Source organism: Notamacropus eugenii, chromosome 1 (genome assembly GCF_028372415.1).
Source record: "Notamacropus eugenii isolate mMacEug1 chromosome 1, mMacEug1.pri_v2, whole genome shotgun sequence".
NCBI lineage: Eukaryota > Metazoa > Chordata > Mammalia > Diprotodontia > Macropodidae > Notamacropus > Notamacropus eugenii.
In genome coordinates this window covers 429,433,872-429,505,960 of record NC_092872.1, presented here as the reverse complement: position 1 = coordinate 429,505,960, position 72,089 = coordinate 429,433,872, and the positions used below count along the sequence as shown (strand labels likewise).

The 72,089-nt window shown below is 39.9% G+C and overlaps 1 protein-coding gene, 1 long non-coding RNA gene and 1 pseudogene across 2 annotated transcripts; 2 read left to right on the top strand and 1 right to left on the bottom strand.

Moving 5' to 3' along the window:
* The first annotated feature begins 749 nt into the window (after nt 1-749).
* Nucleotides 750-1,472, top strand: LOC140526412 (small ribosomal subunit protein eS6-like; annotated as a pseudogene).
* A 29,553-nt stretch (nt 1,473-31,025) lies between these two features.
* BPIFB1 (BPI fold containing family B member 1) lies at nt 31,026-63,287 on the top strand. Its single transcript, XM_072631575.1, has 15 exons — nt 31,026-31,140; nt 32,326-32,461; nt 33,841-33,945; nt 34,368-34,517; nt 45,035-45,116; nt 46,950-47,013; nt 50,609-50,694; nt 51,907-52,086; nt 55,533-55,586; nt 57,127-57,285; nt 57,965-58,032; nt 58,199-58,244; nt 59,856-59,919; nt 61,154-61,230; nt 63,069-63,287. The coding sequence occupies exons 1-15, from the start codon at nt 31,026-31,028 to the stop codon at nt 63,099-63,101; spliced, it is 1,419 nt and encodes a 472-aa protein (XP_072487676.1). The 3' UTR covers nt 63,102-63,287.
* Nucleotides 53,684-63,428, bottom strand: LOC140518968 (uncharacterized). The gene is made up of 2 exons (XR_011972062.1): nt 63,311-63,428; nt 53,684-57,384 (listed from the first exon to the last, which is right to left on the bottom strand). It is a non-coding gene; the product is annotated as an uncharacterized lncRNA (long non-coding RNA).
* Between the last annotated feature and the right edge of the window lie 8,661 nt (nt 63,429-72,089).

Below are 72,089 nucleotides of genomic sequence, written 5' to 3'. Positions count from 1 at the left end.
TGAGTTTTCCTGACTCCAGACCCAGAGTTCTGTGCACTATGGTGTTGCCCTTAAGCTTTGCTGCCTACTTTGCTGCCCTTAGACTTCCTGCAGAAGATGAGATAATAGCTGGAACATAAAGGGAGTTAGTGTAGGGGGTGCTCAGGGAGGACCAGCACCCCTGGTAGAAGGGCTTGCTGAGTTCTTCTTAGGGCTGCATATTCACCTTTGGTGTTCATCTGCACCCAACTCTTACCCGTAGCTCCAAGATGCTACAGCATGTGCAGCAGCCACATCCCAGTAAAACCTTCTCAGCTGACGGCTACACCAGGTTGACATTAATCCCAGAGGTTTAAACCCTTAGGTGAGGTAGAGGGTTATCTACCCCAAGCATGTGAAGACTTCCCTTGGCAGAATGGGTGGATGAGAACAATTCATTCCAAGGGCCATGAAGGTGGCTAAAAATGGTGCTGTGGAGCACTTAGAACTTGGTCAGACACTGAGGACTGCAAGGTCATCCACTGCATCCTGGGCCATCACCACTCATCCTGACTTTTGTCCTGCCCCTGGACTGTGATGACTCTAGGAAGAGAGGATGAGGCTGATGACATTGTGCCTCATTAAATTCAATTCAGGCAAGAGTCAAGTCATGACCCCATGATGTCATTGTTCCTCTTTGAAAATGAAGGATAGGTGAGAGCCTATGTGGCCCAGAGGGAGCAGAAGTCAAGGCTCTTTTCCATGGCAGGTCTGAAACAGGCTGTGCAAAGATGAAGCTCAACGTCTCTTTCCCAGTCATTGACTGTCAGAAATTCATTGAAATTGATGATGAGAGAAAGCTACAGATCTTTTATGAGAAATCAACTGAAGTTTCTGCTGATGCTCTGGGTGATGAATGGAAGGGTTATGTGGTCTGAATCAGTGGTAGGAATGAAAAACAAAGCTACCCCATGGAGCAGGGTATTTTGGCTCATGGACAGGTCTCTCTGTTGCTCAGTAAGGGTCATTCTTGTTATTTCTCTATAAGAACTAGAGAAAAAAACACAAATCTGTATTGTGGATACCAATCTGATCATCTTCAATTTTGTTATTGTGAAGTAAGGTGAGAAAGATATAGCAAGACTGACACATACGATCATGCCTTATCACCAAAAGAGCTAGCAGAATCTGACAACTTTTCAACTTGTCCAAAGAAGATGGTGTCCAGCAGTATGTTGTGAGGAAACCCCTCAACAAGAAAGGTAAGAAACCTAGGACCAAGGTTCCCAAAATTCAGCGTCTGGTGACTCCACGTGTTTTACAGCACAAACATAGATGCATTGCTTTGAAGAAGCAATGTAGCCAGAAGTACAAGAAGGAAGCAGTAGAATAGGCTAAGCTTTTGGCCAAGAGAATGAAGAAGCCTAAAGAAAAATAACAAGAACAGATCGCTGAGACATTCTCTGTCTTCCCTGAGAGCCTCCACCTCAAAATCTGAGTCCAGTCAAAAATAAAATTCCTGAAAATGTGTTAGAAATAAATAACTTTTTTATCATATGGAAAAACAAAGAAAAAAAAAGAAAATGAAGGATGAATAATAACAACAAAGTGAGCCTCAGAAGTCAAGAAGTAGAGATGAGGAGGAAGAGCATTCCAGGCATTGGAGAAAACCTGAGAAAATGTCTGAAATGAAGAGGGTAAGAGAGAGCATTCAGAGCAAAGAAAACAATGTTAAGTAAAGGCATTGAGGTCTGAGCTGAAGGCCTCTGACATCACAAGGAAAAGTAGCCTGGATTGGTCTGATCTGGTCTGGTCTGGCTGAGACATGGAGTAGGTGGAGGGGAGTAAAATGAGATAAGGCTGGAATTGATAGCCACTGTGGGGTCAGATTTTTTGAGTCCCTTGAATGACAAGTAGAAAAGTTTGAACTTAATATAATAGGAGTTATAGAGAGCTGAGATTATATAGGAGCAAGAAGGGAATCCAAGGAAGGACTTCATTCTGTCCAGCTAGCCCCAGAAAGAAAGAGAGTGAGAAGGAAGCAATATCCTTACATGGACGGCACATGGAAGGTTCAATCAATGTCCAACTGATTTGGGGGCACCTAGAGAAGTCTGGGAGTCAACCAGAGCTGTAAGTGACTCTAGAAGAAAAGAGCATTCTGGGATTTTTCAAACTTTGAGGTTTCGGCAAGTTGCTGGTAGATTCCTCCTCCCATTTTTTGATAATAAAGCCCATCTCTGGTTACCAAAAATTTACAAACAGAGAGTCTGTGCTGGCCTTCTGAGATGTGAGAACTGGGCTTACTCCGAAATCCCTTATATTATATTGAAGCACTGTTCTACAGTCACATAGCTAATTAGTTGCTAGCAGATAAGGGGGCCTGAAGAGGGCTCACTATCTCTGCTTTCCAATCCAAGATTTGTCTCACAGGATTGGTGGCAAGGGAAGAAGAGTTTTAAAATCATGAAGCTTGAAGTCTGGTAGGGGAATAGACATACTAATGTAACCTGCTGACGTCTTTTCAGCATTTCTTTGCAAAGTGTTGTGTGAGAGGCAGGGCAGAAAGGGCAACTACCAATAAGGTAGAGATTAGGTTGGAGACAGGAATTTAGTAGGTAGAAAGGCAAAAGAAAGGAAATCATTGATCTTAGGGTATAATTTATCTGGACAGGTAGATTTGAGCTCATTGAGGATATCTGGGGATGCTTTGATTTTTCTTACCTATCTCAGGCAGCAATTTATAGTATCACCAATTGATGGCTAGAGAGAATCCCAGCCCTCCTCTAGTCTAAAGTTTTCCTTTTGCAGAAAAGAAAAATGAGGCTCAGAGCAGTGAAATGTGACATTGCCTTTGTTCCCCAACCCCAGAATGCTCTACCTCCTAATCTCAGCCTGACGGCTTCCCACGCTTACCCAAGTGGCAGTGTATAACCAAGCCAGCCAGCACTGACTCATTCCATTGCTTCAAACCGAATAGAAAATCTTGAAGGGCTCTGACAATCTCTGAAGTCACAGAAACCTGTGACTTCACACAGCTAGGAGAACCAGGAAGACCAAGGCCCACTTCAAATGACCATCTCTCTCATTCTCAGCCCTGCTCCTTTGTCACTTACCCTTCAGTACCTTCTTTCAGCTCCTATCGATGTCTTGTCCTTGACAGTCTCAAACCCTCTGATAAACTTGACATTTAAAATCACATGTTATTGTTATTAATGATTTATGCATATGTCATATACTTGTATACTAGTTGCTCCATGAGAGTAGGGAATCCTTTTTATCTAAACTTTGGATCTCTCCTAGACCTGAATCTATCGGGGAGAATGGAAGGTGAAGAGGGGCTATACATCTTACTCTTTTGATCCCTTTCAGCCCTTTTGGACCAAGGAAACTGGCAGGAAGTGTAGGGAGATGTGAGAGTGGCTGGATATTTGCAGGAGCTTTCTTAGAATTTGGAGTCTACTCTTGGGTCTATCTCATTTAAGTACCACAGTGTCTTGGCATAGCCAAGAGAGTGAGAATGGAGTTGTGCAGAACAAAGGAAAGGAGGATGAAGACCTTGTCTTTGATTTTCTTTCTGAAACACCAGGCTAAGCTAATCTAATGAATTCTCATTCCTTGGAATTTTTGTGGGGCAGGAGTCGGAGAAAATTGAAGGTAGGGTCCCAGAGACCTACCCTTCTCACCTCAAATCTTCCCCTAATTCTCAGAAGATATATATGGATTAACAGAAACTACTGTTTATTATCCATCTCTTCCTCAAAGTTCCTCAAGCTGATAGGTCAGCTAGGTGGCCTAGTGGATACTGAGCTGTGCCTGGAATCAGAAAGATTAGTTCAAATCCAACCTCAGGGACTTTTTAGCTAGGTGGTCCTGGATAAGTCACTGAAAATCTATCTGTCTCACTTTTCTCATCTGTAAAATGAGCTAGAGAAGGAAATGGTAAACCACTCCATTATATTCGCCAAGAAAACCCCAAATAAGATCATGAAGAGTTGGACTCAACTGAAACTACAAAAATCACATCTACTTAGCTGTGTTGTGAGAACAAAATGAGACATTTGTAAAGTGCTTTGCAAACTTTAAAATGCTATATAAAGTCATGTATAACATATTTTACATTAGCCAAGTTGTGAAAAAAATCAAGAAAAAGATGTTGAAGTTTGAAAAGTTATGCTTCAATCTATACTCAGAGTTCACCAGTTCTTTCTGAAGGTGGATAACATTTTTCATCATGAGTCCCTTGGAATTATTGTGGAACATTGTGTTGATCAGAGTAGCTAAGTCTTTTTACAGCTGATCATTGTACAATATTGCTGTTACTGTGTACAATGTTCTCCTGGTTCCGTTCACTTCACTTTGCATCAACTTATATAAGTCTTCTCAGCTTTTTTCTAGAACCATCTCCATCATCATTTCTTATGGTACAATAGTATTCAATCACATAACTTGTTCAGCCATTCCCCAGTTGATGGATATTCACTGAGTTTCCAATTTTTTTTCGCCACAAAAAGAGCTGCTATTTAATATTTTTATAGTTTATTTGATTTCTTTGGGGTACAGACCTAGTAGTAGTATTGCTAGGTCAAAGGGTACACACAGTTTTGTAGTTTATTGGGCATAGTTTTAAATTGTTCTCTACTTGGACCAATTTGTGGTGCCCAGTCTTCTAGATGGAGTCTGACCAAGGCAGTATACTGTGAACTCTCACTGCCCTTCATTTTTAAAACTCTGCCTCTCATATAGTCTGTTTGTAGATGCCATATTAGCTGAAGTCCACTAAAACTATGCACATCTCTTTCAAAAGAAAAGTCATAGAGCAGAAGGCTAGCACTAGGGGAGGGAAGCCTTGGAAGCCTGGATAAAGAGGCTCGGAAAATAATGGAAGAATGTTATCATACGGGAAAACTTGTAGCACAAGTCAAGGAAAAGTCAAGTTATAATTTTCCATCATTGGTCCAGCAACTACAATAAAACCTTAGACCTCAGAGAAATACTTCAGCTAAATATAGGTTATAATCAGCAGGAGTTCTGCTGTGACCTAGCCTACATGTCCACAAGGACAGCATAAGAAACTGGCAAATTATTCTTCTAAAATCTTGGTGAACTCCTATTCTGTATCCAGACCTCTTAGAATCGAATGATCTAGAAACCCAACAAAAGAAGGAAATGATGCTAGTTCAAACTCAATCATGCTGGCTCTTTGGAATCACTACTTTCTTTCCTAAATATTCACTCACCATTTGAAAAATAAGATTTTTGAAAATTTTTGCCCTTAACCAGGGGCAATTTAATGGCCTATAATTTGCAAACTCCATTGTCTTTCTGTGTCTATGTCTGTGTCTCTGTCTCTCTCATAGGAATGTTTGCTTCCACCCATTTTCCACTACCTTTCAAATCTCACAAATGGTGGCTCAGCATCCAAGTCTATTAGTTCTTTCAGTAATCTGCAGTATTGTTCTTATGCACCTCTGATGACTTGAACTTATTATCAAAGGTAACAAATGCTTTCCTATATTCTGATTAGTCATCAAAGATTCCAAGTACCTATCAGTCCTTTTTATTCTGTCTCTTTCAATTCCCAAATTGTTTTCCTTGACAGAGAAAACAAAAGTGAAGTAAGTTGAATAATTCTGCCTCCTGTCACCTGTTATTGTTATCATCCTACCCAAATTGGATAGCAGTCCTAATCCTTAGATCTTACTGTTTTCTTCAATGTAGCTTTAAGAGCAAAAATAAAAATCAAAGCAAAAGCCCTGCAATCTCCTCTGTTCTAAGCATTCTGAGCCAGTCTCAGCTCATTCTGATCTTTGGTGTTCTTGATATGCTTGTTATAAAACTTTGTCCTGCTTGTACATTCACCATTACCTTCCCTTGTTGCTCTTTGAAAAAATTTCTTTCAAAGCTCATTGATAAGTTCCCTCCCCATCTCTATTGGTCCCTTTAGATAATGCCATCTTTGTCATTAGGATCATAGATGTAGAACAGAAAGGGACTTCAGGGAACATAGTCTTATCCTCTAATTTTATAAAAGTGACAACTGAGGCCAAAGTGGGGGAGGTGCAGTTAAGGGATGTGACCAAAGTCACAGAGGTAGTAAGCACCAGAAATTGAATTTGAATCTAAGTCTTCTAACTTCTGAATCAGAGCCCTTTCTATTATACCATGCTTCTAGAATAGTTTCTCTTTCTCATTCTAAGATTTCATTCTTGAATTTCTTATCCCTACTGAGCTAGCTCCTGTTGCATTTTCAGTTCATTAGATCCTACCTGTCCTTTCTCTGAATCTTTCAAAACCTGTTTTCTTAAAATTAAGGGTGAATGTTATGCCATACCAACTCTCCTTTCCTTCTTTATCACAAATTCTGGGTTGAGCTGGTCACTTTCTCCAATGTTCCCTTCAGTTCTTATTTTTTTATTTTAATTAAATTTTATGTTTAGTTTTTCAATTAAAAAACCATGTATTATCTCTCTTCACTTACATCCATGATCCTAACTACAAAGATGGCATTATCTAAAGAGACCAATAGAGATGGACAGGGACTTTATTAACCAGCTTTTAAAGGAGATTTTTCTTAAGATGTGTACTTACCCATTGAAAAAACAAAAACAATTACAAAATCAAAAACAGAAGTCCTAAATGTGTGTTGTTCTTCCCTCCTTTAACCAGTTGAAATGAGATGAGGTTCAAATGTTGCCTTTCCCTTATCTTTCCCTTCCCTCCTCCCACTCTTTCCCTCTCCCTTTATGTTCTTCTAAGATCATAAAAATGTAATACAACTAGGCCCTCTGTCTTATTAGGCTTCCTCTGTGACTTCTGGTAATGATAGGGTTGTGAGGGGAGAGACTCTTCTGCCTCTTTCTCCACTGATCTCTCTTTTTCTAGATTTTTTTTTTACATCAAGATATTTCAACATATAACATGCAATATTGCTTCCTCGCCTACTACTTTAAAACAATCTATTCTATTCCTTTTGAGAAAGATACATCCTTCCAAAGAGCTTCAGTCATAAATCCCGTACAATCTAGTGTCTCTAATGATGAGGGTAAATTTTGTCTCAGAGTTAGGATCTCTCCTTACCTTTGCTTGTTGAGATTAGTGTGACTAATGAATCCCAGGAAGTAGCTGAAATGGTTACAGATATTTGAATTCTGAGTATTCTAAGGTATAATTCTGTAAAATATGGTCATTGGTTCAGACCAATGGAAATATGAAGGTGAATTCAAACAATTAAAATATATACATAGACATCTGAGGCCATGATGCCTTTCTTGGATTTTTGTGAATGCAAGCTTTTGTAAATTACCAAGAGTCTTTATATCTTTTCGTTTTCCTTCAGGATTAACTATTATTCTCTATGTCAGAGTTTTCCAAAATGTGGGGAAGACTCCCCTGAGTGGGTTCAGAAGAATTTCGAGAGGGGAATGGGAAAGGGAAAGTAATATCCAAAATTTTTGCATATCTTCAAATATAACTCTCATATAAACCCCCTCTCTTTTGCAATGAAAACAAAACTTAAATCAAAGTCAACAAAAGCAAGCTGAAATTTGCTCTGACAGTGAGTGAATGCAGCATAGTGATTATTTAATACAGTATGTGTAATGAGGCTACGTTTGGCTGTGGTGTGTCAGCTCTCAAAAAGGACCGGATCTACCATGACCAAAGTTGTTAGACATGGATAGGATTATGTCACTGATGAATGGTGTCATTATGCTGCTGCCTCCATTTTGACTTGAAATGGATAAACTTGAAGTTAAGTAATCTTTGTGTGGAAGTTTAAAGTACCATTATATCTATAATATTCCTCAATTCCATTCATTTTAAAGAGTACAATAAAATATAATGTTTTCTCAAAAAAATCCTAAAACATTTTTTAAAATTTAATTAACTTGAAAATGTTATTAACCAGTTATTCTCTTTCAAATCTGCTCTCCTCAAGTCCTTACCTTTGGTTGGCAGCAATAATTAAAATATGACTGGATCCCCTAAGTTGTTCAGTTTCTTGCCTAAGACTTCATAAAGCTTAGCAGACCACAATTCTTTGTAAACTCTTTCTTGCCCTATCATTAACATCCACATGGATCACCAGATGTACATAATAGTCATCAGGGCTGACAGGTTGTGGGTAGTTTTCCATAGTTCCCAGATAAATACCCTGTAAAGAGCCAGCTCCCACACTATTAAGATCAGGCTGACAGACAGGTGCTTCAGTACTCTTCATCAGGGAGAGTCACCCTACAGCAATATTTCCCTTATCTGCCTCTGACCCTTACTGCATGATTTCTCTTCTTTAGGCTTCTATGGATCCTCATCATCACTTCATGAAATCTGAGTAGCTGCTTCCTTCTCAAAGGATCCACTTCCCTTTTCTACAGAAGGAGCCCTTAGGTTTATGACTTAGCTCCAATTGGCTTGGGTTATACCACTGATTTACCATGCAGCCTTGGATTAAGACTTCCTTCCTCTATATATCTCAATTCCTTTATATCACATGGAGGGGGGCGCGTTGGAAAAGATAATCAAAAACCTTTTTTTGTAGTTCTAATATTCTATATTCAAAGGTTCCTTTCAGAGCTCATATTCTATGTCCTTAAGGCCTTTTCAACTCAGGCAGCCTTTGCATTAACACTCCAGTCCTGAGATTCTTTGATTGTGATCTGGAGAAAATACCTCTGGACCAAAATTCTGCTGACACACACAAGCCCCAGGTGCCCATGGGAATGAGTCAGGGATAAAATTCATTTTAGAAGAGGGTATGAGATAAAGGAGTCCAAGGCCAACAGCATGGCACAGGGGAAAGAACGTGGGATTTGGAGACAGACAGACCTGGGATCAATCCCAGTTTCGTCACTTACTACCTCTATGATCTGGGGCAATAATTTAACTCCTTTGAGTCTCAATTTCCTCATCTGTAAAATGAAGGACAATTACGTGGCACACTGGACAGAGCACCAGGACTGAAGTCAGGAAACCTCATCTTCATGAGTTCAAGTCTGGCCTCAGATAACTTACTATCTGTGTGACGCTGGACAAATCACTTAACCCTTTTTGCCTCAGTTTCCTCATCTGTAAAATTAGAAGGAAATGGCAAACCACTCCGCTATCTTTGTCATAAAAACCCCAATTGAAATTATGAAGAGACAGACATGGCTGCAACAACTGAACAACAATAACAAAATGAGGTGTGTGTGTTTGTCCTTCATTGCCAAAGAAGACCATGCCACCAGAGAAAAGATGACATGACTTGCACTTGACTTTGTTTTGAGTGAGGGAGGGCTGTGCAGGTCACCAGCCTTACTTCTCCTCCCAAGCCATCTGAATCCAGTGACCAGATGTTCATCAGGATGACTGGAGATGACCCAAGATGAGGCAATTGAGGTTAAGACTAAACGCCCATAAGGTCCTTTCCGGCTCTAAATCTTTCACCCTATAAATCCAAGACTGGGCTTCCTACTATTACTACTATTGGGTCTATCACTCTCAGTGAAAAAAAAAATAAACAAATAATCAAACATGCTATGATTCTCTCTTGAAAGAGGCATTTGAGAAGATACTAAATCACCACTGGGTGGTGCTAGAGGAGCTATTTCTTTGCCCTAAGGAAGAATTTAGAGACCTTCTCGATCAGTTAAGTGGCATTTGATAAAAGCAAGGGCTATGCCCAACCCAGCACTACTCCTATGGAACTGATAGCTTTCTATTTACTCACTCAGTATCTGTCTGTGTCAGTCTCTCTCTGTATCTGCCTTTCTCTCCATTCTCTGTCTTTCTTTCCTCTTTCTGACTCCCTGTCACATGACACACACATACACACATCCTCTTCTCCCATTCTCTTTCCCCTTCTATATCAGGACTGTCATAACACGTGGGATGTTTCTCTATTTTCTGAAAGATAGAAAACATTCCACCAAAGCCCTAAGGACAGCAATGAAACACAGTGGATAGTCAAGTCTGAAGTCAGGAAACTCATCTTCCTGAGTTCAAATCCAGATTTTATCAACCAGGACCCTTTGATATCATCTAATTCTATCTTACCCTTTTTTTAGACATAAGGAAACTGAGGTTCAGAGAAATAAATGACTTCTCTAAAGATCAAAAGCTAGTATGCAAGTTGAGATTCAAGCCCAAGTTCTCTGATTATAAATGCAACACTATTTCTACTATAGAATGCTTCCAGGGAAGTTGGGGACAAGCAGAAAAGGTCTAGTCCTTTTTTCACATAATAACTCTTCAAATATTTGAAGATAGTTAGCATACCCACCCTAGGTCTCTCTTTTTCAGGCTAAAACTTTGTAGTTCCTTCAACCAATTCTCATATGTCATGCTCTTCTGACCCTCTTGGATGCTCTCCATTCCATGAGCAGTGCCCTTCCTAAAAGGTACTTCCCAGAACTGAACACAGAACTGCCAAGTCTAGCCCAAGCAAGGAAGGGTGCAGGGAACCTCTTGAGACTTGGGTTCTATGCTCTTCAATGTAACCCAATAGCTTATTGGACAAACTCTATTGACTCCCATTGAACTTTGCAATCCATTAAAACCATGAGATCTTTTGTTCTAAAGAAAAGAAAACACCACCTACTGTTTAGTAATGCCTCTATAATTAGGTGTTTATGAATTGAACTTTGAACCTAAGTGTGAGAAATGCCATTTCTCCTTATGGAATCCTATTTTATTAGATTCTAATTAGTGTTTTAGCCCACCTCATTAAGTGTTCTAACCTGACAGTGTTTAGTCCATGATTATCATCAAGTAACAGGTTTGTGCCAATTTCAATTCTGATAAACATGGCACCTATGATAAAAAAAAAATATGTCTGATAATACAGGATAATACCCATGAAGGACCATTTTTTGAGCCTGGCTAAACTTACCCATTTCTAGCCCATGATTTCTCTAAGAAAGTCCCACAATCGCCTGTCTAGATCAGACTATCTCTGGAGGACTATGCCCAATTCTGGGTCTCCATTTTAGGAAGGATGTTGATAAACTGGAACATGTCCAGAGTAATGTGATCAAGATGGCAAGAAATCTAGAATATAAGGAAGAATTGAATGACCTGGAGATATTTAGATTGGGTTAAAAAATACCCAGAGGGAGACTTGATAAGTATTTTTAAGTATTTGACAGATTATGATGGGAAAGGAAGATTAGAATCATTTTGTTTGGCTACAGACAGCCGAAGTAGGAACAAGGAGAAGAAATTGAAAAGAGACATCCCACTTACTGTGAGTGAGAGGACTGCCCTAGGCTTGATATTAATTATGGCTAGAGTTCTCCTGGATATAAATATAATTGGGATGAAAAGGAGAAAGTGGCATACAACATGATCTGTCCTATACTCTATACCTCCCCTGGGACCTTCACACCCACACCTGGATCATTCACCCACCCTAGCTATGTGACTATAGATTGATAAGGCGCCTATCCTCCTCGAGTTTCCACTTCTCTGTATGTAAAATAAGAGTAATAAAACCTATACCGCATGCCTGTGCTGAAGATCAAATAAGATAATGTATATAAAAGTACCTTCAAAACCACAAATGACAGCCTTTTTACTACTCTGGACATTCTGGGACCCTTACATCCCACAGAGATACTCCTGGGATGCTCCCATTTCTCCAGGTCCCTTCTACATCCCTCAGGGAGGCCCCTGGTCCATTACTTTCTCAAGAGACTGTCTTGAGTTTCTCCTAAACTTCTATGGGATGGTCTGAGCACTGAAAACTCCCTGAATCTGCCCTCAAACTCTTCACAGCCCCTAGGAACTACCCTACCCAGGAAGGAGAGAAGGTCAGTGTGTTCACATGACAAGACATGACAATCTTAGGAAAACCAATTCAGAGCAGCCCTGATGCCAGATGTAGGATGTTCTGGTTTCTAGCACATGGATTTTGTCATCACCAGCCCACTGCTACCTTTGATCTTTCTAGGTTGTCAATAACCATCACTGAAAGCCTACCCTGGACTGACACTGAGGGTTGGGGGGATATGGTTTGTAGATACAATCTCTCTCTTCTAGAAGCCTGGGACCATACCAGGGAGAACAAAGACACAAAAGAAAAACTGTAGGGACACATAGAGAGCCGTAAAATGATTATACCAACTGCCAGGACAACATAGAATAAAGGATCAGTTAAGAAAGACTTCCTGGAAGAGATGAGTTTTGAACTGGTTCTTGAAGTACTCAAAAAAAAAAAAAATTTACTGGAAGAGTTCATGTTAACCAAGTAAGGTAGGGCCAGATAAGAAACATAGAAGCATACAATGTCACTCTTGGATCTAGGCCAGTTCTCTCAATGTATGGGGTGAATGGCATAACTGGTACTAGAGCCCAAGACTTTTGACATCTAGTCTAGGTCTCTTTCCTTTTGGCCACACTCCTCAGTAAGCACTAAAACAATTTGGCGGTTATATCTTTCTTCTTTCACAAAACACAGAGGCATCCAGCTTCAGCAGACTATTGTTTCTTTGGTATGGGCCACTGCCACAGAGCTCAGGTCCTCTACAATTTCTTAAGCAGAAGTTCTTTAAGAGATTCTGCAGCCAAAAATATGTATCCCCCTGTGGAAGCCTCTCTGAAGTTAACCAGTGAGTGCTGGTGCCACACAGGTTCGCAGAAGCCTTCCCAGGTTATCACAGCCTCCTAGGGTTTACATTCTACTGATACCCCTTTTAAGAACTCAGGCTCCCTTCCATTCCATGATGAGGTTTTATGTTAGGACTTTGTTGTTGAGTCATTTGTCAGTCATGTCCAACTCTTCATTATCTCATTTGGGATTTTCTTGGCAAATATGGTTTGCCAAAGAGTGGTTTGCTAGCTCCTTCTCCTACTCATTTTACACATGGGGAAACTGAGGTAAACAGGGTTAGGTGACTTGCAGGTTTTGGGTCACACAGCTAGTAAATGTCTAATGCTAGATTTGAACTCAGGAAGATAAGTTTTCCTGACTCCAAATCTAGCATTCTATCCAGCTGCCCTCCTAAGGGTCCTACCAGTTCTAAATCCCATCAGCCTATTAGTTCTGCCTAAGATCAAATTTCCTTTTTCTGTGCCAAGTCACGCTATTTGCACATGTTGAGTTCATAATCAACTCCCTTCCCAAACTTTCTGCTCCAATGAAAGCCTGATTGTTAATTCATTCAATTTAGCAAACATTTGTCCAGCATCCATATCCTGTCTTTGGGCTGTTGAATTTTTGAATCAAAATGCCAGACTTGACATTTATCCCAGAGAAACATTGCACCTGTAACTTGTGAAATTCTTCTTTCTTTCTGTGGAAAGCCAAGGAAATAATTTGCTAAGAGCTTGGAAAAGCAAATTCTAATATCCTGACAAGAAACAAAATGTGTCCCTCTCAACTCTCAGAATTAAATGATCCTTTTATCAACATCAAATACTGCAAGATAGAGATAAAAGAATGTTCTTTTCATGTTGCATGCTCTCTCTCTTCTCTCCTTTCCTCATGTACCTTTATGCATCTTCTTAGTGAGACAGGGGATAGATGAGAACACCAATGATTGAGCCATGTTCAGCCATACCAAGAACAGAGAATTTGCCTGAAGAATCTGGAGCCATTGGAGATCATGCTACACTACAATCAACATCACCTCCAAATCAGTCAAAAATCTGTAGCTACTCTAAATCCTGGAGCCATCATAGAATTTGATCTTTTCTAGTTTCCTTTTGCAACTCTTTCCTACTCCTCTACAAGACTCAGCTGTGCACAATCAGAAGATATCCTATCTGCACCAGGGAGGGAAAGGATTTGAAGAGGAGAGTTCATATTTTTTTTGCATTTTAATTCCATAATATAAAAGCTATCAGATCATATACTACATTGTCAACACACTGAATTTTCCCTTTATCTGAAGGACAATGCTAATTTTAGTTGATTAATTTTATGACACCTACCATTGTAACATTCCATTTAAAATTGTTAATGCAAAACCAGAAATAAAAGTTTTTAATTTTTTCACTTACTATTATAAGATTTCAAGTTCTAAGTTTTCCATTCCCTCCCTGCTCCTCGCCAAGATGGCATGCAAACTAATATAGGCTATACATGTACAATCATATTAAATATATTTCCACATTAGTCATGTTGTGAAAGGAGAGTCAGAACAAAAGGGAAAAATCACGAGAAAAAAAGACAAAAACAACAAAGAGAAAATAGTACTCTTCAATCTGCATTCAGGCTCCATAGCTTTTTCTCTGGATGTGAATACCATTTTCCTTCATGAGTCTTTTGCAACCGTCTTAGGTCATTGCATTGCTGAGAAGAAATAAGTCTATTAAAGTTGATCATCACACAGTGTTGCTGTTACTGTGTACAATGTTCTCCTGAAAACCAGAAAAATTTGAAAGACTATTTAGCTTAAAAATTACTAGTAAAAAAAAATGCGCTTCCCCCCCCACTTCCCCTTATCAAGCTATATCATCATGAAATATTAAATATTTGAATATATAGGTGCCAAGGGAAGAAACCAGAGACTGATGTACCTTTGTGGGGTGGTGTTAAAAGAAATATTGATTTGAGCCTCACCCTGGTCAATAAGGAAAATTAAGGAAAAGAAAGGTAAAAGGATTTTATTTAACACACCAAGGTAGATTACAGTTGGGTGTGACCTGCAGATTGATTTCCTGCAGACTTTTATAGACAAGATTAAACAATTTCCATATAAGGGCAAAAGTATGTTGACATAATCACAAGGAGATGGAATTAGTGCCCTAGCTCCTCTCTCAGATCCTCCCTCATTATAGTATTATAGGGATAGAAATACTCATATGCAAGGCCATTTCCAGAACAGCCTCCTCTGCAGGACGACAGCATTAAGGACAAAAAGATTTTAAATAAGGTTGAAGCATGGAGCCCCTTGGGCTGACTTTTCATAATGAAAACATGAGGCCAAATTATATAAAAAATTGCCTTCATATTTTAATATCTGAACAATATTTGATCTCCTATACTATCTTGAAGCCCAGGAGCTAGGGGGAAATACTATGCAGGATGACACCAGGTTTAGGGACATTCAATCTATCAGCCTGCTACACAAAGTTTTGGCTCAATATAAAGAAGAAATTCCTATTAATAACAACTATACAACAGTGAAATGGGCTTCTAAATGAAATAGTGAACTCCCCATCACTGAAGTTTTCAACTAAAGGCTGGTTGATAACCTATTAGGGACACATTAAGGGAGATTTTTACACGAGATGGGAAATTGGAGTAGGTGACCTTTAAGAACCTTTCCAACTCAAGTTATTTATGATCCTAGATTATGAGCATCTTATAAATCATAGTCAAACCATCACTTCATGTTGGGGAGATGGAGCCAACGTACCATTGGAGAAGAGGAGGCATCGATTGTATAATAATTGTTGTTCAATCATTTCAGTCATTTCTAACCCTTCATGATCCCCTTTGGGGTTTTCTTGGGAAAGATATTGAAGTAATTTGTCATTTCTTCCTCCTACTTATTTTATAGATGAGGGAAACAGAGTTAAATGATTTGCTCAGAGGTTCATAGATATTGTCTGAGACCAGATTTAAACTAAGGTTTTCTTGACTTCAGGAAAGAAGTATTTATCCATTGTGTCACCTAGCCTCCTCTAATAATAGTCATAGCTCATATTTATAAGATTTTATGGTGTTCATTTATTTTTCAAATCCCACTCCCAACATAGCACTACAATATTTGTATTGCATATACTATCGTCCTAATTTTAAAGATGAAATAAATTGAAGTTTAAAAAAGGAAGATGGCTTCCCCACGCCAGAGAGTGAGTCAGCTGTGAAGCAGGTATTCAAATGTAGATGATTTGATCTGGATCAGTAAACAACTAGGTAATGTAGGAGAATGCTAATCTAGGAATCATGCTTTAGACATTTGGCATCCTTCAACCTCAGTTTCCTCATTTGTAAAAGATTTGATGGCCTCTCAGGTCTTTTCTGACACTAAAACTATGATTTTTGTTCAAATATTTTAGAGTCGATAGTCAAACAGATGGAAAAATACAGGAGCTAAACCCTCAACACAAAGAGCCCTGGCAATTCCATGCCAAGCCCAGGTACATGAGTAAAAGGCCTTTGAATGAGAAGCTGCACAGTTCTGCACATGCCTTTCCTGCTCTGGGGTTGGTACCTGTATCTCAGAGACCTGTCCTTTAAACCACAAGCAGTCTTTTCCTAAAGTCTGATGAGCTCATCCCAATGCAAAAGTTAACTAGAAAGCAATATGAGCACTTAACAAATGCCAGCCATGCCCCGCTGGGGATGTGGAGCAACAAGAGGCAGGCAGGTGCCAGAATCTGGGCCACTCATGGGCACTCCATTGCCTTCTGACATCAGCATCCCATTCTTCTCCAGTTCCTGTAGCCCAGCTGTTTCCTGGAAAAAGATCCAGTCCCATCACGCTCCTTGCTCCCATAGAATGGCTCTTTATGGCAGCCCCTGGAGTCCAGCACACAGCAGATAAAGTCTGTCCCCTGGTGCTTCCTGCTTTGTTATTTTCTGTCCTCCAGTCAGTTGATTAGATTTCACAGGCATGAATGAACCTCTATAAAGTCTGGCTTCCCTGCCAATACAGCTTGAATTTGCTGAGCTGCTAACCAGCCGTGGTTGTGCCTCTTAATCACCAGCATCTGAGTCCTTTGGGGACACAAAGGCCTGTTTGTCCTTGGTCTCCCTCAGTGGTCTCCAGTAATTTCCTCTCAGGAACAGAAAGGCAGAGCAGGCCACATAAGTCCCTTCAACATTTTTTTTTTTTTTTGCCTCAAGGGAATGATATTGGTTAGGGGTGAAGGAGCTTTCTTCCTGGATGTAGTCAGGACACATAGCATGGGACCATTTGAAAATTGTGAGGTCCTGTTGACTTCTATAGGGAGAGAGCATACCTTTTACTTCTCCGTACTGGCACTCTAGGGGAGGAGGGGGAAATGTGGCTTGCCTCCCTTGCCAGGTTCTGGGGCTGCCACTCCCCTGACCATCCTCTCCCAACAGCTTTACTTTTCTCTCACAACCTATAGTTTTAAAATTTTATTTTTTAATTAATAAATATTTATTTTCTCGTGCTCCTCCCTACATATACACATAAAAACAAAGCAAAACAAACATAGAAAAGCAAAAACCCTTGTAACAAATATGTATAGTCAAGCAAAACAAATAACTAGATTGGCTGTGTCCAAAAACACTTATCTCATTCTGCACTTTGAGTCCATCACCTCTCTGTCAAGAGGTCTCCCCTAATCTATCTTCTCTCACTAGCTTAACTATACCCAACCAGTATGAACGGACCACCTTGGCCTTGCTCTGATGGAATGCCCAGCACAATAAACTTTGGGCTGGCCAAGAGGCATTCTAGGGTCACTGACATATAGAAAATGCTTAATAAATGCTTTTCCATTCATGTAAGGTGTTTTGTGTGTATGTGAGTGTGTGTTACTCATGTAACTTATATCAGTCTACAAGAGTCTTTCTAGATGTGGCTAACTGGGAGGTATAAATAGATTCCTCTAGTCTCCTCCACTCTCCCTTCTTCAAGGAAGATTTTTACTCCTGCCATGAGGATATTGAGGCTAAAGGTTAGTCACTCTGCTCTCAGAGAGGTGGAATAGAGTTAGAATTATATCTATATGTCCCCCTAAATGTTGCTAGTCTGGGAAAACGTTTAAGTTCAAGCTATATCCCTGATTTCTGTCGTTTAACAGGGAAGGATTGCCCCAAGCTATAAATATAAGGCTTGACCTCCTTATTACCAAATGCACGTAGTAAATAGCAGAAAAACCTCATTTATCCAAGTTGATAGTAAATAAAAAATCAGAGAAGTTATACAGATGGGAATACACTGTTCAATAGAGAGAGTGAATGAACTGCCTCACTAGGAAAGAGAGAGTCCCAAACATCATCTAAGGGAAAACTCCCCAAAGCCTTGAGCTGTGGTAAACCCTGGTTGTTGTTTTCGTTTAGTTATTTTTAGTCATGTCCAACTCTGTGATGCCATTTGGGGTTTTCTTGGCAAAAACATTGGAATGGTTTGCCACTTTCTTCTTCAGCTCATTTTACATATGAGGATATTGAGGCAAATGAGGTTGAATGACTTGCCCAGAGTCAGAGTTAATAAGTGTCTGATGTCACATCTGAACTCAGGTCTTCCTGACTGCAGGCCTGGCCTCTGTTCAGTGTCACCTACCTGCTCTTGGTACATCTGAAGAAGGTGTTGAGTAGATGATCTCCAAGATCCGTTCCAATGCTGATACTCAATTCTAAGAGCTCTCTCAGATGGGTATCTTCTTCTCTATATTCTAAAATCCCTCTCTTTTTTTGTTTTCAATATTTTGTGTTTTAAAATCCTGTCTAGTTCTAACAGCTTTGATTTTCTATGTTCTAAAGGCACTTCCAGCTCTGAGATTCTGTTGTCTTGGAATGTACTTCTTGTTCGTGTATGAATGACAGTGCTAATAATGCTGTCTATCCCAATTTAATGATATTTAAATTTTATTTAATGAACTCCTACATTTTCTATCACTTAATTTAAGTTTAAGGAAATTATTCACTCACAGTCATATCTATTCTGTTTCTTGTAGGTCTCCTCAGCTAAAAATGTGAATTCCTGGAGAGCAAGGAAAGCTTCTACTTTCTCCACCAAAAACAAATGATCCACAAGAGGTACCCAATTAAGACCTGTTAATGGATAGGCTCTTTAGAATTTTCTGGGTCTGTCCTTAGAGGCAGCATGGCATAAGGGATAGAGGGTAAGGACAACTGGATTCAAGTCCTATATGAGCTCTGTGACTTTGGGTCATTAATTAACTCTCCCAAGGTCCCCACGCAATTCTCTGAGACTATAAGTTATTTGGTAGTGCCCATTTGGGAGGGAGTTCCTATAACAAAAGTCCCTAATGCTGATGAGATCACAGATCCTTGGGTCCAGGCCAAAATGAATGAATGAGCAAAATGAAGTGTTCTTGCACATGCTCTGTTCATTGGAATGATGGAACCAGGAACTATAGCAACATGAAACAGTCTGATGGTATCCCCAGATTTGGCGTCAGGAGAAATGGAAGTCCGAATCAGAGAATCTTCCTCCTGAAAGGGATCTCAGAGGTCACTCCCTACCTGACACAGAAGAAAGGGCATTGTCTGGAGTCAGAGGTCCCAGGTTCAAGTCCTGCCTCTCTCTTTTACTACTACTGTGACCTCAGACAAGTCAAGTTATCACCCACTGTCTCAGTTTATTTACTTGTAAAATGAAGGAGTTGGACGAGTCTTTTAAATTCCCTGTACCACAGTTACGTTCACTGGCAAAATAAAGGGATTAGAGTAGATGTTTTCTGCTTGGAAATTTCTTCTAGTTTTAAAGCTGTGAACCCTAACAAGTAAGTTCAAAAATCTCAAAGAAAGAGGACCTCACCATATCCTGAGTCAATCCATCAATCAATCAGCATTCAATATCCACTAAGTGCCAGGCATAGTGTTAATCTATGGGGATAAAAAAGAGGCACAAGACAATCTCTGCTCTCAAAGAGTTTATACTCTAATGGGGGAGACAAGAAATAAACAATCATAAGCAAAACAAACTGATTTCCACAGTTGCCACTTTAGAGTAAGAATGTTTTCCTTACACTGGGCTGTAATCAGCCTCTGTGCTTTCCATCTACTGCTTCTGACTTCTGAGGCCAAGCAGAACACATCTAGTCCCTTTTCCACATAGAAGCCTTTCAAATATTTGAAAACAGCCATTTTTCTTCCTTAACTAGATGGTGCAAGGGATAGAGCACTGGACTTGGAGTTAAGAAGGCCTAAATTCAAACTGGCCCTCAAACCCTTACAAGCTGTGAGACTCTGGGAGGCAAGTCATTCAACTATTATTTGCCTGTTTCCTCAACTATAAAATGGGGATATTAACACAACTTTTCCTCTCTCCTTCCTTTCTTCCCTCTCTCCTTCATTTCTTCCCTCCCCCTCTCCTTTTTTCCTATCCTTCCTACCTCCTTCCTTCCCTCTCCTTCCTTCTCCTTCTTTCCTTCCTTCCCTCTCTCCTTTCTTTCTTCTCCTTCCTCTCTTCCTTCCTTCCTTCCCTCCTTTCTTTTTATAGGGTAAAATTTCCCAGTTCATTCAGTTGATTCTTTCATGAAACAGACTCCCATAACTTCACCACGCTTATGACTCTTGTTTGGACAAGTTCTCTTTTGTCCATGTTCTTCCTAAAATATATCATCCAGAGCTTTACACCAACTCCATATGTGACCTGATAGCAGTAAGGAACTCTTAACCTTAAGTTCTATCTCTGACATAATATTAACGCTGTAACTTTAGGCCAGTCACTAAACCTCCCAGCATCCCCAAACAATACTCTGAGACTACAGGCAACATGGGAGGTACCCATCTAATGAGGAAGGTTATACAACAAAAGTTTCCTCCAATGATGATATCACAGTCATCTGGTCCAAGATGAAAACGAAAGAATGAACGAACAGGTAAACAAATTAATAAAAAAGGTGCTTTTCCCCAAGCATATAAAGAATATAAAAGGAACTGACATTCAAACTGAATTGTTTTAGGAAGATCCTTCATCATGTATGAGATAGACTAGATTAGAGGTACCAAACACATGGCCCCCACCTGCTGTCCACAGCATTCTTGAGTGGGCCTGAACCAGATTAAAATGGTTTGGGTAAATATTTAATAAAATAAATAAAAATACTGTAGAATATAAATAATATCATATGTGGTTTTCTAAGTCAACATACAACCAGTAGGGATCCTCATATATGGTTTAGTAGCCCCCTATTTCTATTTGAATTTGACATCAAATTACCTCTGAGATTCCTTCCAGCTCTGGGAATCTCTGATTCTGTGATACTTTGATTTTCTTAGGGACATACACACACACACACACACACACACACACATATGCACACACACAGAGTGGGCATTTTATATAAAAATACACACATACACACAGTATGAATATAGTATATACTCTATATACACTATTCAACTGTGTGTGTGTGTGTGTGTGTGTGTGTTAGAATCCAGATTTTCTGGTCTCCCTTTCCTCCCGCATCCTACAATTTGGCTAAAGCAGCCTTCTCTTTGTTCTGTACATTCAATACTCCTCGGTTCCCCTGCCTTTGCTTTGGCTGTGCCTGTCTCCTAGAATGTACTCCCTCTTCACCTCTGCTTCAAAGAATCCTTCTCTTCTTTCAAAATGGAGCTCACACACTGCCTTCTATGGCAAAGCCTTCTTGATTTCCTCAACTTCTAGTATGCTCTCTGTGGGTTTGTTTTTTTTTTGGCAAAGATACTGAAGAGGTCTGCTATTTCTCCAGCTCCTTTTACAGATGAGGAAAATGAGGTACAGTTACATGACTTGCTCAGGGTCACACAGCTACAAAGTATCTGAGGTTGGATTTGAACTCAGGAAGATGAGTCTTCCTGATTCCACATCTGTTTCTCTATATACTATGCCATTAAGCTTTTCTCCTTAACTCCCTTATATCTAACCACTTCATATTTATTCTTTTATATTTATTCTATCTGTATTTGTATCCTTATCTCACCTGTTAAAATGTAAACTCTTTGCTATTAAGAACCACTTAGTTTATTTTTTTATTCTTAGAATCTAACATTATGAATAGATGTTTGATTGATTGATCTAAAACCAGTGTTCTTCACACCATACTAATATGCTTCTCCAAAGAATGACCTTCATACCTGAAACTCAACTTTTTAAATTTCCACAGTGATGACAGATCTTTATGAGATCAGATTTGATTTGTAGAAACAGCCCAGAGTCATCTGGATTTTCTAGGAATGAAATGAGTAATCACATTTGGGAATACCTACCTCTATGTAGCATAACGTGGTAAAACACAACATGGCCGAAGGGGATGCCAGATTTAGATTCAGAGAACTTGGGTTCAAGGCCTAGATAACTTACTATCTTAGGAACTCTAACTTCCAGCACTTAGCATAGTGCCTGGCACATAGTAGGAACTTAATAAATGTTTATTGAATGACTATATAACCCTAGTCCTCAGTTTTCTTATCTGTGAAATGAAAGGCTTGGACTAGATGATACTAAGGTATCTTTCATTGCCAAATTCTAATAATAGAAATACCAGTATTTAATGTGATGCACAGTAAAGTGAGCAAAACCAGGAAAACAATTTACACAGTAACAAAAATATTGTAAAAATAATCAACAGTGAAAGATTTAGTAGCTCTGATCAACACAATGATCCACCATCTCTCCAAAGGACTCATGATGAAGCATGGCATCTGCCTCCATATAACAACCAAAGGATTCAGAGTGAAGATTGAAGCATATTTTTTTCTTTTTATTTGAGTGGGGAAGGGCTCTTGTTTAATATGGAAATTTGTTTTGCATGGTTTCATATTTGAAATGGGCTTTGTATTTCTTGCCTTGTCAATGGGTGAATGAAGGGTAAGGGGAGGGAGAGAATTTGGGATTGAAAATAAGATAAAATTTAATAAAAAAATAAAGAAGTAAAATAAATTACTTAAGAAATAAAGAGAGGGAGAAAGGGAAAGAATGAAAGAAATGAAAGGAAGGAAGGAGAGAGGGAGGGAAGGAACAGGAAGGAAGGAAGGAAGGAAGAAAGAAAGAAAGAAAGAAAGAAAGAAAGAAAGAAAGAAAGAAAGAAAGAAAGAAAGAAAGAAAGAAAGAGAAAGAAAGAAAGACAGACAGACAGGAAGGAAGGAAGGAAGGAAGGAAGGAAGGAAGGAAGGAAGGAAGGAAGGAAGGAAGGAAAAAAAGAAACAAAGAAACAAAGAAAGAACCCTCTTTGACCAGAAAGGAGATGATTTAATTGAGACGACAAAACAGAAAAGTTAAGACCAAAACCCAAGACTTCTGATTCTGAGGCCCAGGGCTTTCCCCAGGGTACCGTATTGACAACTGACCCACAGAGGGCAACTTGGGGATACATTGGAAGAAAAAAGGCAGATAGTTTCATCTGCGTTGGACACTTCTCTGAAACTCTGCTAATTGGCATTAGGAAAAGTTTTCTGAAGAAGCTGTCATGAAAAGAACATCAGACACAGAAGAAAATTTTTAAAGTTTCCAGGGCACAGAAGCAGGATCATTCTGCCATTACCTTGTCAAATTAAATAAACACTTTAAACAATCTCAAAATAACAGACATTCACAGTTTTATACACAAATCTTTGTGTTAGAATGTTTGTATATGTTGACAATAAGTAAGTTCATAATTTAAAAGAATAAGTGCTTTGGATTTGTACCTGGAGAATCTGGGTTCAAATTCCTGTCCTGTGTGACTTTGATGAAGTCACTAATCAGTTTTGCCCATAGTTTCCCATTCATAAAATGAGCTCTCCAAGCCCCCTTCCATCTCCAGATTCCATATACCCAGGATCTTCCCAAGCCTTACAATCTGGTATTTATCGAGGCCTCAGAAGATTCATGTTCTATAGACCATTCTTTTTTCAGAAAGTGATGGCCCATGTTTCCTAGAATTCATGCTCAGTCCCAGCCTCCAGCAAAGGAGCTCTATCCCATTGGGGTTCCTCAATCACTACCTTTCCCTAGGACCCAGGAAACTTGATCTTTGACTTAATACAGGCTAAAGGTGTTGTTTTAGCTCATTGGGTCTCACAAATATTTACCTTGGAGGACTCTAAATACAATGGAGGCTACAGCCACTTAGCCCCAAAGGGAAGCACACCCATTCCTGATACCAGGTTCTCAGGATAAAAGGACAGGCCATCCCTTGGTCCCACCAGGAGACGGTGACCTGACTGAGGTGACAAGTGGAGAGCTGGAAACTCCAGCTAGTGCAGGTAAAAATGAAGTGAATTATGTAACGAACATTGCTTTGCTGTAAAATGCCACAGAGATTACCCCTGAATACAGCAAGGAATTCTGATGCTGTGTTCTGCTGTGGTTTAAGTTCTCCCCATAGTGGGTGAGGCTGGAATTTACTAGCTCCCAGAGATCCTCAGATTAAGTAGATGAACTGTGATGAAACAATCTGAGTGACTAAAACTTTTGTTTGGATCCAATCTTGTTATTACTGTTTAATCTGAAGCCTTATAAATATACATTTTTAAAGTCACCTTTCCTATTTGATTTGAGGTTTCATTCAGTTTTGTTCTGAGATGGTAATGTCATATTTGCCTCCCTTTGTTGCCTTTATCAGGGCAGTATTTTGATTGGCTTGTGCCCTGTGCTTAAGCAGCTAAGTGGTACAGAGTTGGAGAGTGCTGGATCTGGAGACAGAAGACTTGAGTTTAAGTTAACTCCCAGACACTCACTAGCTGTGTAAACTTGGGAAAGTCACTTAATTTCTGTCTATCTCAGTTTCCCTGTAGGTAAAATGGAATAACAACGGTATCTACCTACTAAGATTGTTGTGAAATTCAACTGAGATAACATCTGTAAAGTCCTTTGCTAATGTTAGCTAGTAGTATGACTAATAATAATAACAAATGATTGTTCCTGTGCAGGAAGAGGCAGTCTGTGAAAAGTTCACAGACAACTTAATTCAGCTAATCTGTATTGAGAGCCTATTGTGCAAAGCACTATGTGGATAATTGAGAATTGATCAGATGCTTTTTGTTTGAATGAAAAATAATCCATGGTTTCATTTATTGATGAAGTCTTTTATTCTTACAGAAAAGATGGAAGGATGCGGGATAAATAATACAATTAAATGGATTCAGGTCTAGTTGAATGGCCAGATCCAATGAATTAACTGTTCAGTGTCAACTTGGAAGGAGTTTTCCAACTGAGTCCCCTTCGATCTGTCCTTGGCCTTTTGTCATTTAACATTTCAATCAATGAATGTGCATCTGAAGGCACCTTTATCAAATTTGTTGATGACATAAAGCTGGAAAGATCGATTGTACAATGGATGACAAGAATCCAGATTCCCCCCTCTAGTTCTGATAGGTTACAACTCTGGGCTGAATCTAATTAAAAAATTTAATAGAGATCATTGTAAAGTCTTAAACTTGGGTTGAAAAAATCATATTCACAAGTGTATGATGGAGGGTGAGAATGTGAGTAGGCAGCACATCATTTGAAAAATATATGGACATTTTAGTGAGCTTCAAGTTCAGCTTAAGTCAAGGAAGTGATGTGCCAGGCAAATCAACTAGTCCAATCTTGGGAAGCTTTAAGAAAAGCATAACTTTTCAGGGATAAGGACTTTATAGCCATGCCACACTCTGCGTTGGTTAGACCCCATCTTTATTCAGATATGGGAACTGTAGGGAGTATGCTGATAAACTAAAAGAAAACCCAGAGGAAGATAACGACCACAGTGGTAAAGGACCACAGTGGTAAAGGTTCATGGCATGTGGAGATTGGTTAAATGATTTAGGGTTGTTAACCTGGAGAATAAAAGACTCATGAAAGAGCTATTTTTAAATGTTTAAAGGGCTGTTATGTGGGAGAGAGATTAGACTTGTTCTCAGTGACCCCAAAGGGTGGTTGTTACAATTGGTCAGAAATGGAGAGTTTCTAAGGTTCTTCCCAGCTCTGAATTTCTATGGCTTAGGATTCAGTGCTCAAACAGAGCATAACCCCAGTGCTCCAAGCTGGGAAGGAGAAGGGTACAGATTCTAAGGAACTCCATTTCCACTTAAACTAAATTTTTATTTATGGAGATATATTTAGATATTCCCATTGTTCCTACCCTCAAAGTTGAAAATCTTCCATTTTCCCACCTTAGTTCATCATCAGCATTAGGGCATGACCACTGCTGATTTTAACAGGTAATTTTACAGGAAAGAGCCATCAGCAGGTAATGTCCTGGACATGTTTCTAAAGGTGCCCATGTTTGACAACTGTCTGCTATGTGTCCTTGAGGGGATGAAGGGCAGAGCTATTGTTTACCATCTGTTACATGCCCAAATGTCTTTTTCATGGAGGAAGTGTCATAATTATTAGGGGGTCATCACTGCTACAAAACATATGTTCTACAGAAGGTGAGACAGCAAGTGGCCTCTGATCACCAAAGGCTAAATAGCCTCATGACAGCTTTAGGGAGATGTTTTAGTTAGGTTTTCATAGAATCCATGTGGAAAATTAACTTCTTTCTTTGAGTCTGTGCTTGTAGTTGTTAGGGAGTTATTCATTACTTCTTTAAGCGACAATCTCCACATTTGCAATAATTCTTGACACTGGTCAGGATCTAATTTATTTGTCCCTCTAAGTTTAATTCTTGAACCGGGGCTTTGTGCCAAAACTAAACTTTTCTTCCCGCTGTAATTTTGGGTGGTATCGTCTCCCAGTATTAGGTCTCTCTGGAGCTATGAAGTTCAGTGTGATGGATCTTCGTGGTACTTTCTGACATCTCATTATAGAGTGTTGGGAACTTCACAGGTCTCTGAGTCTGAAGTATCCCAATCTGAGTGCTGAAGCACCAGGCTGATCATTGTTCACAATGCAGCACTGTCCACCCCTTCCCAAGATCCCCACTTTAGTTTTCTGATCATCTTGGGACTTTCTCAGGAGAGCCCTCTTATATTGTTGCCTCAAAATATACAGTCTTGAAGGCTTAAGTGTGTGTGTATGTGAGTGTGTGTGTGTGTGTGTATGTGTTCCTAGCTATCTCTGATAGCCCTGAAATGTTATACTAAGCTTTCCTATTGCCCTTGGGCTTCTTGCTGACCTCTTGTGCAGTTCTAGGATAAAAGAAGTTATTTATTATGTTTTCTGATTGGATTTCTTGATCATTATTCCATCTGGTGCAAATTCCAAGCTTTTGTTGTGGAAGCTGGGTGGGCAGCCATCCTGTCAGGAAGTCCCCTCCTTTTGGCTTGATTGCAAGGGCTAGCATATACCTTAAAGATTGTCTAGGCTTGCCCCTTTATTTTCTACAGAGCAGGAAACTGAGGGTCATAGAGAATCTCAGAGGCCATATAGTCTAATCCATATATAAACAGGAATTTTCTCTTGATATGATCATAATTTGGTGAAGACTGGGTAATGGATAGCTCACTATTTTCTCACTGTAATCAATGTATACTATTTTATTGACAGATCTAATAACCAGAAAATTTTACCTTATGTCAAACCAAAATCTACTTCTTTGTAACCTCCACCCACTGCTCCCAGTTCTATCCTCTGAGACCAAGCATAAGTGAAATGTCTTGTCCAAAGTTATGTATTAAGAGAAAACCAGGTCCTCCTGAGTTCCAGGCCAGGACTCTTCACTCTACCTGATGCTCAGACAACTGCGTCTACTCACAGGATTGTGTTCCTTTCCTGTCTGCCTCCCCCTCCTTTTCTTTCTCCTCTCCAAATGCAGGTAAATTTGGATGGCCAAAAGATACCCAGCTGACTTGGGTTTTACTGGCCAGTTTCCTTCCCTTCCCTTCCCTTTCCTTCTTTTCCTTTTCCAAAACCTTAAACCTACTACACTCTGAAGCAGGGATGTCAATGAGACCCTGCTTAAGGGCTCTTCTGGACCCTCCTGGCTTTAGAGTGATTATCAGTAGTAACTATTGCTGTTTCCCACCCAGCCTGATGTCTTTCTTTTTCTTGGCCTCATGAAAGGGGCCATGCCCCTGCTACTGCTTAAACAGTCCAATTCAATGAATGGATGTTACCTCACCATAAGTGAGTACCTGCAAAGGCCTAAAGGGCCCAAGGTCTCCCAGTACATCTTGGGTCATCTCCAGACATCCTGATGAATATCTGGTCACTGGATTCAGATGGCTCTGGGAGGAGAAGTGAGGTTGGTGACCTGTACAGCCCTCCCTCACTCAAAACAAAGTCAAGTGCAAGTCATGTCATCATTTCTCTGATGGCATGGTCTTCTTTGGCAATGAAAGATGACCACAACTTAAAGCCAGTGTCTGGCATGCTGTGTCAGCTTGGACTATTTCTATCATGACCTTTGGCTTTTACATCATTCCTAGATCCTTACCTTGTTGCCTAGCATGTTCTGTTTTGACTTCTACCTTCTATGTCCTAATGATTAAAAATATAATAATAACTATTTATATTTTGAAAGGGCTTTAAGGTTTAGAAAATACTTTGTTCATCACAACCCTTTGAGTGAGTATGAGGATTATCCCTATTTTATGGATAACAAAACTGAGTCCCAGAAAGGAAAACTGACTTACCTGAGGTAATACAGCTAGTAAGGGCGAGAGACAGGTCTGGAACCCACATTCTGTGACTCCATGTCCAGCATGCTTTCTGATCTAACCCACTGACAACCCTCACCTTCCTCTCTAGTTTTTTTCTAATCTTCATTTCCAACCTTTGCTTTTGTCTGTTGCTTTCCATCCCATTGGCCTGACTCCATGGTTCATCCCATGCCAGGCCCATCTATCTTCCATATTCTCTTGAAGTCTGTCCAAAGTCATGTTGATTGTTTCCATGTTACTATCTAACCATTTCATCCTCTGCCATCCCTTTTTCCTTTTACCTTCAATCTTCCCCAACATCAGGATCTTTTCCAATGAATTCTGTCTCCTCATTATGTGACCAAAATACTTAAGTCTTGGCTTTAGTATTTGACCTTCCAGTGAATAGCCTAAATTTATTTCTTTAAGCACTGACTGATTTGACCTCCTTGTCCAAGGGACTCTCAAAACTGTTCTCCAGCACTACAATTTGAAAGCTTTGATTCTGCAGTGCTTAGCTTTCTTTATAGCCCAGCTCTCACAACCATACATCATTCCTGGAGAAGCCATAGCTTTGACTATATGAATCTTTGTTAGCAAGGTGATATCTCTTCTTTTTAGTAATCTGTCCAGATTTGCCACAGCTTTCCTTTCAAGGAGCAAGGGCCTTATAATTTCATGGCTGTAGTTGTTGTCTGCAGTGATCTTTGACCCCAAGAATATCAAATCTGACACTGTTCCATTTCTTCTCCCTCTCTTTGCCAGGAAGTGATGAGACCAGTTACCAAAATCTTAGTTTTGTTTTGTTTTTTGATGCTAAGCTTCAGGACAGCTTGTACACTCTTTCCATTCACCCTCTTCCAGAGGCTTCTTAATTCCTCTTCACTTTCTGCCATCAGAGTGGTACATATCTGAGACTGATGACATTTCTCGCAGCAATTCCAGCTTTTGATTCATCCAGCCTGACATTTTACATGATATACTCTATATATAAGTTAAATAAATAAGGTGACAATATACAGCCTTGTTGTACTCCTTTTCCAATCTTAAACCAATCAGTTGTTCTATGTTTAGTTCTAACTGTTGCTTCTTGGCCCACATACAGATTCCTCAGGAGACAAGTAAGATGATCTGGTACTCCCATTTCTTCGAGGATTTGTCACATTTTGTTGTTTTCCACACAGTTAAAGGCTTTAGTATAGTCAATGAAGCAGAAGTAGATGTTTGTCTTGGAACTCTGCTTTCTCCATAATACAGCGAATGTTGGCAATTTGGTCTCTAGTTCTTCTGTGTCTTTGAAGGACAGTCTGCTTTTCTGTTAATTAAGGAAGAGTTTAATAATACAAGAGATATCACAAGGCAGTGTGAGCTAATATTCAGAGAGTCAATGTCTGGACTGGCTTTTCGTGTTTTCTATCAGGGCTTGGCAATTAAACAGGGCCTTTAAGGCAGAGTATGTCATCCTAGATATGGTGGACCTAAGCCAAGGTACAAGAGGAGGGAATGAGCCTTGTCCTGGGGAAAGAGGAGAATGGTGAAACAAGTCTGAAAGAGGTGTGGGGTTATTCAGGTAAGCAGCAGATATGGGACAGAGTTGGACAAATAGGGTAGAGCCAGACTTTGGAAGGCTTCAAATGTTAGATTAATTTAATGAGTTTGCGATTTTCCCCTGTAGGCCAGTGGTTCCCCAATGATGTGGTACAAAGGAATTCCTATTTTACTCCAGGCCTGGAGTTCCCCTGAATAAGAGGGAGGAGGCAGAAAGAGGGGTGGAATCTGCAAAGACCAAAAGTGCTATCCAACCTTCTTATACTCTGTTCCCAACCAATTCAATTGCTGCTTCCACTAAGAAATCTTCCCTGATTCACATGGTTGGTCATAAAAATCCCCTGCAGGCCTAACATAGTATAATTTTGCACTCCTCTAATACACTGCAATCTTGTTTCTTATGTGTAGATGTCTTAACCCCGTATTAGACTATGAGCTCTGTAAGAGCAGGGATAGTGGTATAGCTGATTTTTATTTCCTCTAGCATCTAGCACAGGGTTCTTCACTCAGTGGTCACTTGTAAGATGGATATTGAATGAATGCTTCCTGTCCTGATGCGAATTCCAGTAAAATGTCCAAAGGAGACTTGGTGGAGAGGAGAGATGGGAACTCTAGAAAACATTCCAGCTATAAGGAACCCTGAAGACTAACTTACATAATAAGTCTTTCACTTTAAAGAGTCAGAAATGTCAGCTTAGAGAGAAGGAGCTTGCCTGGAGTCATATCCTGGCCCTTAAAAGACCAAGTGGTGGTTTAGGTAGCACTTGGGTCAAACTCTCTTTCACATGAGACTCTCCAGAAAACTCCAGCTATCTCAGGTTCAAATTACAATGTATTTTTACTAACCAGCCAGAAGACAAAAAACAAAGACTTTTAATGAAATGCTTGGAGTATAGGGGCAGTAAATAGAGCGTTGTGCCTGGAGTAAGGAAGCTCTGAGTTCAAATGCTACTTCCGACATTTGGGATCTTTGTAATCCTGGATAAGTCACTTGATCTCTGTCTGCCTCAGTTTCCTCAATTTCAAAATGTGGATAATAATACCATCTACCTCCTAGGGTTACTGTGAGGATCAGATGAGATCTATTTGTAAAGCTCCTAGCATAGTACTGGACACATAGTAGGAACCTAATAAATACTTGTTTCCTTCCTTCCTTTCTTCCTTCCTTCCTTCCTTCCTTCCTTCCTTCCTTCCTTCCTTCCTTCCTTCCTTCCTTCCTTCCTTATCCCCCTTGCTTTTATTATACATTTGTGTCCAGCAACAAGTCCTGTTTTTACACCAGTCATACCTTTTTCCAAAATTCTTCCTCTTGCCTGGTCTTTCTAATAGGAGCATTTCCCTTCCATGAGGCATTGTGATTGTTCCATATTCTCTGCTGATTTCAGGAATAACAATGTTGCAACCATGGGGACTGGCACTTCTTGGGGGTTTGCTTATAATATCCTCGGCCCAAGCTACACCAAGAGGCCAGGCAATTTTAAGCATTGGCCCAGAAGCCTTCAACAAAGGTAAGTCACAGCAATAGGTCAGAAGGATAGAAGGACAGAAGGGACTACCACACATTGAAGCTATTAGAGTCATACAACATGGAACTTGTAGGTAGTAATGTCCACATCAGTGGAAGGATTCAAGTACTAGGATACTAGAAAAAGATTGCTGGCATCATAATCCTGTGTCCAGAGCTCTTTGAAACAGCTGGTACCAAGGCCTTCCTTGACTCTGTGTTCTGCTTTAAAGGAGTCATGCAGTACTACAACCAACAATACTCATGGAGACCAGAGAGAGGATTCAATACATGACAAGAATCAGAATTTAGATTATTGCTCAGATATAGCTGGCGTTAGGGCTCAGTCTGAGGTCAGTCATACAGTTGTCTATAAACAGAGCCAAGAATCAGTCTGTCTGTGCCTAGGGTTAAAATTTGTTCTGGGTGTGAGTAAGGGACTCAGCTCATTGTGTGGTTAGAGGTTTGAGGAAAGCTAACTGGATCACACATATGGACACTAGAATTTTAGCTCTGAGTTGCATCACTAACTAGGACTTCTTTCATTGGGAAGAGGCTGGCTCTTCATTGGTTGTGGTGGCACACAAGCAACAGTGGGGGGAAGTACAATGGGGGTACAGAAAACAAGGAGAGGAATGCATGAGAGTGGGAGGAAGCATGAAAGATTCCAGTATAAGAACAGTTTTGACAGGAGGAGAAAATCCATCCCCCGGAAAGACCCATTTTCTGGAGAGGAAGGTGAACCCAAAGAGAAAGATGCCAAGGTGAAGAGATGTTGGCACAGGACAGATGAAGGAGCAGGCTTGTATTATATACACAGTACAGGACACAGGAAGACTAAGAGGTGGAAGAACAGTAGTCTGAGGACAACCAAAAGGAGAAAGCATGTTCCCTTGGGAAAACAATACATTCCTTTGGCTGTAGATGCCCTGGTACAAGACTCCAATAGCTATACCCTAGTTATAGCTTTGCTCAGGAGTCAGAGTAGTCTAGCAGCTGAACAGACAGGAAGTACTTTGATACTCTATTGTGCCCCAAATGAGTTCAGTCAAACTCAAGTTTTCTCTTGGGTAAAATGGTCAGAATAATACTTAACTCGAATTATTTTTTTGATTTGGGGGGAAAGTGCTTCATAAATCATATATTTCAATAGACATAGCAAGTATGACTTCAAGAAATTTTTTTTCAGTTTTTTCTCAGGAACTTACAAATCAGGATGCTGTTCAGGTACTAAAAGATTTGCCTCTCTATGAAGCCATGAGAAATCATAACAACATCCCCTTGATTGGAGACCTTGTCGACAATTTCATGAAGCAGATTCTATGGTGAGCAGTTTGGTGACACCAAGTGCATCCTGATAGGACTCAGCTTCTTGAGGGAGAAATTCAATGTCACTTACTTACATAACAATTGACTGATTCAATTCAACAGTATTTATTAAGTATGATATGCTACGTATAATGCTAAGGAGATATCTTGCTCTCACGGAACTTAGAGTCTAGTTGACCCAGGAACAAGGAGAAAACATGATGCAGTACAAACAGCTCTGGAATTGGAGTCCCAGAACTTGAGTTCAAGCCTCTTAAACATTGTGGGCCTCAGTTTCCCAATCTGTAAAGCAGAGTGAAACTAGATAGTTTAGGAGATCTAAATGTACATCTTCATGCATGATCCTATGTGTGTGTGCTTGTTTGTGGCAGAAAGTGTGTGAGAATATATCAGAGAGACAAAGTGCATGTATGAAGGGAGTAGGAGAAAGTAGGGGATTAGGGGTTTATGGAGCACCAACAGGACAAGGTGTTTCAGACCCATATCAAAGTCTGAAATTTGTACTTGAGCACACATTTATGTGCTCTCTCTGTCGCTCTCTCTCTGTCTCTGTCTTTCCGTTTCTCTCTCTCTTCTCTCTCTCTGTTTCTGTCTCTCGCACATACAAACACATGTATACAAACACACACACACACACACACACACACACACCCCTATGTGGTACCCTACATGTGTGACTTTCTCTTCCAGAACCAGACCCTCAGTGTAACAAGCAATTCAGCACAAAATCAATCCCTACAGTCCCTCAAGACCAAGACTAATGTGTGTGTGTTCGTGTGTGTGTATGTGTGTGTGTGTGTGTGTACATTTATAAAAAACCTAATTAAAAAGTGCCCTCCAAAGGACTCTTCTGCATGTCAGGCCTTAGGCAGCTGCTAAGCTTACGTGAAAGGAATGGGGTGGGTGTGTTTGTGTGTTTATATGTATGTGTGTACATGTGTATTCACATACATGTGTGCATGTGTGTGTGTATGTATACGTGGATGTGTATCTGATGAAAATTTGCTCCATAATCAATATCTTTTAAGATCTCAGAGGTACTGGATTCTAGGATTCTACAGAGTTACAACAAGAGAGCTAATTCAGTCAATTCAATAAGAAAAGTCAAACAAAGTAGTCATTGGCATTCCATGACATTCACTTTCACTAAGGTATAAAATAAGGCCATTTACAAAGCTCACCACAAAAAAGTATGCTGGGATCTGATGGTTTATATTTGCTTCCCATGATTTGCTTTTTTTGTACATGAATGAATTGTGTGCAGATCCCTTCTTTCCATGAAGAAGGAAGGCACCTTGGTTCCAAGACAGCATGGTGGGCCTGTGGACAAGAGGCTGCACCACATCTTTCCTTGACTGTCATTTCCTTACTGTAGGCTGAAAGTCACTGAGGCTACCATTCCCCAGCTGGCATTTCAACTTTCTGAGGATGGTCATTTCCAGATTAGGATCCCCCTGGATATGGTGGCTGGCCTCAATACGTGAGTAATCCCACCAAGAGTTTGGGCCTTCTCCTTCACTGAGGCTGGGGCCTCAAAGAGTAGCACTTGTCCAAGGTAGGACTGTACTCCCCATTTCTCTTCCCCAGGGTTCCTTGGCTTTCTGCCCCTGTTATTGGACCCAGGTTAAATTCACCCTCCACCTAAGTCCTTGAGGCTATGGAATATCTGGTAGCTTTAGATCTGACAAGGGGTCTGGGTATGAAGCCTGGCTAGTTCACAGAGGAATTAACTCGAGAATGGCATTGTAATGTCTAGCACAAACCTAGCATTCTCACAACTCCCTGCCCTGGGCAGATACTCAGTGATCCCAATTTCCTCCTTCCAGCTCTGACTGCTGAGTTCTGTTTGGAGAAGGGGTGAGGCTCAGGTTAATTTTCTGGGGTATCTCTATTCTCTTTTAGCATACTTAGCAAAAATCTCGTTGAGCTGCACATAGAAACTGATGTCATAGCTGAAGTCCATACAAAAACTGACAGTCAAGGGAACTCTCGTTTAGTCCTCGGAGAGTGTACCGACAGCCCCAATAACTTACGCATCACTATTCTACAAAAGTGAGTATTTGTCATTTCATAACTAATAACTTTTTACATGTAGACAGTGCTTTATAATTCTTCAAAGTATCTTCTCATCCACCTGATATAACTTTTACTTTATTTTTTTTCAAAATACATAAGATGAAATTTAATGGAGATAAATGTGCATTCCTGCACTTGGGTTTAAAAAAGTATCAACTTTGTGAGTACAACTTAAGGTAGGGATGTTTATATGGAACTTTGTCCAAAAGAAAAGATCTGAAGAGGTTTTATGTGGACTAGTCATAAGCTTGACATGCATCAATACTGTGATATGGCAGCCAAGAAGGCTATTTCATCTTAGATAAGCTTTTGCAGAGGCATAATATTCAGTACTTGGGAGAAGAGAATCATGCTGTATCCTGCCCTGGTCAAACCAAATATGGAATGCTGTGTTGTGTTATGGGCAGCCAACTTTAGTAAAGACTCAGAGAACTTATTATTATGCCCCCAAACAATCGAGTGACAACAATGGATGGCCCATATCTTCCATCAATCTCTACAAAATTTTATGAGGATATACTCCACATGTATTGAGGATATTGAAGTCGAGAAAAGGGAATAGGTAGTCTTTCATAAATAATGTTAAACAGTAGAGAGCATGTTTATAGTCAATATAAAAAGAATGAAAGTGGCAAATAATACAAGATCTCGTTGTTCTTTTTGTTCATTAATTATAAAAATCTTTTATTTGGTAGAGTAAAATGTGCCTTGTAAAGACTTTCTTCTAATAGAGTATATCTGATGCATATGTTAAAATCTTATGATTAATTGAAAATGTAGTGACAAATATAAATATGTTTTATGATTCTCAGATTATTGATGTCAAATGACTTATAAAACAGAGATAAAGTGCGCCAAAGAAGTTTTTTTCACATAGGATATTAGGTGCAGAATCCAAACTCAACAGAGATTTTTTTTGAGTTGCTCCAGATGTTCCTCTTTGTAAATAATATTGTACCAATTATATTAAATCTGGGAATGCTGCTGAGCCTTCCACATTAACTAAAAAAAAAAACAAAACAAAGCCACTTTTTCACATTGGAAAAAAAAGGATGATGAATGTACATGTAGTTGTATAAAAAATTCAAAGACTGGTCCATCAATAAATATAACTTGAACAGTGAAAAGAAAATGAACTTGACCAAGAAATGAATTGAAGAAAGCTAAAGGGGTGAATTGAATGGCATAGTGCTTTTAATGACCCTAAGCTTCTTGCTGTCGCAAAAACCTATCTTTTCATCATAAATACATCCCTGGTGATCTTGTATGGCTCTGAGTAATGTAGTAACATTCTCCAAAGAATTAAAGTTTTAGGTCACCTTAAAGACAATGGACTGAATGTCATGGATTATATTATTAGAGTCAAAGACATTTATAAGAGGCATTAGCTTCACTTATAAATTCTAAGGCTACTTACCTAATTACCATAATAAATCTAATCAATGCAAGTACTAAAGTAGTCCAGGTTTATGTTAGTTTTTTTTTTATAAACAATAAAATTTCAACATCTCTTAGTTAAGTTCAGAGCCCCTGCTCCAGTTTATCAAATATACTTGATTAAGTTCGGGTTTGCAAGGTATTTCATTTTAGGATACATCTTTAGGACGCTGGCTTTTTGGAACGTAGTATTCCATTTTCAGTTGCAGTCTCTGGTGGCTGAAATGTTCTGTGTTATCAAATTTCCACATTCAGAAGTTCTGGGAACATTTCATGTTTTATTTCTTAGGTTGTCATCTTCAGGCATTTTTGTTTTTAATGTTCTTCTCGGAAGCAAATGATCTTTAAGGTGTCTCCACATATCCTGACTTTATAATCAGTTTCTTTCTTATGTGAAGATTATTATGCTTTTAGTAGTACTGCTTTTTTGTTTCCCTTCCAGATTATCCTTCACTTTAGAGCATTGGTATTCCCCAATAAGTTATTTTATTTTCTTCTTTAAAAAGACTTGACACCTCGCATTCAAGTTTTTATCTTCTGTTAATTATTTCTTTTGAGGCCACAAATTCTGCCTTTTATTACTTTATCACGTCTTTCAAGATTTTGATTTCTTTCTGGAACCATTTAGGAACATTGACTTTCTGACCTTCTTTAATGGGAGTCCTCTATGGGTTGGAACCTAAAGATCTCTCAATTTTCTCCCACATTGAGTAATTCACTTTTCAGTGGCCTGGGGAAATGGGAGGTGGTGAAGAAAATAAGATTTCTAGGAGGTAAACGTGTATTTTTAGAGTAGCTTAAAGAGCATTGAACTTCAAGTCAAAAAACACATTCTCTAGTTATACAACTATGGACAAGTTACTTAATTCCTCACTTTCTATTTCCTTATCTGTAGAATAATAATAATCACACTACCTATTTTTCATTGTGGGAAAGTACTTTTTAAAATGCAAATGATCATGTAAGTGTAATGTGTCACTAAATCATCATGGGGGCCATGCCAAAGTCTTTTAAAATCTGATGTTCTGTTTCTATCCTTATATTCAATGGATGCTTGTTTTTTGGGGGGGGGGGACAAAAAACCTCAAACTTCTGAAGGTTTTAATAACATCAAAGAGCCATTTGGAACAATTATGACAAATTGAACTAGACAAATAGATATTTTAATTATCTAGAAATACTCAATTTTTATAATAAACAGAAAAGGAGCTGGAGCAAAATGTGCTTTACCTTTCATCAAATCTTCAGTGATCACAATTTTTTTTAAGATTTAAATTTATTTATTTATTTTTGGTTTTCCAGATTTATTTTCACAATATTTTGAGTTCCAAATTTTCTCCCCATCTTTCCCCTCCCCTAACCCCAGATGGCATGAATTCTGATTACCCCTTCCACCAGTTGGTCCACTCTTTCATCATCCCTGCCTCTTATCCCCTCCTCCTCTACTTTCTTGAAGGGCAAGAAAGATTTCTATACTCCATTGCCATATATCTTATTTCCCAGTTGCATGTAAAATAATTTAACATTTATTGTTAAAACTTCGAGTTCCAAATTCTCTCCCTTCTTCCCTCCCCACCCATCCCTATTGAGAAGGCAAGCAATTCAATATAGTTTATACATATTTAGTTCTGCAAAACACTTCCATAATAGTCATGTTGTAAAAGACTATATTTTCTTCCATCCTATCCCACTCACCCCCAATTATTCTATTTTCTCCTTTGACATTTTCCCTTTTCTGAAGTGTTTGATTCTGACTATCTCTCCTCAAATGTGCCCTCCCTTCTATCATGCCCCCTCTTATCCCCTTCCCCTCTACTTTCCTGTAGGGTAAAATAGCCAGTTGAGTGTATATGATATTCTCTCCTTCAGCCAAATTGGTTGAGAGTGAGGTTTACTCATTCCTTCTCACCTTTTCCATCTTCGCCTCCATTGTGAAACCTTTTTATTGCCTCTTTTATGAGAGATAATTTACCCCACTCTATCTCTCCCTTTCTTCTCCCAATATATTCCTCTCAGCCCCTAATTCTATTTTTAAATATCATCCATTCATATTCAACCCACTTTGTGCCATCTATCTATCTATCTATCTATCTATCTATCTATCTATCTATCTATCTATCTAATTCCTCCAACTACCCTAATACTGAGAAATGTCTCATGAGTTACACATATCATCTTTCCATGTAGGAATGTAAGCAGTTCAACTTTAATACATCTCTTGTGATTTCTCTTTCCTGTTTACCTTTTCATGCTTCTCTTGATTCTTGTGTTTGAAAGTCAAATTTTCTATTCAGCTCTGATCTTTTCATCAAGAATGCTTAAAAGTCCTCTATTTCACTGAATATCCATTTGTTCCCCTGAAATATTATACTCAGTTTTTTTTGGGTAGGCGATTCTTGGTTTTAATCCTAGTTCCTGTGACCTCTGGAATATCATATTCCAAGTTTAATGTGGAAGCTGCTATATCTTGTGTTATCCTGATGGTATTGCCAAAATACTTGAATTGTTTCTTTCTGGATGCTTGTAATATTTTTTCCTTGACCTGGGAACTCTGGCATTTGGCTATAATATTCCTACAAGTTTTTCTTTTAGAATCTCTTTTCAGAGGTGATTGGTAAATTCTTTCCATTTCTATTTTCCCCTCTGGTTCTAGAATATCAGGGCAGTTTTCCATGATAATTTTTTGAAAGATGATTTCTAGGCTTTTTAAAATTAATTTATTTGTTTTCAGTTTTCTACAATCCCTTCCATAAGTCTTACATTTTCTATCCCTTCTTCCCTCTCCCTTCCCAAGATGGCATGCAGTCTTATATGGGTTCTATACATACATGCTTATTAAACACATTTTCACATTAGTAATGTTGCATAAAAGAATTAAAATGAATGGGAGAAACCATGAGAAAAACAAAACAAAACAAAACATAACACAAGAGAAAATATTCTGCTTCATTCTGTGTTCCAATTCCATAGTTCTTTCTCTGGATGTGGAAGGCATGTTGCCTCAAGAGTCCATTGGGAATGTTTGAGGTCCTTGCATTGCTATGAAGAGCTAAGTCTACCAAAAAAATTCCTCACACACTGTGGTTGTTACTATGTACAATGCTCTCCTGGTTCTGCTCCTTTCACTCAGCATCAGTTCATATGAATCTTTCCAGGCCTCTCTGAAGTCTTCCTGTTCATCATTTCTTATAGCACAATAGTATTCCATTATTCCATTCATATTCCATTCACATACCACAACTTGTTCAGTCATTCTCCAATTGATGGGAATCCCCTCGATTTCTAGTTCTTGACCACCACAAAGAGAACTGTTATAAATATTTTTGTACATGTGAGACCCTTTCCCACTTTTATGATCTCTTTGGGATATAGTCCTAGAACCAATATTGCTGGGTCAAAGGGTATATTCATTTTTGTAGCCCTTTGGGCATAGTTCCAAATTGCTCTCCAGAATGGTTGGATCAGCTCACAGCTCTACCAACAATGAATTATTGTTCCAACTCTCCCACATCTTCTCTAACATTTATCATCTTCCTGTTTTCTCATGTTAGCCAATCTGATAGGTGTGATGTGGTACCTCAGAGTTGTTTTGATTTGCATCTCTCTAGTCAATAGTGATTTAGAACATTTTTTCATATGACTATAGATAGCTTTAATTTCTTCCTCTGAAAACTGCCTAATCATATATATCTTTTGACCACTTACCAGTTGGGGAATGACTTGTATCCTTGTACATTTGACTCAGTTCTCTATATATTTTAGAAGCAAGGCCTTTTTTTATTATGGCTTTCAGGTAGTCCAATAATTTTTAAATTGTCTCTCCTGACTCTGTTTTCCAGATCAATTGTTTTTCCAAAGAGATATTTCACATTGTCTTCTTTTCTTCATTCTTTCAGTTCTGTTTTATAATTTCTTGATTTCTCATGAAGTCATTAGCTTCCAGTTGCTCCATTCTAATTTTGAAAGGATTATTTTCTTCAGTGAGCTTTTGGACCTCATTTTCCATTAGTCCAATTGTGCTTTTTAAGGCATTCTTCTCCTCATTGGCTTTTTGGACTTCTTTTACAATTTGAGTTAGTCTATTTTTTAAAGTGTTATTTTCTTTAGCATTCTTTTGGGTCTCCTTTAGAAAGCTATTGACTCAGTTTTCATGATTTTCTTGCATCACTCTCATTTCTCTTCCCAATTTGTCCTCTATTCTCTTACTTGATTTTCAAAATCCTTTTTGAGCTTTTCCATGGCCTGTGACCAATTCATATTCCTCTTGGAGGCTTTTGATAGTGGGGCTTTGATTCTGCTGTCTTCCTCTGGTTCAATGCCTTTATTTTCCTTATCATTAAAGTAAGATTCTATAGTCTGAGTTCTTTTATGATGTTTGCTCATCTTCCCAGCCAAGCATTTGATTTTCTAATTCTTTGTCAAGGCAGAACTCTGTTTCCAGTGGAGATAGGGGTGGGGGTGCTTTCCCAGGCATCAGGGATTTTGTATCATTTGCTCAATCCCCAACCATCTGTGGGCCCAGAGGTCTGGAAGCAGCCTCTGGCACTGCTGTCACCACCCCCATCACCCTGGGGCTGGGGCTGGACCTGGCTATATCTGCGTTCTTCTTTCACCCCAGTCCCACTAAGTTTTCCCACTGACCTTTTTGGTGTTTTGGGGTTGAGAAGTCTAGAAACTGCCATAGCTGCCAATGATTCAGTTCCCTCTGGCCTGCTCCAGCAGGTCTGTGACAATGTGGCCCATGCTGGACTGTGCTCTGTTCCCTCCTGGTGCAAAAGACCCTTCCTGTTGACTTTCCAGGTTGTCTTGGACTGGGGATTTGTTTACTCTGTCATTTTGTGGATTCTGTAGCTCTAGAATTTGTTTAGAGTCATTTTTTACAGGTATTTAGAGGACTTTGGGCCACAAAATTTTTGAAGCATCAAATGAACTAAAGCACAGCTTAATCTATTCCCAAGTGGCCTCAGTAGCAAGAGTAATCTCCTATTACAAATAATAACAACAGCAATAATAGCAGTGATAATCTAGCATTAAGGTTTGCAAAGTGCTTGGCATATAATCTCATTTGATTCTCATCCCTTTTCACTAATAAATTAATGAACCAATATTTAATAAGTTCTTGATTCATGTCAAGCACTATGCTAAGTGCTAAGGATACAAATACAAAAGCAAAGAATTTTCTTGCCCTCAGAGTACTTCCATTCTAATCAGGGAAATAATATCCATAGAGGAATTGTGGATAAGAATGATGAGTAAAGTCACACGGGACTATGATACACTCCATTAAGAAGCAATGGCAAAATTAATTTGATAAGGGTTCGTGGTTCCAAAAAGAGGAAGGACATTTTGAAGGAGGAGGCTAAAGAGGTTGGAAGAAAGCAAACATAGCTAGGACTTTCTGAAAATAGTGCCTAGAGGAGGTATCTATTAATTAGAATAGGTGGGCCTCAAAGATTAAGTTCATCTTGATCATAGTCTCTGGTACAGGCAGTCTGATTTTTGACAAGGAGATTGTAGTATGGACAGTATGATAATAGAAATGGCTTTCTATTGAAAAACTTGATTGATAAACTATTCATAAAGTTGATAAACTTCTGGGGTTTATGACAATCTTTGACTCCTGAGATGATAAATGTAGGGACATAGAAACACAATTTATGCCTAGGAAATAAAACAACAACAAATTTACTATTACCTAGCTCACTAAGCCACAAGAGAATGTGATTATCTGTTTTCTATAGTAGCATAAAGTTCATTTTCCTGTAACTTCTGTAGATGTTGCTGTTCAGTCAGGTCCAATTCTTTGTGGCTCCATCAGGTTTTCTTGGCAAAGACTTCAGAATTATTTGTCATTTTCTTCTCCAGTATGTCTTCATTTTACAGATGAGAAACTGAGACAAATAAGGATTAAGTGACTTGCCCAGGGTCATACAGATAGTAACTATCTGAGGTCAGATTTGAATTCAGATCTTCCTCTTGGCCCACTTCTCTATCTATTGCACCATCTAGTGGACCCATTGCAGATACTGGCATTGATCAAAAAGGGGTAAAATATTCAGGCCTCCTTGGATTCAATGGTCTTTCAGAAATGTTTTATTGATACTCTTTTGCTTATATTGCTTTCAGTTCCCCAAGACTACCCTATTCCCCAATATCCCCCTTCTCCCCTCAAAAAAAACCTTCCCTTATAACAAATAAGGAAATTGACATTTTGGCCATTTTTTTTAAACACATGCTTCATTCCACATCTAAAATCTATTACTTCTTTGCCAGTAGGTGAGAAACATGCTTCATGATCCATTAGCCTTTTGAAATTACAACTAAACCCTATGCTCACCAGAATTTTGAAGTCTTTTAATGTTTTTTTTTTTTACATTTTCAACGACTTCTTTATTCAGTCCTTACCCTTGCTATAGCTTTTCTGACCCATGTGATCATTTCATCTTACTAGAACAGAGATTACAAATGTACCTGAATGAATACACTCCCTGAATAGGGCCCAATTAGATTAAAATGCAGTGTGCAAATATTTAACAAAATAAAGATGCAATAGTACATAAATAATGTTAATGTGTGGGTTTTAAAGTCAATATGCAAGGATCCTTATGTAAAGTTTAGTGGCTCATTTCTATTTGAGTTTGACACTACTGTACACAACTACTCTTGGCTTTAAAGAAAACATAAGTCTGTTGGTTCTTCCCCTCTAGTAATCTCTTCTCTATTTCCTTTACCGGCTCTTTGTTGTTGTTGTTGTGGTGGTGGTGGTGGTGGTGGTGGTTCAGAACTGTCCGACTCCCTGTAACCCTATTTGGAGTTTCCTTGGCAAAGATTCTGGCTTGCCATTTCCTTCTCCAGCTCATTTGACAGATGAGGAAACTGAGGTGAAGTGATTTGTTTAGAGTCACACAGCTAATAAGTGTCTGAGGCCAGGTTAGAACACAGGAAGATGAGTTTTCCTGAATCCAGACCTGGCATTCAATCCACTGTGCCATCTAGCTTCCCATTATTTTGATAACACAAAATTGAAAAGTTTTCACTCAAACAAAACCAATGAAGCTGAAATTAGAAGAAAAGCAGGAAACTGAGAAAAATGTTGTAGCAAGTTTCGCTGATTTCTCAAATACATAATGTAATTATCCACATTTATAAAAATAAGAGCCATTCCTCATTTTACAAGCAGCCAAAGGATATGAATAGGTAGTTTTCAGAGAAAAAAATCAAAGTTGGCAATAGTCGCATGAAAGATGCTCTAAATCAATGATAATTAGAGAAATGCAAATTAAAACAATCCTGAGGTACCACATCAACATGTCAAAAAAAGTAAATGACAAATAATGGAAGGAAAGTGGAAAAATAGATGGCTAATGAGTTTTGGTGGAGTTGTGAACTAGTCCAACCACTCAGGAAAACAAAGTGGAACTATGCCCAAAGGGCTATAAAACTATACATACACGTCCTTTGACCCAGAACTAGGTCTATTCTCATAATGAGATGAAAGAAAAATACCTATTTGTACAAGAATGTTTATAGTAGTTCTTTTTGTGGTGGTAAAGAATTGGAAACTGAGGAGATGTCCATCAATTAGGGAATGAGTTATGGAATATGAATATAATGGAACAAACACTATTGTGCTGTAAGACATAATGAAGGGGATGGTTTCAGGAAAACCTGGGAAGATTTATATGTACTGATGCAAAGTGAAATGAGCAGAATCAGGAGAACCATTTACATAGTAACAACACTATTGTGGAGATAATCTCGAAAGACTTAGTAACTCTGGTCAATATAATGATTTGCCACAATTCCAAAGGACTCATGATGAAAAATGCTACCTACATCTAGATAGAGAACTGACAGACAGAGAACACAGGTTTTTTTTTTCCTCTTTTTCTTGATTTTTTTTTTGGGGGGGGGAGAACATGGCTAATATAGAAAAGTTTTGTTTTATTTCATATGTGTAATGAGTATCACGTTTCTTGCCTTCTCAGTGGGTGGGGTAGGGGTGGAGGGTAGGGAGAGAACTTGGAACTGAAAATAAAATAAAATAAAATTGAATAAAAATGGTAAGCTATGGAAATTGTTTTAAAGAAAGAAATGGGAAATTAATAAAAGTAAAGAAGTTGAGGGGGAAAAGAGTTACCTGGGGCACTGAGAGAGCAAGGGACTTACCCAGGGTGGCACAACTATTAGGTGTCAGTAGGGTAGTGTGAACCCAGATATTTCTGGCTCTGAGGTCAACTTTCTATCCAATATAACATCTGCCTCTTTTTAAATTAGTACATACATGTATATGTATATGTATGTATATATATACACATACACACATGTATATATAAGCAAATAGGTATGTGTGCTTATATCCATGTATATATACATTCATATTGTGTAATACATAATATTTGTACATATATGTCAAATAATGTTACATGTAAAGACTGCACCAAAATCTCTTCCTATGCTTTTTCTGGCAGCAAATCTAAGTTTTTAAAGGCTGTTTTAGAAAAACACAGATTCTTACAGATCCTAGAAAGCTAGAAATGTTTCAATAATCAATCATACATTTCTTGTCCAAGCATCAATTTGAAGTTTAAAGAAATTCATCACCTAGTAAATCTCAAGTTGATGGGGTTTTTTGGTCACAGAAACTCCCAAAGATCATTTATTAAGTTATACATTGGTATGGGGCAATGTGGAGTAGTGGATAGAACCCTGCATATTGAATCAGGAAAATCTTTATTCAAATCCTACCTCAAACATTTACTAGTTCTATAAGCCTAAGCAAGGTCCAACCTCTGCCTGCCCAATCTTCTTCATCTGTAAAATAAGGGTAGTAATGGCATCAATCTCAAAGACATGTTGGGAAAATGCAGAGAGATCATGTATGCAAACTTCAAGTTCTAGATAAATGTGAACTCTTATGAATTGCTCTGTACCAGTGGACTGAGTCTCCACACCATGTCATTACAGAGCCTCAAAATATTTACGTGGAAGTGTCATTTGGTACCATTATAACTGTTACTGTTGTTTTTCATATTTCCCTATTTTATTTTGGGCAGGATCTCCTTTGCAGTCAACTTCTTAATGAAAAAGGTTATTAATATCCTGACGCCAGCACTGCCCACCTTAGTGAAAAAGGACGTGAGTGTGATGCCTTTTCCTTATGGGTGGGACAGCATAAGATTGTGGGAATACATTCATGCCAATAACCGACCAGGTGACCTCCCCTCTACAATGGCAACAGCTGGGCCATTCTTAGGAAGAAGGAATTATTTTATATAATTTTTAAAATTAATTTTATTTATTTTCAGTGTTCTACAACAACTACCATATAACTTAGATTATTATTAGAAGGAATCATTTTAGTTGTGAGAACTGAACCTTTGGTAATGAATTAAGTGAATCCAATTTGACCATGGATGTTTTGGCTGGAAAAAAAAGGAAGACAGTGAAGGTATGAGTGCTGTCTTCAAATATCTGGAAGGTTATTGTGGTAAAGACAGATTAGACCAGGGGTTCTGAACCTTTGTGTGTCATGGACCTCTTTGCCAGTCCAGTGAGTGCTATGGATTCCTTCTCTGAATATTTTTAAATGCAGAAAATAAAATATGCAAGGTTACAAAGGAAATCAGTCATATTAAATTTAATAATTAAATTATAAAATTAGACAAAACAAAACCATCAAGTCTGTGAACCCCAGATTAAGAATTACTTAAGATATTCTTAAGGGCAGAGACTTTCTTGATTTCTATTTGTATTCACAGAGGTTGGCACATAGTATTTTAATACATATCTGTTCCTTCATTCATTGCTACTTGGCTCCAGAGGGTAGAAGTAGGAGCAGTGGGTGGGAGCCCCAGGGGAATCCAATTTCAGCTCATTATAAGAATTTTCTAAAAATCAGAACTGTCCCAGAGTGGAGCTGATTGCCTCAGGAGGTATTGGTATCCTCTTCACTGGAGGTCTTCAGACAGAGGTTGGTTGACTGCTTGTCCAGGATATTTTGGACAGGATGTCTGCTTACCTTTGGGACTGTACTAGATGCTCCATGAATGCTCACCCAACTCCGAGGTTTTATCAAATTCAACAATTGAAGAGACTAAATACTTGGACTGCCAATAATCATATGGGTCAGATAGCAACACAAAGTCTTGCTCAAGAAGAGTTACAACCTGACCTTTGCCTCCTTTGCAGACAAATCATGTTTTACTACAAAACAACTCCTATCTTACAACTCTTTTGTTGGGCTGTCTTATGCGAAGCAATGTCACATTTTGCTGGGCTGAAAAGTGGTGTGTAAACTAAATTTTTGTAGGTTGAATCCAATGTTGTCACTGACTTGAAATTGTACAGACATTTCAATGGACTTTCTCATCATGCCTAATTGTTCTTTTTTGACCAATAACTGTTTTCAAATATTAAAAGGGCTGTATGTGGAGAAGGGATTACACTGCCTCTGTTTAGCCCTAGGAGGCCTAATCAAGAGTACTGGGTGGTGTTACAGGGGTGAATTTAGACTAGATGTCAGAGAAAACTTCGTAACAATTAACGGTATCTAAGAGCCAAATCACAAGGCTTGAGTGGTGAGGGGTTCTCTCTTCCTGCATTCAAGAAGAGGCTAGATTGTTGAGTTAACTTGCTGGATATGTCATAGCAAGATTCTTTTGGTGTATAGGTTGGACTAGATGACCAATGAAGTCCTATGTAATTCTCAATTCTGATCCTAGGACTTAGGCTTTAGCTTTCCAAATCTTTCTTTCTTTCCTTCTTTCCTTCCTTCCTTCCTTCCTTCCTTCCTTCCTTCCTTCCTTCCTCCCTTCCACTTGAATATCTAGGAGATGAAACCTTTAATCAGCTTCATACTAACACTGTGACACTTTGCTTCATGTCTCCATGGGAGACTGCATAAGTTATTAAGCTAGATGTATAGCAGTACTAAGCCTCCACTGAAATCCAAAATTTTTGTTGTTATAGGTATGCCCAGTCATTGAAAGTGCCTTTAAGAGCATGACTTCCAAAATCTACACTTGGTCAACCTGTAAGTCCTAGGCATTTCGTGTCTTTTTCTTTCCTTGTCAAATGAATCCCATTTTCTGCCTCTTGGGCTGAGAAGCCTGCTGTTAACATTGGGGTATGGGTGGGAGTGGGAGGGAGCCTTCCCCAGATCGGTCACTTTCATCTTCATTGAGTGACTAATATATGCCCAGTACTTCTCATGCATACTCCTATTGCTAGTATGATTTTAAAATCTATAGAGTCATTTCCTCACAGCTATTGTGGAGGTGTATGGGTCAAGTGTTATTAATCTTATTTTACAAATGTAGAAACTGAAGTACAAAGAGAACAAATGGCTTGCCTATGGTCACCCAGAGACTTTATTAGAGAAGTTTCATAATCCATTCCCATTGTAGAATTTACAGTGTTATGGAAAAGACTTATATACTGCAATCAACTGTAAATGAACATGAGGTAGGGTAGCATTAGAAACTCAAGGGTTTGAAAGTTCTGAGATCATCTGAAATTCTTCAGAGAAATTCTAGAGAAGATAGAAGCCTACAGGCTTCTCAGCACTATAATTAGGTTGAAAGAGAAAGAAATATTCCATCTTCTGAGAATTAAGTTCAACAAATTAAATACATGCCATGTACAGGGTTCTCTTGTGGGCACTTGGGCACAAAGTTGGTTCAGATGCAATTCCTGCTCTCAGGGAGCTTATAATCCAGTAGGGGACTAAAACATAGATACAGATAAGTACAACAAAATTGAATGTGAGACTCTGATGGTTTTCCTCTAGTGCTCTATGTGGAATGAAGACTGTCTAATAAAAGGGTAGAGTTTGGAGACTGTGTCAGCAGAAAAGGGAGGAAACATATCAATGAAATCCAATAAATTTCTTGAAATGCTGAAGTGGAATATATGTGCCAAGAAGAGATACTGACAAAGCTCAGTGAGAAACTCAAGAAGAAGAGATCACTTTAAGCTGGAAGGAGAGAGGAAATTAGGAAAAGTACCTGACAGAAGCACTGAAAGAAAGGAAGGATTTCAATAAGCAGAGAACAAGGAAAGCTAGGAAAGTATAAAGTATTATCAGCTACCTAGAGCTGAGTACTTCATAAAGCCCTGGGATAATCATGAAGATTTGCTTGAATGTTGGTCACTCATGACATCCATTCCATCTGTCCCATAAGGAGTCAGTATGAATCTAAGAGAAAGGTCTTGTTCTTATCCTTCCCATAGGGTTCTGACATCATAGGACAGAGGGAGAAGACTTGTCCTACTTGACCTCAGAGGCCAGAACTAGGAGCAAAAGGTGAAAGTTGGAGGGCAATAGAATTTAGCTTCACTTAGGGCTAGTCAGGAGCAATCTGAGGAGTCATTCTCCTCATTTTTACAGAAGAGGAAACCAAGGCCCAGGCAAAAGAAGTGATTTGTTCAAGAGTACATAGGTAGAAAGTGGCAGAGATAAGATCTGAATACAAGTCTTCCACCTGTCACATCACTATTCTTTCCATTTTGCTATGTTGTCCCATCATTACCACCACCACTTCCATCACCAGCATCATCATCAGTAGAAATGTGCATCCTGCCATAAGGGATAGAAGAGGACCACAGGGTTAGAAAGACCTAGGGTTCAAGTCTTGCCTCTGACACACACAAACTACAAGGCTATGGCTAAGTCACTTAACTTCTCATTGTCCTCAAGCAAATCTCAAAGGCTATGGATACATCTGAATTGCCATTCTGCATTCCTACCTCTACTAAATCACAGGGATCCAGACTTCTTCCCGTTCACAAAAAAATCACATTTTTTTTAGCACTTTAACAATTGTAAAACACTTTCTTCTCAGTTAAACTTTTACAATTGGTACTTGTCTTATTATCCCTATTTTACAGATGAGGAGACTGAGATTCAGACAAGTAAAATCTGGATATCATTACTGGGCAGGTACTGAAAGGTAGAGTAGGTGGGGAGGTGAATCACCAAAATATAGCTGCCTTCCTGAAGTGAGGAAATGTATAGGAGTATAGGGGCAGCTGTTCCCATTTGTTGATTGTAGACTTAATCAAAGTTTTAGGTACCATTTTCATCCCGGCCACATGGGGGTGCTATGTCACTCTTTAAACTGCTGTGTGGACCTGACCCTTCAGTGAGAAAGATGGAGAGACAGAGGCAGAGACACAGAGATAGAGAGAAACAGAGACAGACTGAAAGACAAAAGAGAGAGACAGAGACAAAGAGGAGAAACAGAGACGGAGAGAGACAAAGAGAAACAGAGACAAAGGAGAGAAAAACAGACAAAGGGGAGAGAAGGAAGGAAGGAAGGAAGGAAGGAAGGAAGGAAGGAAGGAAGGAAGGAAGGAAGGAAGGGAGGGAGGGAGGAAGGAAAGGAAGGACGGAAGGAGGGAGGGAGGAAGGAAGAAAGGAAGGAAGGAAGGAAGGAAGGAAGGAAGGAAGGAAGGAAGGAAGGAAGGAAGGAAGGGAGGGAGGGAGGGAGGAAGGAAAGGAAGGACGGAAGGAGGGAGGGAGGAAGGAAGGAAGGAAGGAAGGAAGGAAGGAAGGAAGGAAGGAAGGAAGGAAGGAAGGAAGGAAGGAAGGAAGGAAGGAAGGAAAGAAGGAAGGAAGGAAGGAAGGAAGGGAGAGAGGGAGGGAAGGAGGGAGGGAGGAAGTCCAGCCAAAGAGAAACTATAGAATTTAAGATCTGGAAGGGACTCTAGAAGGCATCTGGACCAACCTATGAACTGGGCCAAAGGAAAATTTCCTAGAGAAGATAGAACCTTAGCTGAGCAACTGGAGAATAGATTAGATTTGGATGAGTAGGGATAAGGAAGAAAGACATCCATATATGAGGAAATAGGGTGGAAAGTGTACATAAGTGGAAACCTTTGAGAGCATCTAATGATACAGGGGATAGAACTCTGGGCCTGTAGTCAAGAAAACCTGAATTCAAATCTGACCTCAAACATTTACTAGCTATGTGACCCTGGGCAAATCACTTACTCCTGTTTGCCTCACTTTCCTCATCTGTAAAATCAATTGGAGAAGGAAATGGTAAACCACTTCAGTATCTTTGCCAAGAAACCCCAAATGGGGTCACAAAGAGTAAAATATGACTGAAACAACTAAACAGCAAGGAACTGTTGGTGGAGGCGGTATAATGAGGTGACACTTTTAAGCAGAAGTTTCCTATCAGGGAACAGAGATAAGGCTAGAAAGGTAGTTTGAGGGTAACTGTGGAGGCTTTTAAATGACCTGGAAATGGGTTTGGCTTTTTGTCCAATCCCTCCCTATTACATTCTAAGCTCTTTAAGGCAAGATGCCATAATTTTGCTTTTCTATCTCCCTTTCTTTCCCTCTTTCCCATTTCCCTGGCTCTGCAGTGGTTTTGCAGGGCTATTAACAGACTAATTAATGAGTTAATCACTCTTATCTCAAAGCAGAAGTCTTTAAACATCTTAACCATAAAGCCAAAGAATGTCAGAGATGGAAGGGACCTGAGAACACAGAATGTCAGAATTAGATGGGACCTGCCCCTTAGTCTAAGTCTATTTCCAATACTTCATACTATTGTCCAGTGTATTCTATATGTATCATATTGTGCATTTTTAGCAAATATTCTGCTATGCTTTTATAGTACCGGTATCAGTTGGATCCAGTTCCCTTAGTTTTGGGGTCCTGTCATCTTCAGCTGTGGACAACTACTTTGAGCTAGATATGAATGTGAGTATAACTGTCCATTGATCGTCATCGATATGCTTATTTTAGCCCATCTAGAAAAGAACTGATAGATAAACGCTTAAAAGTCTTTAAAGAGGCAGTAGGTAGGGTGTGGGATCTGATGTGCACACTGAACAAAGCTCAGAAGTCCTCTAGATTCTGTCTCCCCTTGAAGCCCTAAAAAGGTATTGCAGTTCTCCAAAACTAGTCCCTCCGCCCTTAGGCTCCCTATTCTTGGAAGCAATGTGTAATCACTACCATTCCAATATGGGGCTAACCACTCACTCTGAGGTTTCCATTTTCCTTACATCTAGGTTAAGCCTACATGGGGATGATAGACAGACAGACAGACAGACAGACCGACAGACAGACAGACAGACAGACAGACAGACAGACAGACAGATAGATAGATAGATAGATAGATAGATAGATAGATATAGATAGATGCATGGATGGTGGATCAATGGATAGATAGACAGATGGATAAATAGAACCATATTCCATCCAACTTTACTTCCATTCAAGCAGGATTAGAACTAGGATATCATTGGTATAGGGATGGTACCTTCCCTATAGTTTAAAGCCTTAAAGTTTGCTAGAGTATTGCCAATGTATCAGAGATGGGACTTGAATCCAGGCCTTCCTAACTTTAAAGGACATGCTCACCACCAAGCCCCATTGTCTCTTCATAGTTTTTGAGAATATATAGGTTTAGACCCCCTTGAATAGCTTGTTTCTGTTTTGTTTTTTTGTCTTAGAGGAAAAGAAGAACCTATATTGTCAGAGTTGAAAAGGGCTTTAGAATGCAAATCATAGAATTTTGGAAATGAGTGAGCCCTTAAAACCTAGAACATAGGTTGTCAAAGCTAAAGGAGCCCTTAAAGTGGAGAATAACAGAACTGGAGTTAATCATAGATCATCTAGTCCAGTCCTTTCATTTGGTAGAAGAAAACACCTGAGTTCCAAAGCAGGGAAGTGACTGGCTCTCCTGATCAACTCTTCATCACAGCTAGGGCGTGAACTTGGCCCTGAGGCTCCTAGCAGCTAAAGCTATTCCCCATAGCATGCTTGTGGCTTTCTGACAGGTAACCCAGGGAGCAGAAAGCCCTGGGCCAGCTGTGCTCTCTTACCCAGAGATGCAATCAGAACTCACATGGAGAAGGCCACACCAATGGAATCCTTTCCCAGCTTCCTCTTGCCCATATATCTCCCCAGGCCAAGCTTCAGGACTCAGAAGGAAAGCTGATCAGTGTCTTCCATAACTCCCTGAGCTCTCTGACAGTGCCCAAGTTGGATACCTCTGCATTCAGTTTCATAGTGACGCAGGAGGTGGTGAATTCTATTATTGGGACGTTGCTGCCTGTCAAGGAGCTAACAGTTCTTCTGGACTCTGTGGTAAGCGACTCCAACCTTATGGAGGGACTGCCTGTGAGATGTGGGTAGAATCACAGCATGGAAGAATCTAAAGATACTGAAAAGAACATCCAGTTCAACTTCCTATCAGGTAAAAGGAAGAAAACAAATATTTACTGAACACCTACCAAGCCCTTAACAAATATTATCTCATTTGATCCTCACAACAACCCTGGGAGATAGGTGCTCTTATTATCCCCATTTTCCACTTGAAGAAACTGAGGCAGACAGATTAAATGACTTGCCCAAGGTCACACAGCTAGTATTGTGAAACCAGATTTGAACTCAGGATTTCCTGATTCCAGGCCCAGCATTCTATCCACGGCAGCAACTGAGGTTCTTTTTAGACAACCTCCCTCTAAATTTCCCTCCATTGTAAAAGAAAGAGAAAATCTCCTACAATACTTCATCCATCCTCCACCTAATCTCCACCCACATAGACACTACCCCAATGCAGGCCCTCATCCTCTCTCACCTGGAGTACAACAGTAGTCTCCTCATTGGGCTTCCTGACTCCAGAGTCTTCCCTCTCCAATCCATTCTCCACACAATTACCAAAGGGATTTTTTTTTTTAGAAAGCAGAGTCTCAGTCATGTCACTCACCTGTTCAAGGATGTTCAGTGGTCCCTTTCTTCCTCAGATGAAATTCAAATTCTTCTACTTAACAATTAAAACCCTTTTCAGTCTTATTACTCCCTCTACATTTGGTCTCCTGTTGCTGTGTCTTTGCAAAGATTGTCCCTAGTGCCCACAAGTCCACCTCTCTGAACTTAGCATCCTGGAATCCTTAGTTCTATTCAAAGCTCTCTCTTTTTGGAGGGTGGGGGGAGGGGGGAAGGCAAGGCAATTGGGGTTAAGTGACTTGCCCCAGGTCACACAGCTAGTGTCAAGTGTCTCAGGCCAGATTTGAACTCAGGTCCTCCTGACTCCAGGGTCAGTGCTCTATTCACTGTGCTACCTAGCTGCCCCAAAAGCTCTATTTAAGGGCCACTGCCTACAGAAAGCTTTTCCTGAGTCTCCTGGATCAGACCATTCCCTCCACAAACAGTGATATTTCTTTGAATTTGTTATATGTACATTTTCTATTGATTTATCTATGAATATGCTATGTCATCTCCACCCCTCCAGACTTAGTTGTCTGAGTTCAGATTTGAACTCATGAAGATGAGTCTTCCTGATTCCAAACCCAGCACTCTCTCCATTGAACCACCTAGCTGCTCCCTTTCCCTTTTATGTGTATTATCAATCCCATCCTCTCCCATCTTCTCCAGCAGACTGTCCCTACTATCATCTCTCTCTCTGTCTCTCTCTCTCTGTCTCTCCGTCTCTCTCTCTCTCTCTCTCTCTCTCTCTCTCTCTCTCTCTCTCTCTCTCTCTCTCTTTCTCTCTCTCTCTCTCTCTCTGCCTGTCTAGTGGTGCCTTTCCTGGTACCTACAAACACATCCAAGTTTCTCCCACCTTTTAATAATCCTCACTTAACCTTACCTTCTTTACAGGTCATAATCCTGTACTTCTCAGTTTCTCAGCTAAATTCCTCGATGAAGCTATCTATTTTTGCCTTCACTTCCTCTCATTTCATTTTCTTTTAAAACATCTGAAATCTCATTTATGAGTTCATTGTTCAATTGAAACTGCTCTCTCTAAAGATACCATTGATCTGTTAATTGCCATATCAAAGAACCTTTTCTCAGTTTTGATGATCTCCTCCTGGATATATTCTCTCCTATAGGTTATTGTAATACCATCTTTTCTTGTTACTCCTCCCTGTTTCACCACTCCTCAGTCTCCTTTGTTAATTCTTTGTCCATATCACACATGGTAACCATGTTTGTCCTCCATGTTTGTCTGAGTCCTCTTCTCTTTTCCTTCTATGTTATATCACTTGATGATTTCATCTACATCCATGACTTCAATGCTCATCTTGATGTAGATGATTCCTAGATTATAAATGTATTTGTGTGTATGTGTACATGGATATCCATATTCTTATCTATATATTATATCTCTGTATCACCAGTCCTAATCTCTCTTCTGAATTACATCCTGTGTCTTTGGACATCTTTAACCAGTTGTCCCATAGTCAGTCACATATCAAATTCAACCAGCATAAAGCAGAACTTATTATCTTTCCTTCCCATCTTTCCTTTCTTCCAAACTTGCCTATTACTACCTAGAGCATTATCATACCCCCAGAAACTCAGGATCATAACCTTGGTATCATTGTCAGCTCCTCACTCTCACTCCCCATTTATTGCTAAATCTTGCTATTTCTACCTCTCCAGACTTTCTCATATTAATTTCCTTTTCTCCATTCACACAGCCACCATCATGATACCATGGTACCATACAGGCCCTAGATTACTGCAAAAGTCTTCTAATTGCTCTCAAATTTCACATATCTCCCCACTCCAGGTCCTCCTCCCCTCAGCTGTTAGTGTGATTTTTCCTAAAGTGCTGATCTAACCATGTAACTTTCTTACTCAATCAATTCCAGTCCTCTGGCATTTAAAGCTCTTTGTGACCAAGTCGCTTCCTACCTTTCTTTCCACTCTTGTATGCCACTACTCCTTCTTACACATTACTCTTCTTTACACTTAACACCTCTCTGCACACTCAACCATCCAACTACACTGGCCAATGTGCTAGTCTTCACACATGATACTCCATTACCGTAGCTATGCTTTTGGCACTGGCTGTTCCCCATGTTTGGAATGGTCTCCTTCTTCATTTCCCTGGCTTGCTTCAAGAATTAACTCAAATCCTATATTCTGCAAGAAGTTTTTCCTAATCTCCCCAGCTCCAGTCCCTCCTCCATTGAGATTGTCTGCTATTTACTCTGCCTATTTCTTATATACCTACTTATTTCCATGTTATCTCTCTCATTATATAATGTGAGCTCCTGGAGGACAAGATTGTTTGACCATTTTTTTTGTCTCCTGAGAGCTCTGTGCATAGTAAGTGTTTAATAAATGCTTGTTGATTGTCTGACTGATGGGATACAAAGGAGGCACCAAGACTTTACAACTGTGTCTTGAATTGGTAGTATGAGTAAACAGCATGGCTAAGTATGCCATGGACAATATTCATGCTCATGTATGGTATGAACCAGACAATCTGATTCTTATTCTGAGAGTTACATCTAGCTCCAAGAATGTGGAACTGTCCAGAACACTATCTTCTTGATCTCATTGTAACTGAGAGAAATTGATTTTTCATTTTCTATTATCCATTCCATTCTAATCTATCAATTAATTTATTGCTGTAAGTTTGAGTATTAGATGATACTTTAGAGATCTCACCCCCATTTTATAGATGAGGTAATTGAAGCCAGAGAGGGGAAGGGGTTTTCCTAAGGTCACACAATCATTAAAACAGTTTTCTGGTATTATTCAATCTCTAACAGCCTTTGGTCTCTTTTTATCCTTAGCTTCCTGATTTGGCTCATCAACTAAAATCAGTCCTCAGCAAAATCAACACAAGGGTTAGTCTATTCTCTATATTATTTTCCACATCTCTTAGTAAAGTGTCTGTCTGTCTGTAATTGCTCCAGGATGGGATAGGCTCAAGGAATCCAGGGTCAAACCAAGTGTCCCTATCTAAGAGATCCTTCTAATGAGCTGTTTGGAGAGCTGAGGGGAAAAAACACTAGACAGGAATGAGTGAACTAGAGAAGGAAGTTGAGTTTAAATACAGTTATTAACCTCCCCTTCCAAAAAAATCCAAAGTAGTGACCACCATCGTGTGGGTAATTGTAACCCCTGAGGCCTTAAACCTAGCTGGAATGTATGGCAGCAATTCGAGTCCAATCTCCATTAATGATGGAAGGGAAATCTCTAGTAGAACAGGGCGATTTAGGACACTCAGCTGGCCTAAGAGTTTTCTGTAGTGATTTCTATAGGGATTAGTGTAGATTTGGAGTTCCTTTTCTCTCATACTGTGAAGTTGAAGAACACTATAAAAATTTTTGTTTCCTATTGGAGGTTCCTAGGGCAATCTCTCCTCCCATCTAGGGTGAGACAACAGATGGAAAAGGGCAGAGGATTAGAAATAAATCCAACCTAACTTCAGCTATTTTTGTTTTTTAACTAGGATCAGAAGGTTTGATCCTAGAAGAACTCTTAGAAATAGAAGAGATAGTAGAGATCATTTAGTTCAACCCTTTCATTTTTCAGATAAGGAAACCAAGGCCCAAAGACAATAAAATGGCTTGTCTAGGCTCACAGTTGAAGAGCTGAAATTCAAACTCATTTCCTTCAATTCTAAACTAAGTGCTCTTTCCATTATACATCAGCTTGATTTTTATTTATTTGTTTTTTATCATTTTTTTCCCTTCTGGAAACCAAAGAGAGCAAAATAAATGCACTCAGTGCGGGCTTTCAGATGGAAGAGCCGCAGTTAATTAAGTTTTCCCTTTAGAAATGGTTTTTGGATTGTCTACTGGGAGAAGGGAGTGGAGGGGCTATCCATGGCTCTTCTGCCTGTACATTTATGTAACAAATCAAAAGTTAGCTATAGTCCCCACACCAGTAGAGAAAGTAACATGCTCTAAACTTAGTGCCTCACTTGCCCCACCTTCCAAGTCCTCTGCATGTATTACCCCACAGTTTATCTTGTTGCCTCTTGTGTCCTATGCCTATACCCTCCCCTCAAAAAAAAATGATGCTTCCAGGCTTGCTTCAAGTAATCCAGGGCCCTAGAGCTACCTATCTTTAGGGCATAGAGTCACATGAGATTTGGGTCCTTCATCCTTAAGGAACCCTACTCTCTAAGTCTTACTTTCCATACCTGCCAAATGGAAATAATCCCATCCCTGTCCTGCATTACTCAGAGTGCGGCTATGAGGATCTATGAGAGGATTTTAAGGAAAGTTAAGTCATTTTTCCTCTGGGCCCTAATTGACTCATCTCTCAAAGGGGGAATAATAAAATCCACATGCTATACACCTCATGGAATTGTTGTGAAGAAGGGCTGTAAAAACTGTGAAAGAATCTAGATGTGCATGAGCTGTTATCATTATTCAGGCTGCTGTACAGTTGGAACCGACTCAGATTGTGAAGATCTTCATCCTGGAACCTCCAGATGTCACCCTGAAAGCTGGAAGTGTCAGCATAGCCCAGTTGATTGTATTTGAGGTGTTCGCTACCAACAAAGCCACCAGGCCTCTTTTTACCTTGGGCATTGTAAGTAATTTGACCAACAGCCACCATTGTCTCAAAGCCCCTTAGCAAAATCAGCAAAGTCTTTTGTGGGTTTCTAGCATATCAGCCTTGGAAGGGACCCTAGAACAGAGAACAGAGAATGTCAGAACAAGAAGGAACATTTATATTATAGAATCATAAAGTTAGAGATACAAAAGGAAGTTAGAAATCATCTAGCTCAACCCACTCATTTTATAGCTTAAGAAGCTGAGGCTCATGGAAGCTAGGTGACTTCCAGTATTGCTCAGGTAAGCAGAGATATGAAGGACCTCAAAGCATTGACTGTCACAGTTCAGAGATAATGGAAATTAACCAGTCCACTCCTGTGATTTGAGATGAGGAAATTGAAAGAGATTTAAAGTGACTTACAGTTACATAGGCAACAAGTAGCAGAGTAAAGATTCCAACTCCAGATCTCTGACCCTAAATCTCAGGTTCCTTTTGTTTTACCACTCTCCAAAATGCCTCCATGACCATTAACTCTTCTGAAGAATGAACAGGAGCTGACTTCTTGATGTGGTACTTGAACTTCTGACCTTTGCTCAGTCTCCTATAGTAAATGTCCCCTGCCCCCTTAGCGCCTTAAGCTCCTATTTTTAAAAAGTTGCTTTCACTCAAGGCCTGCAGCTTTTCAGGTCAAATCACAATTTTCTTTTTACAGGAAGCCAGCTCTGAAGGTCAGTTCTACACTAAAGGAAACAAACTCTTTCTCAACCTCAAAGGAATCAGGTAAAAACATAAAACACCACTCCTTCATGTATTCATCCAACAAACCTTTGTTAAAGTACCTTTTCTCTGTAAATCATTGTATTAAGTGTTGAGGGGCATTGGAAATTTAAATCAGTCACAGTTCCTGCCCTTCAAGATTATTCTGACGTTGGCTCTTCTGTTACAGCTCTAAACGAATCCATCTGATGAACTCGGCAACAGGCTTGTTCAGTGTAAGTCTTCAATTTGATCAGTGTTGAGTCCGACACCCATCAACCGAATGAGAGCCTGGGCTGGAGTCACAGGGGGACAAAATACCTTTCCCCTTAAATTGGGCTCATACAAGGAAAAGGCAGAAGTCTCAATGACTTGTCTAAGACCAGCTTTCCCTAGACATCATCACAGCCCAGGCACTTAGGGTTCTAGAGACCAACCATCTGAGACCAAGTGCTGGGTGCCAACCGTTGTCCAAATGCTGTGAACAGGAACAAACAAAAGTGCTTCTCCTTGTACAGGGTTTTAGGTCTGACTTATGTAAGCCATTTTCTATATTCTCCATTCAGAGTGAAAATTGTAGACCAATGAACCTGGAATGGGTCTTAGAGGTCATCTAATTAAGTCTTTATAAGCCAATTCCAGGTCCTGGACTTCTCAGGTCAAATGATGATGACTTCTTACCTGTGGGAAGCCGATGATCAGCTTTATAGCAAAGGGACTTTTCTCTAGGTCATGGCGTAGGGAGGGGAAGTTAAGATAGGGAAAAACTGAGATCCAGATAAAGAAAAATACTTGTCTAAGGATACACATATCCAAATCAGTCTGCCCAAATGTTGGTATTTGAACCTGCAACTTCTGTATCTCAGGCCAGGGTTTCTCTTATCCTTGTCAAGCTGGCTCACATTGTTTATATAGATTTGACCTCAGTGAAGTTGGGAGCATCCCTTTCTGATTCATAGAGTCCCCATTGCTAAAATAAAAGGCTTAGACCTCTAGATCTCTATATTCTCCCTCAAATGTCACTTAGAACCTTGTTTGAACCTCTAATTCACTTATATTTTAGATCCTGAAGGACCCTATATGCTCTGACAATCTATGATTCCAAGGACAAGGTCATGACTTCAATTCAATCCAATGAACATTTAAGTGCCTATTATGTTTAGGACGATGTGATTGGCACTGGGCTGCACAAACATGCTAAATGGCATGACATCTACCATTTAGGCTACTTGCAGTCTATTAAGGGAGATATTGTATGTGTACAAATAAGCATTTATAAGGGAGAGTGTGACAAGGGCAAAAGAAAATCCAGTCCAAAGGTTATGAGAAACCTGAGGAGGAATGAATTCCCTTTAACCAGGGAGGGATCAGAGCCTTTGTGGAAGAAGCAGTGGGTAATCAAAGAAGGATTTACAAATATTTCCTCTCTTGGGTTGGGCTCCTAGAAGAGATCTTTTCTTAGGTCCCATCTATACTCCAGGGTCATTAGTCTGATGCAGGAAGCTTGACAGAGTTTATGATGGTGCCATCTTCTGTTCTCTCCCTCCTCTTGGCCCTGGGACCACCATTAAAGATTCCTAACTTTTCCCACCTCCAACAGTGTACCAACTTTCATATCTGATCTTGCTTCCCCACCAAAGGGCTTAAGATTTCAGTTGTCCCATTTAGCAGTAGAGGCAAGCTTCTATCAGCCATGTATTCTCCCCTCCTTCTTCCCCTCACCAAATTCCTCATACGCATTCTCTCTCACCTGTTTTCCCTGGGACTAGCTGAAGCCTGCAGGACTATGGAGAAGAATCACTGCAAGGGCAAGAGTATAACGCTTCATTTTTTTGTTGTTGTTGCAGCCTGAACTTATGGGGAGTGTGATAAACCAAATCTTATTTGCTGTGCTGTTGCCAGACCAGAATGGTAAGCATAGCCACTCAAAATGGTTGGGGAGGTAAAGCCTGTCATGGCAAAGGTAGTCAGAGCAGGCTTCTTGGAGGAGGCAGGATGTTAGCTGGACCTTGAAGGTTGGGTAGAGTTAGAGAGAAAATGGGAAAAGTGGGAGGGGAGCATCTTGAGCAATGACCTAGAAGGTAAGAATGTATATGTAATGTCAAACTCTACCTCTACATCTAAAGATGCTAATCAAAGATTCCAATCAATGGTAGAGCTTGAAACAGACCAGAACCCCAGATTGCTAGGACTTACTTCTTAGTGCAGTATATCTTGTATATTATATATTAGAGATATCTGTATTGATATCATCTCCCCTAACTAGCCTATCTTATCTAAAGTGTCTATGTCTCTAAGCATCTCATATAGCATGTTCCCTATACAAAATGTTTTCAATAGATGCTTCTTGAATTTGTAAGGAAAAGAAAGAATGTATATGTAATGGTGGTGAATTATTGAGAAGACTGAACTGGGGCATTAATGGGCGAGTAATTGGGACCTAAGGCTGGAGATAAATTGATGGAGGGAAATTGTACCAGATTTTAAAGGGCCTCCAATGTCAATCAATACTTATTAAGTGCATATTGTACACAAGGCCTTGTCTTAGGTGTTAAAGCAGATAAATAACATTAAAATAAGATATAGTTCCTGTCCTTGTAGAACTCATAGTTTAGCATGGATTAAAATACAAACATAGATAGTTGCAATATGCAATATTTATTATGTAAGTACCTTAGAGAATCAAACAAGATGCTAAGTGATATTTAAGGAAGAATATATTTTATGAAATGGGGAAGGGGAAAGGGGAGATCAGAGACATTCCTAGAGAATATGCATTTGAGTTGAATTTTAAAGGAGGGTTAGAAATCCCACAGTGGAAAAGGGAGATAAAGGAGATTCCATAAGGAATAGATCAAGCAAAGGTAGAGGATTTTACCCTGTAGGCCATGGGTTTGGAACAGAAGAAAGATATCAAAAGGTGGTACCTTTCTTGTAAGCTCCCCAAAGACATGACAAGGGAGAGAAGGGTCTTGGGAAGCTGGGAAAGTAGGGTGTCAGGGAGGCCCAAGTTGGTGGGAGTGAGGATACCTCCACTGTGGAGCTTCCAGGGCATATCCTAAGAAGCCAAGATGCCTAAAATGCAAATGGTAGATTCCTGGGAACAGCCCTCTCCTCCTACTCAAAAACATGTGCTTTATTTAAGGCTTATTGCGAGATGGAATTTCCTTGCCCATCTTTAAGAACTTTGGATATGATGAAATCAAAGTGATTCCTATTGAGGTAAGTAAGACATTCTGGTAGTCCCTGATACTGCTGCTTTTGGGAGGCCTTAGAATGAAGGGGAAAGAATATTGATCTTGGAGGAACAGAGAAAGAAAGCTACTTGTCCAAAGTTGCATAATAAATCTAACCAAGACTAGAATTTAGTGCTCTGGATTTCCAATTCAAATCAATCAATCAATAAACATTTATTAGACACCTATTACATGCCAGATACTCTGCTAAGAGCTGGAGATACAAATAAAAATGAAAACAAAGACAGTTCCTGCCCTCAATGACTTTACAATATAATGGGGGAAGATAATAGTAATAACCCATTTACATGGCACTTGCTATGTGCCAAGCATTGTACTAAGAGCTTTCCAATTATCTATCTCATTCAATCTCCACAACAACCTTGGGAGGTAGATGTTATTATTCCCACTTTACAGATGAGATAAACAGAGGTTAAGTGACTTGTCCAGGATTAAACAGTAAGTGTCTAAGGTTGGATTTAAAGTCAGATCTTCCTGACTCCAGGCCTGACACTCTATCTGCTGTGCCACTAGCTGCCTCTAGATAACACACAAAAGGAAGATGAAAAGTAGGAGGTAGCCTTAAGGAAGGTAGTGGAGAAGGTACCAAGCATAGGGACATGGTGGAGAGTTCCAGAAAAGTTCAAAAGTCAGTGCAACTGATGGAAAATGTGGAGAAAGACTATGCTGAGCCCTGTCCTGAGTCCCAAGGCCCTGCCCTCTAGTCAGAGGGTCCAATTAGAGGAGCAAGGGGTATTGATGAGACGTGAGAACCAGACTGATTCAGTCTTATAAGATAATGAGATTTCCCAATGATGCACTTCCTGAGGAAGGCATGATGGAGAGATCCAAAGCAGTCCAAAGGCAGCATGGCTGGTATCCCATCTTCTTTCCATTGAACCACATACTGCCTCACATGAGAGCCATATGTGTGGATATATTTAGGCCATTTAACACACACACACACACACACACACACACACACACACACACACACACACACACACACACACCGCCACCACCACTACCACTACCTCCACCACTACCACCACCAACACCAGCACCAATACATCACACAACACTGAACTTGGCCATAAGAATTCAAAGACAGGTGTAAGCCTCTGCTGATTAGGCAATTCAGGGACAAATTAAAGCAATGACATGGCCTCAGATTTCCCTCTTTGCCACTGTCCATCAGTTCTCAGTGCGCTGATACTGCTCTGTCCGTAGCAACATTGTTTACCTCTGAGGGAGGCTCTTAGCCCTCAGTTTGCAGCTCAGGTAACCTTTCCAGCTCAAGAAAATTCATACCCTTCAGTCAGTATTATCAGAGGAATTGTATCTAGTAAGAATGAAGTTTTGAAGTAGATAGCACGGTGCAATAAGAAGAATTCTAGACTTAGAGTTAGAGGACCTGGGTCTGAATCCATATTTTGCCACTTAATAAAATAACCGTGTGGAACGTGGACAAGTCACTTGTGTTTCCATCTATAAGATTGGGTAAATGGACTAGATTATTTCTAATATCCCATCCATTTCTTAATCTTTGGGCCTACCAAAGCATAAAAGAGTAGCTACTGGGTGGGTGAGGGACTGTGTCTGCCATTTGAGGATGAGCCTAGATGGTTCAGAGAGAGGTCAGAAGGCTGGTCATTGAGACTTTACTTGTTTTTAGCCATAGTGATTCTTAGTGACAATCTACTAAGGCATATGGGGTTGATTCATGAAGGCAGAACAAATACTTCTACCAATAAATTCATAGATCTCTGCTCTATGTGCTAGATAGTCTTCTCATCCAAGATACTTTGATTTGTCCTTTTCTAGGGTGCACTCTGTATCACGCCATCCTTATTCTAGAATATTTTCCATTCCTGGCTCAGAAGACCCATCGATGAAAGGAATTCAGAGGAGATGGAGACAATGGAAGGAGTGATGATCAATTTTGCCCTTAAATCAGACTTGAGGGGAGCTGAGAGTGGGAGAACATGAGAACTTCCTAGTCTATACATGTTCTAACTTATCAATAAACATGTCTGTCCCTGTACTGGTGACATTCTTTAACTTACCCAAGCAGACAGGTGGATCTGGGGGTTCTGGATCAGTATACCTGACTTCTTCTCTCCTGGCTCTGTTGTCTCTGTCTTGGCTACTGATGCCTGGGATGATCTCTGAATGAAAAGAGCAGGTCGTTGATGTTGGCAGCATAGTGTCATGGACCAGGCATGGCCCCCAAAGGCTTGGGTTGCTGTTCTCACTCTTTAACTATGTGATGTTGAGCAAATCACCTAATTATCTTGAGTCTCTATAAAAATAAAGGCTGAACTAGAGGATCTCTAAGGTTCCTTCTAATGGTGGTATTCTAGATTGGTGTTCTCTGACCCTCACAGCCCCAGTAGCCTGTGACCTTTGTCTCAACCTCTGATATACTGGGTTCTAGGACTAATAGAGACATTCATGGTCTCTGATGGGACCCAAACCATCTCCCTATTCTTTCAACCTAATACTTCTCATCAAAAACCCAATTCAGTATAGAAAAACAGAAAGATCTTTATCTTTAGATATGTTTATCTTTTTGAGATTATGTATGTGTATACATACACATATACACTTAAAGTGCTATATAAAATGCTATTTTAGCCCATTTCCCACCTCTCCTTCTCCCTCCCCCTTGAGCTTCTGTGATCTCTTTCTTCCATCTGTTTCATTCTACCGCATACATACAAAAGTATCTTTCTAAATCTTTTTGAAAAGAAGGCACACAGAGCTAAAACTAAGAATTGTTATCCCTGGGCAAGAGATACAGAAAGTGTCTTCAGTTGAAGAGGCACAGTGCATTCCTTGCCATGCAGGATGGGGAAGAAGCTTATACCCCAGGGAACTATCAGATAGCTCCAGGATTAACTAATCATTTGTTAAGTAGTTAAGCAATGTCTAGACAGTCTAGAGGACTCAGGTGTGCATGTGGATATGTGTGTGTGTGTGTGTGTGTGTGTGTGTGTGTGTGTGTGGAGAATTTGAGACATTCGATACATCCACCTGCCTCTCTCTTCCACCCCCACCCCACCCCCCCACTGCCATGTTGGCAAAGAGGCAATATGCCAGATGCTTATCTCTCTTTCTTCCTACTAATGGTGAGTGAGGCCTGGCCTAGGCAGAGGGGAGGAGAAGTGGCAAAAGGTCAAGATCTTCTGCTGAAGTACAAAGACAGTTCAATTCAGAGCTTATGTTAGCATTCCTGATCTGGAGCCAAGAACGTGTGGCCACATGGTCTCAATAGCACCATGTATAAGGGAGGAAGGAAGAAGCTGTGGGTAGCAGCAGGACGTGCTTCCTTAATAGGCCATATGTGGTCAAAATAAAAGGGCATGGACCCCTACATGACACTAACCTCAGCCCACTCCTGTGTCCATATGCGACTCCTAACAACTGCCTCCCGCAGCTCTTTGGGGAGGCCCAGACACTGAGAAGGGATAGGACTCTCACAAAGCAGGAAAGGGATGAAAGCTAATGGCAACACCATTCCCTCATCCTGATCAGATGGCTTCCCCAACCCCTCTCTTCAGTGGACGAGGCAGGAGCCCTGTCATCCCTGCTGACATGAAGACCCATTTCTCTATAGGTCCTCATGGGCTAGGTCCCCTGTCCAAGCCTTTCTTTCCCTGAGGAGAGAGGTCCCAAGGGCCTCCTTGAGAGGGCTAATATGGGCAGGATGGTCAGGGCTATACTCCAAGGATTTTTACTTGATGTTGGTTCAACCCTATGCTTTCCCTTACCCTGGGCGCAGTCACATCATTCAAGCACAGAATTCTGCAACTAAATTGTTGTGAGACACTGGACAGGTTTCTTCCTCATTCTAGGCCTCAGTTTCTTCATTTATAAATGGAGGGGCTTGACCTACCTAGCATCCTCTATGCATCTTTTGACTCAGGCACGCCATGATCCTATGACCTTATGGTTCAGAAACTATCCACCATCCCCACTTCTGTACTTCTTGTCCATCCTTGACCTTGATTGGAGGATAATTATCATATCTATGAAAAAAAAAAGGAGATGCTCATCTACTACTTCCTGGACCCTGGTGAAAGTGTAAGTCCTATTTGCCAAAGAAGACAGTTATAACTAATTAATCCAGGAACTAAAGACAAGGAAAGAAAGATGTCCCTGAGTGTGAGGGACTAGTGTTGGGGCTCCTACCCTACTCCAGTGCCATGGTCTCATATGTGCATTCCTCTCTGCTCCTCCCATAACTATGGGGGAATTGATTTTTCAGCACCCAGGGCTTGGTAACCCTGCCATCATTAGAAGTCTAAGAGTATATATTACATCCAGCTTTCCAGAACTATACCATAACTGTCTAAATGAAAATAACTAAGGCCAGGGCATGATAACTATGTGGGAGAAGTGCCTTGAAGCAACAATCTAGCCTTCTCACCCCAGAAGATCATTCTGTTCCTAAGACAGAACCCTTAGATTAACTAATTTACATTTTAAAGAAAGCACCCTTGTGAGTCACATTCAATCCTTCATTGCCCTTTAGGATACACTTCTCCTATTCCTCACTCTCACTTTTTTCTTTCCTTTTACATGTTGTCTTCTCTCATTAGAATGGAGTCTTCTGGAGGAAAGGGACTGGTTTTTTGTCTCAGTATTCCCTACACTTAGCACGGTGCCAGGAACATACTGGGTCCTCCATTAAGGCTTGTTGACTTCACTTGTTGGAAACAAAATGGTAAAGGTTCTTTAAGGGGACTACTGATGCAAGATGCAGTCCTCTTTCCACCACAGTACATTGCTTTCCCATTCTGCCCCTGAATCTGGGGAAGAAACGAGGAAGAAGGAAGGTCTGTTTACTTTCTTCCATCCGTTTTTTATGCTGATTGAACAAAACAAACAAATGAACAAACAAACTGTATTTGACTGACCACAGGTGTCTAATAGACAGCTCAGTCAACCAATCAATCAATAGACATCTCTTAAGTACCTGCCATGTTCCAGGAACTGTGTTAAGCTCAGTAAAAATGGTGCAAAGGAGAGGAGAACATGGTTTACTCTTCATGCTGTTTTATATGTCTCATCTCTGTTTTTTTGATGCTGTTAAATACTGCATTCCTAAAAATACTAACCCTCCAAACACCTTGCTCTGAGCTACTTACCCAGAAAAGTTGATTATTAGCCCTCCAGGGCCAAACCAAACCTGATAGCTCATCAAATGCTTGAAGGCTGCTTTTCCTCCTTCTCCCACCCCCACTCCTAGTATTCTCCAGGCTAAATATTGAATCCTAATTGAGGACCAAAGAAAATATGGAGAATAGAGGGCCAAGTGATGCTGTAAAGGATGCACAAATGTTCCCCTGCCTTACATGCTGTCATCCCTATGAGGGCAGGAACTACATTTAACTCTCCTTTATGTACCTCTCCCCCTGCTCACACACACATACATCCAGCAGCACAGGGCCATGTACACAGGAGGCACCCCACTCTCTTGACTCTTTCTTCTTTTGATTCATAGCTTCCATTACAAGAAAGTAATCCAGAATTTGGGGGAGCAATCCATGGTCAGAGCAGAGAGCTTTTTTCTATGGGAATCAAATGAGTTAATATATGGTTTAATATATAGGTTAATATAATGGGATGGAGCCCATCTCCATGCCTGGCCTCCTCTACCCATCTTTTCTAAGAGAGGTAACAAGTCTGTAATGGGATACATACAGTATAGTGGAAAGAGCCCTGGAGTCTATAGCAGAAAAAAAACCATTTTTGTCATTTCCTACTTTTGTGACCTCAGAAAAATCACTTAAATTCTCTGTGTTCAGTTTCCTAATTTGTAAAATGAGGGGGTTGTAGCACGCAAGGGTTTCCAAAGTCCCTTCTAGTTTTGTTCCTATGAACTTTATAATAAATCAGCTTTACATAGTGATTTAAGGTTTAAAGAGCTGTTTCTCAACAACTCTGTGAAATGGGTAATGCAAGCATTACTACTTCTATTTTGAGGATGAGAAAATTGAGGCCCAGAAAGGGGAAAGGGCCACACATGAACGAGCATGTATGCATGCACACACATAGAGCTAGAAAATTAAAGAGCTGGAATTCTATTCCAAGATTTCCCATATCTGACCTGTGCTAAATCATACTGAGCCAGGAGATCTGTGTTTAAATCTTCTTAAGCTGTACAAAACTCCTCAGCCTGAGAGAGGCTCATTCTGTAGACTTAGATTCTGCCACTAAATTGTTATGTGATATTGGACAGGTATCTTTCCCATTCTGGGCTTCAATTTCTTCATTTGTAAATGGAAGACCTTGACCCAGCCAACCTCTATGGATCCTTTGGCTCAGGTGTACCATAATCCTATGACTCTGTGGCTGTCCTTTGCTCAGCTTAGCTGCTGGCATCCAGATCAGAGTGGAACAATGGCCTTCTTGTTCTGAGACTGACTGCAATGTGGGAGGCATGGTGGGCCCATGTCATCCTGAGGGAGATTACATGGGATTGGGTTGCATCTTGTATTGAGGGAACTGATGTTCTCCCAACAAAGAATAACAAGGAGTTTTGAAACTCATCTTAGGAACAATAGGATCAAATGTCTTTGGTGAATCTACAGAGGAAAGAGTGGGGCCCACAGGAATTGGACTCCTTAAGTCAACAAGGGTCCTATTTCCATGGACAAGGTCTCAATTTAACCTTGAGTTGCTTCCTAGATCAAGGGTTCTTTCTTTACCTTTTTTGTTGCATGGGTTACTTTGGCAATAGGGTGATAACCATAGAATGCTTCTTAGAATGTTGTTTTTAAATGCATTAAATAAAATACATTATATTTTAAAAAGGAAACTAGATGTTTGTAAAAATAAAAATGTAGGTTTTTTTTTCCCATACAACTTTATAGACCTCCTGAAATTTATCACCAGATTTAGAACCTCCTGTTCTAGACCCTTAAGTGCCACCAAAACACACAACAGAAAATGGATTCCTGGATCTGGAACCCAAAGACCTAAGTTCAAATGGTTTTCAAAGTCAAGGTCACAGACAGGGAGACACCAATCAGTTAGAAGCTTCCAGATATAAATAGATGGAGGATGGGGGAGAGGGTTCAGAAAAGGAGCTTGTCAGAAAGGAATATGGAAAGATGTGGAAGGAAAGAGAACTTGATTAGGAAATAGGTAGCTTGTTATATAGAGAAAGACAAGAAGAGAAAAATCAGAAGATTTGGAGAACACATAAACTATAGCAACTCTTTTCAGAAGGATTTGTCTGGGGCAGGAGCAGAAGATAGCTGCCCATTAATTCCTGGACTTGGTCCTTTTAGGTCTTGTTTCATGTATTTGTTCATTCATTCAATCATTCATTCAGTGTTCTATTAAAATTATAGAACACTGGAGCTTGAAAGTGTCTCAAGTTCATTATTTTCAAGGGGAACCAACTGAAAGCCACAGATGGGAAGCACTTTTTTCCTGAGGTGATACAATTAGTAAGAGCTACAGTGCACTTCTACATTCAGTCTCCTGACTCCAGACCCAGTGCTCTTTCCATGACATCGAACTCTGTATTTCCTGGATTCCTTCTCTACATGGACTTGTGTTGCTGGGTATGGGAAGCTCTAAAGGATAAAATGAAGTACCTAACTGACAGTGGAGTTGTCAGTGTATCAGACAGGGGACCTTTGTGCATCCTTTCATAGCATAACTTGGTGAACCCATAGTGTTCTCTATGGTCCTCAGCTGGGATCAGGTATTTAGCCTTGAATATAAAAATCATGTGGAGTAAGGCTAAGATATGCATACCTTCAGATAGTTGAAGAATTGTCCAGTTTCATCTAGCTCCAGAGGATAGGTTAAGGAGTGAAGGGTAGAAGGTGCAGAGAGGCAGATTTTGACTCGATGTAAAGAAAAACTTCCCAATAATTAGAGTAAGTCAAAAGTGGATTGGGCTGCCGTGGGAGGTGATCAGCTCCCCTTCACAGAAGAAGCTAGATGTTGATGAAATCCCTGTTTAAGTATGAACTGGACTAGAGATTTGCAAGACTCTTTTCATCTCTGAGAGTCTAGAATTCTTGGTATCTTTGAACTATGATAGATTGGCATGGAGAGAGTTGGACTGAAGTCAGAAGACATGGGTTTGAATACAGATAAGTATGGGTCGACCTGAACTGAATGATCTGTGATCACCTGCCCACTCTGAGGTTTTCTGAGGCTTCCCTCTGTGCTCTGCCACTTACTAATTGTATAATTTAGGATAAACAAGAGCAAGTTTCCCAGTTTCTTAAATATGGCTGATACTACTTGCACTACTTTCATAGAAAGATTATGATGAGAAAAGTACTTTGTAAACTTTAAAGTGCTAGGGAAATGGAGTGATTTCTATTATCACTGCTTTCCCTCTCTTCCTCCCACACCCTCAGATCTCTTCTCTCTCTTCCTTTCTCTCTCTATCTCTGTCTCTCTGTCTCTCACTGTCTCTCTGTCTCTCTCTCTCTGTCTCTGTCTCTCTCTGTCTGTCTCTCTGTCTCTCTCTCTGTCTCTGTCTGTCTGTCTGTCTCTCTCTCTCTCTTCTCTTCTGAGCCCCATGTTGAGCACTGAGGGAAGGACAGAGATGAATATGATATAGCTCCTACCTTCATGGAGCTTGCAATCTAGTTGGGAAGAGAAGACAAGTAAGTAGATAACTATAAAACAAAAGAGATGTGGATAAAAGAGGGGGAAGACAAGGTATCATGTAATGCCCAAGGAAGGAAAGATGTCTTCTGCCGAAGGACTATGGGAGATGTGACTTTTGATCTGATAACCTTCAAGGATGAGAAAATTCAGTGTCAGGAGATTGAGAGGATTCCTAGGGAGACTAGACTTGATGTCCCCTATAGCCCAATATTGCCTTGGATTTTCAACTGTTTCTCTGGTTCATTTCTTGGGATGAGTTCTCTAGTCTTCCATGTTTTTGAGGGTGGTCTTATCAAACCCATTGCTAGGTGGAGACACTGGTTTCTCTGAGCTTCAGTAATCACAATGTTTCTGGGGACCATTCAGTTCTGCTGGGCCCTGCTGCCCCCAGCCTGGTAGTCTTGAGCACAGAATCTTCTTGAGAGTCAAAGAAAGAATTGGAAATAGAGGAGCGATGACCTAGGGATTCATGCATGGCCTTCAAGGCCCAGGGCTCCAAGAGAACAATTATGAGCAGGAGACAAGAGTATGTGAAATACTGAGCAGTGCATGCAAGGAAGGAGAGACCAAGAACTTAAGCAGAGGATCAAGTGACAGTTTTCCTCGGTGTGGCATAGAGTTACATAACTCACAACAGCTCTGCTTTTTATAGGGCTTCTTCAACTTTTACCAAGTACTTCCTTGTTATGGCATCTATCAGGTAGGGAACCCAATTATTAACCTAATTTTCATAGATTAGGAAATTGAGGTCCAAGGTGGAGAAATCACTTCACATAGGACACTAGGGAGAGGCCTGGGGGATTGAATCAGAGTTAGAGCTGGAAGGGACCAAAGAGTGTGCAGTCCAGTCATTTCATTTTATAGAAGAAGCAGTGAAGTGATTAGTCCATGGTTATAGAGTTAGTGCTTTCACAAAGCAGTTCCTTGGACATAATATAAGACAACACAACATGTCAGACAATATATGTCAGAAAATACTTATACGGACCTACTGCATTCAGAACCCTGGGCTTGGTGTTCAAAGATATTTAATGTTTAGAGAAGAACCCAGGGCTCATAGGAGATAAAAAGTCTATGCAGATAAATATACACCTAATGCATAGTAGACACTTTTAACAAATGTTCAGTTGAATAAATGAATATTATATGAGGACATCCATGAATCTTCCCTGTGCCTCAGTCACTCAAGGGCTGGTCTCACTTGAAACTTTATTATCATCAGTACATGTTCCACTTCCATATGACCTTGAATTCTGAGAGTTCCCCTTTGGGATAATAATCTCTGATCCATCCATCTCTTCCTGTGCCTCAGTACTCTAGAAACTTTTTTTTAAATTAAAGGGGCCATCCCTTGACTCACTTCTTAAAGAGGCCTATCCACTGAATGGGCGTTATCTCACCCAAAGTGAGAAACTGAAAAGGCCTTAGCCTTTCGCATCCTGGACCATCTGCAGTAGTTCTGATGAATATCTGGTCACTGGACCCAGATGGCTCTGGAGGAGAAAGTAAACCTGGTGACCTTGAACAGTCCTTCCTCACTCAAATCCAAGTCAATTGCAAGTCATGTCATCATCTCCCTGATGTCATGGTCCTCTTCAAGAATGAAGGACAAACACAAAAACAACAACAACTCTAGAACCTATTCCTTCTGACTACAACCTTCACTCCCTCTTCCTCTCCCTGTTTTCCCAGTCTATCATCTGCTATTTTCTTCCCTTAATGATCTTGACCCTATAAGTCAACAAGTTCAACTTGTTCAATAGTTCAACTTTACACTGTCCTTTTAATCTTTTGCCTCTTTGTTCATTGGAGTTCCTGATTTCACAAACCTCATCCCTGAATTCCCCTCCCCCATCCCTCTTCTCGTCCCCTCCTTAATTTCCTGTTGAATGCTGCTAGACGAAGCCAGGCCACCACACCAACTGGGTCCAACACAAATTTATGTTATCGTATCTCAACTATGTCCTCACCATTGCATGCCAGACTCCTTATTATTCCCTGATTGATTCTCTAGCCATCTCCTCTATGACTTTTTCAGGGCTTCTCTTCCCCTTTCAAGATCACTACATTAATGTTTCCCCCATCTCTCTTGGAGTGCTTCTTGTATCCCAGACAAAACCAAGCTCTCTGCTATGAGTTTTACCCATCTCCCCCACTCCATATCTCGAAACCACTCTACATAACAAACCATTTTTC

Bases quoted from the DNA above. Each gene is read 5' to 3' on its own strand.
- BPIFB1 (XM_072631575.1), top strand. From the start codon at position 31,026: ATGTTGCAACCATGGGGACTGGCACTTCTTGGGGGTTTGCTTATAATA. The intron at 52,087-55,532 runs GTAAGCGACTCC...TTTTATCCTTAG, and splicing joins CAGTTCTTCTGGACTCTGTG to CTTCCTGATTTGGCTCATCA. The intron at 58,033-58,198 runs GTAAAAACATAA...CTTCTGTTACAG, and splicing joins CTCAACCTCAAAGGAATCAG to CTCTAAACGAATCCATCTGA.